The sequence below is a fragment of the Microtus oregoni genome, unplaced genomic scaffold (genome assembly GCF_018167655.1).
Source record: "Microtus oregoni isolate MIOR12 unplaced genomic scaffold, Mior012 000007F_ref0000211, whole genome shotgun sequence".
Lineage (NCBI taxonomy): Eukaryota > Metazoa > Chordata > Mammalia > Rodentia > Cricetidae > Microtus > Microtus oregoni.
In genome coordinates, this window is record NW_024543066.1 from 51,487,697 (window position 1) to 51,559,785 (window position 72,089).

Consider the following 72,089-nt stretch of genomic DNA (forward strand, 5'->3'; position numbering starts at 1 on the left):
TCTTGAATAGCATAAACGGGGCCAGAGGGAGCTTGGAGTCAGAGGCCATGGGATGGAACTTACCCAACCACTGACTGCATAAAGCCGCGGCACCGCTGCGGACTCCTGACACTCATTGTCTCCCTTTTCTGGGCCCTTGCTGCATTCAGTGGAGGCCAGCCCTGCTCACCTGGACTGCTGCAAAGCCAGGGGCAGTCCTCCACTTTCATTTTCCACATCAGCTCCTGCAGCTAGAGTTTGCCATACTTCCCCAAGGAGATGAATTGCTTCATGTTCTTCAAGAAGCGGTGCTTGTTGTGCCTCGTACCCCAGAGACCTGAAGGCACCAGCTTTCGGATGCAGGCCCGCAGAAAACCATATACCTGCCAAGGACTGCTGTGTAGGCGGAGCAAATTAATGAGGTGCAGTAGGCTGGTGTTCAAGGCACCTGCCACCTGGTGGGCTGCTGTTCGAAACCTACAATGTGACCTGAGGAGTCTGACATATGAGCACCTTGCATGGTTCACAAGCAGCTGCTGGAATAGGGGCCGCATCTGCCAGTAGCGCCTCGGCAGGTGGCGTGTCCTGCGTAGTGGTCCTGATGTTCGAGGCCTCGGGCCTAGAAAGATGATCTCCACCAGTCTCCTGGCCTCACTCAAGCTAGGCTGGAGGGTTTCAGCTTCTCTCGGCCACCTCCCCTGGAATAGAGGAAGCGTTTGGTCTCAGTAAAAGGTTGGGGCTGAAAGGCATTTTGGCATAGCGGTGACTGCAGGGATGTGGAACTGCGTTTGTGCTTACAGAACACTGATCCAGAAAGACTCAGGCCACGTGCCTTTCCTCTGGAAGACAAATTTCCCTTGGTAGCTCTACTAGTAGGCACTGTGGGGAACTGGGCAGGCCTTGGCACCAGTGTTTTACCTGATGGGGTTGGAACCGCCTGCTTGTCGGGTCCCTTCTCCCGTCTCAGGGCCAGATTGCACCTGGACTTCTTGGATGAAGGCACACTTCTATGTTGCTCAGACTCTGCTTCACGCCTCGAGATGGCAAGGCCAAGGGTTTCCATGGTTCCTGGTAACTGCTGTTCCTGACCTGGTGTGTGGATCCAAGATGGGTTAAATTTCTGCCTGCGGGTCGTGTGGGCCAGTATCTGGGGGGCACTGAGGGCCAGGTATCCGTGGGGCTATCGATTTGGTACAGGGGTGAGCCGCAAACCTGGTAGGCACAGGTCGGGGGCACCAGCCAGTAGAGCGTACAGCGGGTCAGAAGGTAGACCAGCAGGTCGTCGCCCACTCGGCTCAGCAGAAGCATCCATGCACGACTGATGCGCAGGCTGTCAGTCACCGAGTTGGGCAAGTAGCTTTGCACGCTGGTTGTGAAGGCCACAGGGGCCCCGCCTTGGGTCCCGCTAAGCAGCGAGGAGCCAAAAGCCAGAACGTTTCACAGAGTCTCTGCACGACCCTGGCCACCAGCTCCTTCAGAGATGATACTGTAAGACTTTAAGACAATCCTGAAGCCATTTTTGACAATTCTGAATCCTCTCAGCCTCTGTGCCATAGTGCTTCCCCTCCTCCCCTGGGAACCAAGGACCTAACAGCTACACTCGCACGTACTCAGTTCCTGAACAATTACCCATATACGTATGCTTTGGTTCGGTCCCCTGGGAAACGGGGTCAAAATGACCTCTTACCTCATCTGATCTGGCAACAGCTCTCCAGTCAATTATTGGTAATAGCCCTTTCGAATAAGCCAATCAGAACAGTCAAAGAACAACCCCACTTGCTTCTGTGGCCCCTTTAAAAGTAGACTGTACCAGCTATTCGAGGTCCCTCGGCTTCCCGAATGCTGGGAGACCCTGTCATGACAGAATTAATAAAAATCCTCATGCTTTTACATCGGCTGTGGTGTGTGAGATGGTCTCTGAGGGCGACTCCTTCTCGGTGTTTGGACGCTAGAGTCCAACAATACCAGGTAAGGAGAAGAGGTCTTGACACGTGAGCTGTCCGATGTACTCCCGGCTCTCCGCCCTCAACCCACGGGGATCCCACCCGGAGGCCCACCTGGTGGAAGGAAAGGTCAGCAGGTGGAGGCTGTGAGCCCCAGGGCACACACTGGGCCACCAACGTGCGGAAGGCCTTTGGGTCCTCGGGTTGCGCAAATCGCCTGCCCTTAGTTCCCAGGCGCCGCAGGAAGGTTGCCAGCGGCCACACCTCGCGGTACAGGCTGCGCAGCAGAGCACGCACAGCCCGGCAACGGGGCGCGCTTGGCATCGCGCTTAAGGTCCAGCCGGGCCTCCCACGTGCAGGAACTTCGATCTAGGGCTGTGCACAGAAAATGTCAGAATACAGGACACTGAGAGCCCGCGGGGGATAAAGGCGGGGTCGGGACGGAGGAAGGGGCGGGATCAAAGCGTAGCGGAAGGGGCAGGGTTGCACCAATAACACTTTTCTGTCCGTGGTCCCCCCAGTTGGGGATTAGGGACTACTGACCAGTCTTGTTCCTCCAGTGGAGTTCATTGTGCTGAAAATTTAACCCGAGTTCAGTGGTTGCGGGGAGTAACAGAGAGAGACGCGGTCACGAAGGTTGTCCTCCACAGAAACCTTCTCGGTCCCCTTTTCGCTCTGAGCTGGGGATCCCAGGTAGTCTAGACTGGGGCGAGGTCGCAAGCAAAGACGCCTGTCCTTGACAGCCTGCGAATTGGGAGCTGGCCGTGGGTGGTGGTAGTTGGAGTTCTTTCCAGTCAGGTTTCACAATTACCGCTGGAATTCGACTGTACAGGTTCTTAAAGCTTTATTGTGGTCCTACCATAACCTCAGCTCCCAGATAGGTTCCGTTAACAGCCACCACCAAAGGAGGAGTACCACACGAAGCTGTGTGTCCACTTTTCTTAATGTCACCGCGGCCTTCACCCCAGGGTCCAGAGCTACGGCTCTTCTTTCATTCACTCGACTTCAGGACAGCAGTCGTTCTAACCAGAGACTTGCAGCTTTAACAGTACTTGCCAGCATGAGGGGGGAGGGGTATGGCAGCGCCCTATGGGTAGGGGACATAGGTCGTGACACTACCCAGAGTCGTAGCTAGGTGCTGGGAAATAGGGAAGCTGTGGTCTTCACAGTAGCTCAATTTGGCAAACACTGAAATGCTAACAAATCTAACCTTTGGTGCCTTCAGCTTTCTGAGGCAATTGCTTCTATCCACCGATCTAGCATTTGAACAGGCCTCAAGCCCTCCCAACAGGCGCTTTTTCATATTTACTCCCTCGTAGGAGGTCTGCCACCTTGTAAATGCTCAGGATTACGGGTGTTATTTTAGAAGTCCACTTAGTGGGCATCAGCTCTTTGAGGGGGTGTTTTTGAGGTTTGCTGGGTACTGCTACTTAGGTGATTTGGGACTGAACTGAGAAGTTTGTGCCAACAAAGAAGTGGTTTCCCAAAGAAACCAGCATTGAAACAGTTGAAAAATTAGAATATAGCTGGACATGATAGTGTATCATTGTAATCCTGGCTCTTGAGAGGTGGAGGCAGGAGGATGAGGGGACATTCAAAATCAGGCCAGCTGCACTTGTGTGAAGTGAGACCCTGTTTCAAAAAACAAAGAGGAGGAACGTGGGTAGCATGTACTGACATGAAACCCTGGGTTCAAGCCCCAGAAAACCAAAGCAGAAAATACGTGTAGAAACTGTCCGTGAGCTATGATGGAACCAGTGGGCACACAGAGAGCATACTTGTAACAGGCTTGCTTTAGAAAGCTGTTCTTATAGACGCTAGGCCAGGCAGAGGCTCTTTGGGGAGGGCTGCACCCCAAGAAGTATGCCAGAGACAGCAGGTGGTAGAGGTTAGACCCTGCAGAAAAGAGGCAGAGGAGAGGATCCCAAGTGTCCCTACCCACATAGGGATAAGAGTCTCTGTAGGAAATCCCTGGGGCCTGTCCTACTCTCCCGCTGGATTGTCAGCATCCAGAATCCCGCCAAGGCTCTGGATGTGACGCTGTGCTGCTGTAGCTTGCCAGGTTCAGACATCACGGGAACACTGGTTTGCTTCTTAGGGGTCAAGATGGGAACATGAGAACAGTAATCTTCATTTACGTAGTTTGTCACCGACACTGCAATTTCATACCTATTATTGATTTGATCAACACCCAACAGTTTAGGAAGTATGTGAATGAATGCCACCATGCACTTTTGTAGGCCAGAGGTTGGTGATTCCCTGACATCACAGAGGCAGAACCTCTAGAGAGTATGTTCTGGTTCTGGACTTGGGAGCCCTGACACTGACCAACTTGGTCTCTTTTTGGGATATGTTACCTTGTTCTGTTTCCTTGGTGCCACCTTAACCCATGCGGACACCACTCCCATCTCTGTTTGCTTCATCCTGCACATTAAACTGCCTATGAAAACCAATAAAAAGTACTTAGGGCACAAAAATCTCTTTACATGTCTTTATTTAATCTCCATAGCTTGGCAAACAGAGTTCAGTTCCTTTTTTTACATCTTTGGATTTTCGAGACCTTGAAAGTTATTTGATGAAATTTAAGAAAATAGTAAGATAAACTCATCCAGTTGGACTTGGAAAGGTTGTATTTGCTTATGGAATTAAGTTTCTTAATTGTTCCTGTTGTAAGCACATGGCTGGCTAGGCTATGTGGTTCTTTCTCAGAGGATGGGGTGTCTGTGAAGCCCTTTAGAAGAAAGGTTTCTTCCAGGCTGGAAAAATCATCAGATCCGATGTGAGCTGTTTGCAATCATGAATAGCAAGGGGAAGGGAGAGAGAGTTGAATGATTAAGCCACTGGCTTCTGACTTGAGAAAAGCGGTTCAGGTTTTCCGTATTTAAAGAAGGTGCTTAACCCTTCCTTAAAGAGGCAACTCTGCCACTGCTCAAGAGCAGAGGAAAGCCTGCCACCATGAAGAGACAACTCGAACCCTTCTGCATGCTGCATCTAACAACTACCACCTCTTCATCATTGCAGCAGATTTTTAAATACTCAAATTCTTTTGTGTCACCTTAACAGCCGCTGGAAATATCTCTGACAGATACATGGGAGTATTTACCCTCCTGCTTAACACACCCACCACAGTCCTCTCATTACCCCCCAGCCTTTTACTCTGGGTTTCTGGTCCTCACACTATGGCTTCTGCGTCACCACAGTGTGTGTGTGTGTGTGTGTGTGTGTGAGAGAGAGAGAGAGAGAGAGAGAGAGAGAGAGAGAGAGAGAGGTTGATTCTGAAAGCAATGCTGGTCTCTGCCAAGTCCTCAAGTCTTCCATGGAATATAACAAAAATTTCACATTTTAGGTCTTAGGATTCAGAATTTAACAAAATAAGAACACAGAAGCAAAAATCAAAACAAAAAACTCTCCAAACACACAGCATTCAGGAGGCTCAAGCAGGATCGACATTATCCTGAACTACCAAGTAGAACTATCCCAGTAAAAAAATAAAACAAAAATTTAAAAGTCCCAAACCAGAAAGTACAAGAATGAGTGTAAAAAGAAACAAAAAATGCACCCACAATTCCCATAGTATTGTTAAATGTAAAAATTCCAGTTACTAAAATTGATCCATAATATGGCTGATACAAGTCTATGTTTGGAATATAATTAAGGAGCAGGTCAGAAGATGTGGAGAAGCAAATACAGTTTCCAGAGATAAAATGAACACACAAGAAAAAGGAACAAAAGTTACAATAAATGAACCAGGTATCAAGTAAAGTTATCTTAAAACAGGTAATGTGGAAGTCAATGAAAAGATAAGGTCATCCAGGAATGCACAGATGTGGAAAACAGGTTAAATTTTTTCCATAGTAGGCATTATTAATGTGTACTAACCAGAAGAAACAGAAAGAACTACACAACGGAAAAGGAAAATCCTGAACTGAGACAGAAGGCAGACTTCTCACCAAGCAAGTGCCCCCCACTGGAGGAACTTATGATGATGGGACCACCGAGGAAAGTCATGGCCAGCCGGTCACTGTCCTACCCATGTGTCCAGGAAAGCCTGGCTTTCAGGAGTGAAGGAAGATGCTGTTTACTGGGGACAGGCCTAAGAGTTAAGCTGTGCTAAACTCTGACATCAAGGCACTTTTGAAGTAAGAGCCATCTCTGAGCTTTTCTTCCTTGTGAGGTTTCTGTGGCAGATCCAACGTTTCAGAGGGACTGGTGGTCAAGTTTTCTGCTCTGCCTGAACTGTCAGGAGAACTGGCACAAGGCTACCCACAATGCACTACTGTTGCTTCCAACTGTGCAGAACCTGGTAACCCGGCCTCTCTGCTTCACCCACCTGAGCTGGGATGGTAGTGATTTCTTGTCTCTTCTGTAAGAACCAGCTTTGGGGATCCTGGGCTACTGTGTAGTTGTCTGTTGTTTCTTTGGATTCTATTTCGATTTTTTTATTATATCCTACTTACTTCAGGGTTCTTTTTCTTTTCCCAAGAGACATCTTAGACTTTTAGTTCCAGCCAGAAGTGTATAGGCAGAGTAAATTTTCCTATTACTGAATAGCGGTACATTAAGCTTAGTATACAGATATTATACATTTTGGTGTTTTGTTTTCAACTCAGGTGAAAATATTTCCTATGTCCCCCCATATTAAAAGGCAGGGTCTTTCAATATAGCCCAAGATGGTCTCAAATTCATGGTAAGCCTCTTGCTTTAGCCTCTCAAGTGGTGGGATAACAGGCATGTGACCCTTTGCTTTCTTTTTTGATTCATGAGTTATTTCAAAGTGTTGTTTTTAAATTGTCTTACCTCCAGGAATAGGGTCTTTACTGGTAAACACTCCATGTGTTCTTTAAAAATGCATTTTGCTAATGTTGTTTGGGAAGAGTCCATGAATTTTAACTAGATGATTATGGAAAGTGTGTTCTGCATGCCTCCCATATCCTTATAGACCTGCATGCTTGTCCTGTCATTGCTGTGAGATTTTGCCATTTGATGGATATAAATGTTACTTTCTCCCCTAGAGGTCAATCTCTGATTATTAGTTCAAAGCTCTGAGGCTAGCCACATAAACATGACTACCATGTCCCTATGACAAAATGTTATATTTGAGAAGACATACTTTACACCCTGGTCATATTTTCTCCTAGAACCTATGGGGCCTGTCTAGCTTCATTTCACTCAGTATTAATATATTATTGTTTGCTTGTGTCTTTATATTTAAAACAGGTTTCTTAAAAGCTTCACACAATTGGGGCTTTTTAAATTCAGCCTGGCAATCCTTGCCTTTTATTTGGAGATGTGAAAGTCATTTGTATTTAATGTAACTATTAGGATATCTTGGCTTAAGTTTACCATGCTGCAGTTTTCTATTTGACCCATCGGGTCCTCTTTCTTCATTTTACAACTTTGTCTTCTCTTGTGCTTATTGGGGTGGGGCAGTAACATCTTAAGTAGCCCAAGCAGGCCTTGAACTCACATGTAGATGAGGCTACTCTTGAACTCTTGGTCCTCCTATTTTCTAAGGCCCGAGATTATACGTATGTCTGACTTGGATTGAGTACTTACATGGTTCATTTTATCTCTAATAATGACTTAATGGAAATACTTGTTTGGTTTGAGGGTTTATAGTATGCATCTTTAAACTATCCAAGTGTGCTATGTCACTGTAGGGGCAGGCTTTGAGGTTTCCTACACTCAGGTGACTGCTTAGTGTTTGAGCCATTTTCTGTTGTATGCCAGCTGCTCCTCCAGCATATCTGCCTGCATGTTGCCATGTTCCCTGACATAATACTGGACTGAATCTCTGAAACTATAAGCTGCCACCTCAACTAAACGTTTTCAAGAGTTTCCATAGTTGTGGTGCCTCTTCACAGCAACAGAAACCCTAACTAAAATCAGGGTTAGTATCAGGGACTGGGGTATTGCTGTTATACGCCTGACTGTATTTTTGTTTGGAGTAATATGGACGTTGTGGGTCTGAGTTAGGAAAGCAGTGGAATGTTTTAAGCATTGCTTAATAGTCCATACTATTAGGGGCATGGAAGGCAGTGATGCTGAGTGCGATTTGTAGAACTGTGGAGATCAAGAAGTTTCAGAGAAGAAGAATATTAGTATGTGGCCTAGAAATTGATCTTATAATATTAAAGTGGCTGCTTTATGCCCTTTCCCAAAGAGACTGTCTGAGGTTAAAGTGAAGAGCTTTTTACTAATTCTACTGGCAGAGAAAAATCTCAAAACAGCCTAGTATAGAGTCTGCTTTGTGGTTACTAGTATTAACTCTAATGAAGATTTATAACAAAAAGGAAAAATATTTGAGGAGAAAAAGCAGTGCTGTGCTGGTATTTTAATCTTTTGGCTTTTTGGTTTCTCCTGAAAATTTTATTTTCTAAAGCTGTCCTGGCATCCAGAGCTGTATGGTTTTTAACAATAGGTGCTGTATCATTTAATCGTTTTGTGGAGGGTCCCCCCCCCATTCTGACAGAGAATGACTGAACTATATTTGACACTGAGGCCTGTGAAGCCCCACCAGGCATTTCCTAATGGCAAAAGGTTATCTTGCCTGTTCCTTGTCGATCTACATTCATTAGTCCAATGCTCACCTTTGCCACACCTCTGTACACTCCCACAGACCATTATGACAGGGAGCATGTGATATGCAGGCACACATGGTGCTGGAGGAGTTCTACATTTTGCAGGCAACAACACTTTGGTGCCCAATGTGGGGCTCGAATATCCACGACCCTGGAATTAAAAGTCCCATGCTCTACAGACTGAGCAAGCCAGACAATTCTAAGAATAAACCTCTGTGTGTGATTTATTTTGGGAGCTGGGTGGTGGGCCCCTCAAAAAAACAGTGGTCCAGTGATGACCAAAGCATCTTTTCACATTTTGCAAATGAAACTGTCTTAGTAGGGTTCAATTGCTGTGCAAAACACTATGACCACAGCAACTCTTATACAAGAAAACGTTTGAGACTGGCTTACAGATTGAGAAGTTCAGAACACTGTTTTCCTTTATAAGAGCTGCTGTGGTCATGGTGTCTCTTCACAGCAGTAGTCTTATGAGTTGACACTGCAATACCTCAGTTTGTACAGCATACTCTGCTTACACAAGAGACATTCTTCAGAACCTGTCTCTGCCACTGTGTTTCATGATTCGATGGGAAGCTAGCAACTGGGATGCCACTGCTACCTTCCTGGCTAGTGTGGATAACTGATTTCTACATGTTATGACATCCAAAACATATTGTTATAAAGATTGATCTGGCCACCAATTAAATGATTTAAGCACCATGAAAGCCCATTTTTAGCATGCTCCCATATGATTACTCCAGGCAGATCTAGATTCTTATCAGTGTGCCCCCCTAGCTTCTCCAGGCAGAAGTAAATTCCTATCAGTGTGCCCCCCTAGCTTGTCCAGGCAGATGTAGATTCCTATCAGTGTGCCCCCCTAGCTTCTCCAGGCAGATCTAAATTCCTATCAGTGTGCCCCCCCTAGCTTCTCCAGGCAGATCTAAATTCCTATCAGTGTGCCCCCCTAGCTTCTCCAGGCAGATCTAGATTCCTATCAGTGTGCCCCCTAGCTTCTCCAGGCAGATCTAAATTCCTATCAGTGTGCCCCCTAGCTTCTCCAGGCAGATCTAAATTCCTATCAGTGTGCCCCCTAGCTTCTCCAGGCAGATCTAAATTCCTATCAGTGTGCCCCCTAGCTTCTCCAGGCAGATGTAAATTCCTATCAGTGTGCCCCCTAGCTTCTCCGGGCAGATCTAGATTCCTATCAGTGTGCCCCCTAGCTTCTCCTGTTGCTGTTTTACATTCATGAACTTTGTGAAATCCCTTTAGGATTTAAACTGTATTTGCAGTGGGTCACAATTTCTGAATTAGCAGCACTTATTCATTTTAGTGGCTTAGGTTTTCTCAAATTGTTCCCACAAGTTACCTTTAGCTTTGTTTTTTGTTGTTTTTCTTTTTCTTTTTTGTACTTTATATGTCACACACCTTGTTTTAGACTACTTTAAGATTTTCTTCTATGGTAGAATCTCAGCAGCTTGGTGGGTACTGTGATGATGTTTCTCTGGATCTATACGGTCCTAGTTTTTGTCATGTTTGATGTTTTTCTAAACATTATTTGTTCAATATTCCCTCTATCTTTTTTCTCCTCCAAAGCCTCCACTTAGCTCTAACTGGTTTTGCTGGAAGTTCTGCTCCACAGACTGGTGCTTTGTTTTTAGATGCTTTATGCTTCAGATTGGCCTAGGAACTCCTGGGATCAAGCAATCCCCCTGCCTCAACCTCCTGAGTGCCATGCCCAACAATAATAGCACTACAAATGTACACTTCTGTGGAAAACAAATAAACAAGCATCTTGGAGGCTATCCAAATTATGGAAGGCACAAAAGGGCAGTCACAGGGAAACCCAGACTAGCTCTTACTTCACCACGACCCCATTCTACACAAATGTAAACATACAATCCTTTCAGAAACCTTGTGACATTGGGCTGAGCACTCATCTAGCAGACTGTTGCTCTTCAGTCCACGAATAAGGTATGAGAACACATTCCTTATCTCACCAGCCCACCTGGGAAACTAAGAGTCCATCTTCAAGGGTCACGTTCAGCTTATCTGGCTTACTCATACCTATGTGGTGGACTGAGACAATATCACAAGATTTTTATCAAGGGGAGTAGAAGGGCAAGAGGAAAAGGTGAAGGTAGACCACATGGGCCATGTGTCATGAAAGTTACAGCTTGAGAAACAGAAAAGGCAATATGAATGGAATTGGCCCCCAGGAGCACACAGGGAGGTGTGGCTTTGTTGGAGGAAACGTGTCACTGTGGAGGCAGACTTTGAGGTCTCGTATATGTACAAGCCATGGTCAGTATCTCAGCTCAGTTCCTGTTGCCTGTCAATCAGTACGTGGGACCCTCAGCTCCAACCCATTAAATGTTTACCTTTATAAACTGCCGGGTCACAGTGTCTCTTCAAAGCAACAGAAACCCTAACTAAGACAGTAAGGAACATTTCCCTATAGCCACTCTGCCCGTACCTGTCACTCCTCAGAGCTGACCAATGGAGACCCACCTCACACTTGTTCTGAGCCATGGGGTGTAGCCTGACTTGGGCCTTTCGATGGTTGTCTCTCCCAGGTGACATAACAGCTGCTGGAGCCGGAACTGTCTCATGTTCTTCAGGGAAGGAGAAAGCATTAACACTGGTGTGTGGAGACCTCTGTTTCCTCAATGCTCACCACACTGGACATGCTGTCACAGCCACCCCGACATGCCTGGGCTACCCATCCTCATATACCCCAAGCAACCTCTGACCCCTGCTTTTGACTTGTGCTCTGCTTGGTGGGGCTCTCCGAGTCAGCTTCAAGCCTACCCCTGCCCCAGGACCCAGGTGTAATGAACTCTAAATGCCATGCACCCTGCATAATTGTGTTGAACATACCTTTAAAGATCCCACTATATACCTGAGATTGCATATCTGCATTAACATTTTAATTGGTAATAGTAAAGGTACTACTTGAAGCCAATGTTTGCCTTTGAATCATGATTTCAGTTTACTACTCCAGAATCATATAACATCCACAAAGGCACAGATAAGGATGAATGTGTCCCACTTAGAGTGGCCTTCCAGGTGACCCACTCTCAGAGAAGAGCCTGGCAAACTAGGAGGAAGGATACTGTAGAGGAGCAAAACAAACAGCTAAGCCCCATGCCACCAGAACACACACCGTTCCCACATTCCACCTGCCTTTGGAAACAGTTCTTTACAGCCTACTTCTCTCCATGGCATTCCCCCCAATTTATGACCAACCTGAACACTGGCAGCTGTGCCCAGCCACTAAATGACATCATGAGCCCCTAGGACATCTGTGGCTCCAAAGCTGAGAAACACCCTGGGTGTTTGCTCCTTTCAGTGCAGAAACAAATCTATCTTTTGTATTGTTCTCTGAGAGAGATTTAATTTACAACATCTACAGTATTTTCTGTTATTATAGGTTAAGAAAAATGTCACAGCCAAAGAAATTTAATTTAAAATAGAAACATACATACATAAAGCTTTAAACAATCAAATTTTAAACAAAAGGAAAAAAGAGCCATTTGATCCCAGAGTCCATACAGAACGACTTTTCATGTGTGTGAAATCCGCATAAGGGGCACTTGGACAAGTTGACGTGGAAATCCATCATTCTCTCTACCCTTGCGTGCTCAGGTATCCAATGGCTGCCATGGGACACTCATGCACTGAGAGCTACCCTTGGGTGACTGCCCACTGGCACCATCACCAAGACCCAAGTTCTCGTGGGCTGTGTGGTTAAGTGCTATGGTTCCTTCCAAACACAAGAGAGGGTGCTCACAGATACTGAGAAATGTTCAGAGGGATTTGGCAACGTAGAAGATGTGATGTCTAGAAGTTCCCCTAAAGCCCCCAGGAATACTCATGGCACAACTGTGCCGTGTAGTGCCACCTGGGGGCCTGGGCTGAGACGTTCAGTTTGGGTGGGGCTTCCGTTTAGGCTGCTCCTCATAAGACTCCCCAAATTCATTGACCCTGCTCTTATCCACAGGGTAAAGCCTACAGTGGTAGGGATGGATAACGATTAGTGAGACAGGCCCTTTCTGTCCTTGAGAGGAAGACATGGCTCCTCTGCAAACACCCTCCAGGAATCTGAGACACCTCCATGTCAGGGACCTTTACAGGTCTGGGAGCTGCCTCCCCCCTCTCTAGTGCTGCATTCTGCAGGGTTGGGAAACGAGAGCTTGGCTAACCAGAGAAGGAAGAAAGAAGACCTGCAGTAGAGTGGGACCTGGAGAGGCCCCACTGCGGGGAACTGAAAAGTTATCCAGGCAGTTACCAGAACAAGTTCTAGACAATTCCTGGCTTTTGAGCACTCTGCCCATATGGCTATGCTCTTCAATCCCGCAACTGCCTACTCTAGCAACCCAGCCCTGCCTCTGTGAAGACACCAAGGCAGGGAGGGACGCAGTGTCCACTGTGTGAAGTTCTCCTTGATGCCCCACAAACAGTAAGACAACTAGATCTTATCTTTAAACAAACCCACCTCCCATTAAAAGCCCTGGGGCTGGCTCTCTGCATAAAGACTCGGGACCATTTCAAGGGTGCCTTGCTGGCTTGAGACGTTGGGACTCTGACAGAATAGGCCTGTAGCAGGTGCCAGTAGCTGAGTTCCTAACAAGCCCATATCTATCTTCAGATGTGTCAGAGAACCAATTATGGATGTGAAACCTAAGACCCAGACCTCATTCAACATGTGGGTGTGGTGCTATGTTCCTATGACAGAAGTTCTTCCCAGACACACAGCTCATTGACATAAAAGCCTAGCCCAGGAACAGCTGCAGGCAGTTGAAGTAGTTTTGGGAAGACAGGCTCATCCTGTATTGGATGTAGTGGCATTTAATTTATGTTGTAATATATAAAGCTTGCCTGAAGTTCAAAGAGTAAAACAGCCCCACTGGTCATTCTTACAGACCAGGCAGTGGTAACACACACCTTTAATCCCAGTAGCCATTCTAGCTGCTATAGAAACAAGTCTTAGAAAGGAATATAACATTATAATATAATATAATATAATATAATATAATATAAGAACCCCAATTTCTCTGAGATTTTATTACTTGTTCCAGTTGGACAGAAACAGCTTGGAAAGCTTAGAGGAAGCACTGACATCATAAGGGGATGAAGGGGAGGGAGGGATTCAGGCTCCGGTGGCAGCTACTGGGGAATGGGAGGTGAGGTGGCAACACTCTGAGAAGCCCTTTCCTCATCATGGACTTAGAGAAGGCAGGCAGCCTAAGCGTCTACTGATTTAAGGCTTATTCCAGGAAACCCCAAACCTGGCTCTACCCATGCAGCCCACAGGCAGTGATGCATACACACAACAGAAAGGCCAGATGCAAGCCTGAGTAGGCAAGGAAGGCCAGGCAAGCATTGTGTTTTAATAAACGTGTCTTCTAGAGGCTTTCCCTTGGCCGGGCTGGTAGCTTGGATATGCTGTTTTGGTCTGAGGCCCTACTGGCTATTAGATGCTGGTGGTGGGTACAGTCCGGGCCCAGGTGAAAGAGTCACTGACCTCTATCTACCTGCAGGGCATGTGGCCTGAAAGAAGACCACCCCTGCCCCACACTGGAGAGCTGTGCTTGAGGACTATTTGTGCAGGGGACAATCTTACACTGTCATCACAAGACACAGCTGGAACCTATTTTGGGCAACAGAGAAAAGCCACCACCCACTAGGTCTGCCTGAACAACCGACAGGTAGGTGCAGGGTTCGACAGCCAAGGAGGAGTTGCATATGCACACTTACCACCTCTGGAAAAGGTAGACCAGGAACACCACGTCATCTCTGAAACAGGTCAGTCGGTGGGACGTGGGCATGGAAGACATCATCAATGAAATTGTTAAAAGCCTGCAAAGCCAGATGAAGCAGTGAAACCATCACAAAGCTTGAGGCCAACATTTTATGACTCCTCAGCAGCTGGCGGGACCCATAACTGAGATATCCACAGCAACTGTGCGTGAAGATCTACACGGCCCAGAGCCACACCAGCAGGGCAGCGGGGTCCCAGGCCCAGGAACATCAGCCCCACATAAGAGTCTGCAGCTCTCTGTTGAGAACCAAGAGCACAGCTGGGAAACATGAGCAGAGCAGCCTGGGCTGGCTCCTCAGAGAACTGAAACTGCTTCCTATAAGCTCAGTCTACTCAACCCTGTACGAAGGGTCCCAGGCTCTGTTGGGAAAACACAGAGCTCTGGTCTCACACTGAACCAAAATATATTTGTGCTTTGACAGTGTTGCCAAAAAGGAACGTGACTCCCCCTTACCATGACTATGAGAACCTTCATCCTGTAGTTGGTGGCTTTACAATTTGAAAAGATATCTTAGTTTTTTCAAAGTGGAAAGAGCCAAAAGTACCGTGTGTCTGTGAGCTCATGTGCATGCACCCCACAAAGGGTCTTTCAGGCATTCTTGGCATGGACCTGGTGCTTACCTTGTAGGTAAAGGCCTTCCAGGGTAGGTGTGCCACCGACTTCATCTGAAATAAGGAAGATACCACAGTCAGTCACAGGCAACCTAGAGAACATAGGAGTATTACCTTAGCAGAGACACCTGGCCTTACCTTGTAATTGACAAAGAGCTGGGGCAACATGAAGAGAAAGCCAAAGGCGTAGACACCTGTGGAAACAGAAAACATGCATGAAAAGGAACCAAACATCCATTCTGCTTCCAAAAGACCTCAGTTGGCTTTGTCACAGTGCAGCTTCCTGGCTAATAAACTTACCAAGAGTCAAGGACACATCATAAAAGCTGACTGCTGTTAACTTTTGTCTACAAGAATTAAGCAAGAGCTGGACACTATTACAGGGACATTTGGAAACATGCCAAGATTAAGCCTGGGACTCAGACCTTAAAGCATAGCTATCTAGAGCTACCTGCTTATAGGCAGGCTGCTTGACCTCAGTGTTGTTCACTGGTACACCCCAAAGCACAAGAATCCAATGCTCTGACACTTAGCCATGGGACATACACACAGTTTACAGACGCCATGGGCTGTGAACCGCACACAGGGCAGCAGGGCATCGACCAACCTCCCAGCGTGTCCACAAAACTTGGCTTGCCATATTCAGGCTCTGGTGATCTGAGAAATTCTATGGAATGAGATGTCGGAGGGGATCTGAATGCTAGTGTTGCTTATTTGTAGGGAGGAAACAGACTAGCCACTGGAGGATCAAAGCTCAGGAACAGGCTTGTTCAGTGCTTAGGCCCCACAGTGCTGGGCCCTGTATGAGTGCTAAAGGTAAGGAACCAACTAGCTTTTCACCCTAGAAACCTGTCCACCACCAAGGAGGAGACACATGGACTCACCATTCACAAAGCTGCTGAAGAGCCAGGAGTACCAGCTGAAACAGAGGTAAAGGAGTAGTGACCCGAGGCCAAAGACATGCTGCTGAGTGTTAAAATGAAAAATTACCTTCCAGAAAAATGATTTTGACACCCAAGCACTCAGGGTATCTGGGATGTAAACAGGCTCATGTGGAGAGACACCACAAAATGGACAGATTTCATTCCCAGGACTTCAAAGCAGCATCATGTTGTTAGCTTCTCTTTCAAACTCTGTCCAACCTCTGAATTCCAAGTTGGTGCCACTGCAGGGAAAAGCCTGCACTTCCCGGGTTGAAGCATGTGTACTGTGTGGTCACGCATGCCAGTGGTTCCTGTCCTCTTCACAATCCAGAGGTGATGTGGGAGTAATTTCTTATTAATAAAGAAACTGCCTAGACCCATTTGATAGGCCAACCCTTAGGTAGGCGGAGTAAACAGAACGGAATGCTGGGAGAAAGAAGCTGAGTCAGGGAGTCGCCATGATTCTCCCACTCCAGACAGACGCAGGTTAAGATCATTCCTGGTAAGCCAGCTCGTGAGCTACACAGATTAATAGAAATGGGTTAGATCAATATGTAAAAGCTAGCCAATAAGAAACTGAAACTAATGGGTCAGGCAGTGTTTAAAAGAATACAGTTTCCATGTAATTATTTCGGGTAAAGCTAGCCGGGTGGTGGGACACAGCCCGCCGCTCCGTATTTCAACAGAGTGGCGCCCAACATGCTAATGAACTCCACATAAAACCTGAGAGGGCTTAAAAAGGAGAGAGAGAGAATTTAAGACAGCTTTTTGCTGTTTGTGGGTTGCGTGCCGCAAAGAAATTGTCCTGACTCAGCAGCAGGAAAAAACTGGCTGTTTTAAAATGTCGGCTTTCTGGGCTGTGCCGCCATTGCGATCTCTGTCTGGCTCCTGCGGGAGACAGAGCTTTTGAATGGAGCATTTGGAGTAAAGCTCTACGGCTTGCTTGATGGCAATGTGGACTGCTGTGTGCCTGGAACTGTGTGTGGCTCAGGGGCACCAAATGGCTCTGAGGCAGGAGCGGCTTGGCTCAGCTCTGCCATGCTGAACTGTGCTGGTCTCAGGCAGGAACTACCGTAATTACCATAAAAACAGTACATTTAAAGTTTCAACTGGGCAGGACACAGGCGGTACCATATTACCTGTACATGGCACAACTTAAGTTTTTAATAACTGCTTAACATTTTAAGAAATGCTCCTGGATAGTAAAAAAATGTTACAGATTCACAATAAAACAGATTCAGACATAAAAGACCACACTGTTGGATGAATGTACATAGGCTTGAGAGAGAGAAGAAAAAGATTATAGAGAATAAAGTTAATGGTTTAAAAAAAAAGGTAAAGTCTTTAAAGAGACAGAGTACAGATAGTTAAGAGATTAAAAGAAATAAAGAAAAATAAGCCATGTAAAAATGGAAAATTCACAGCGAGTCTGGATTATGTACATTGTGTTTTCTTTAAAATTTTTGACTGTGAAGGAGCTAAGTACAGAGAGACATTTCATTCTATGGGCTGTCAAGTGGAACCAAAACGGATATCATGAGGGTATGACTTCAGAATTTGGGTCTAAGGATATGATGCTTTGGAAAGGGTCTTCTTTTGTTTTCACAGAGGACCAGACCCTGTGGATTGCATCTATCCCGATATGGTATGATAGACCACGACCTCCTGAAAATTTCCTGTGAACACCCTCAAAAAATTACTTCACTCAACTGGCAACTGAGATAAACCTGACACACAGGTTACACCCTAAATGATCTGATTAACAGCGCCCCCATTCTGCAGGAAGCAGTTTGGAGAGAAAAAACTGTGCCCATGTTCCCAAAATTTTGTTTGTAAATGTTCTTTTACATTTAAAGGGGGAAATGATATAGGTATGAGTAATTTGCATTGGTGTGGATTTTACAGTCAATTTTGTTATTTGTATATGTATTTCTGATCTTGATTAAGGTATTGTGATTGTGTAGTTCATTTTTAAAATGTAATGTATAATTAGGAAATATAGGTTGTTGATGGATAGTCATAAATAATAGTCAAGTTTGTAGTCATGTCACTTAGATTTTCTAGATATATAGAGATATATTTCAGATAGGCATTCTTCATATCTCTCAAAGGCTGCAGAATATGGCATTTAAAATATTTTAATAACTTAGGACTTTTCATGACAATGAGACACGTCTGCTCCTGGCAGCACCAATCTACTTCGAGAGGAAGATGGGCATCGAAGAGGATCCTTATGGAGTTTGATAGCCATTTGGGCAAGAAACTGCTCTTGCCTGGACTGTTGCATAAACTGGACACAGAGAACCCGCAGAGAGAGGACTGCTGAACTTGCCTAAAGGTGAGATGGTCTTTCGGGGTTCATGACTCATGAAAGAGTCTGCGAGACATTCTGCAGGACACAGCAGATAGTGACTGAACTGTCTTTGGAATTTCCTGCTTCGTGGAAATGTCTGCTGGATACTTTGGGCCTGAAGGCTGAAGATGGATGCCCCAAAGGTACAAAAGAACTTTGGGTGACTGTCCAGGCAGCAAGATGTCTCTGTCATTTCTAGAGTTTTCTTATTTCTTGTTTACTTAGGTAGTATTATATCCTTCTGGAGTCTTTGATGGAGTTGAAGAATAAATAGATAGTTATAGTTTTCCTTAGTTATGATAAAAGATAAAATAGATATAAATATTGTAACTGTAATTCTTGCTTGATAACTGTTTTGCTATATGTAATTTTACTATGTTAAAGTTAAAGCCTTTCTTTTTTGTTTAAACAGAAAAAGGGGAAATGATGTGGGAGTAATTTCTTATTAATAAAGAAACTGCCTAGACCCATTTGATAGGCCAACCCTTAGGTAGGCGGAGTAAACAGAACGGAATGCTGGGAGAAAGAAGCTGAGTCAGGGAGTCGCCATGATTCTCCCACTCCAGACAGACGCAGGTTAAGATCATTCCTGGTAAGCCAGCTCGTGGGCTACACAGATTAATAGAAATGGGTTAGATCAATATGTAAAAGCTAGCCAATAAGAAACTGAAACTAATGGGTCAGGCAGTGTTTAAAAGAATACAGTTTCCATGTAATTATTTCGGGTAAAGCTAGCCGGGTGGCGGGACACAGCCCACCGCTCCGTATTTCGACACAGAGGAGATGAAGACCTACATCTGAGAAGGGTCCCTAGTTCCTGGCAGCTCATGTGGGAGCCAGTCTACCAGGTGCATGTGTTGTGCTCAGAAATCAAGCCAGGGTTTTCAGTTGGGAAGATGAGGGTGTGGACTCTGCAGTACCCACCTCTTATACTTGATATTGAGGAGTGAGTAGACAGCACCCCCGACACAGAGAGGGTAGAGCAGGTAAGACAAGTATGTTATGGCTTGCGAGGGACAGAGGCAGCTTCTAGTAAACACCCCAACCACCAACCCCCTCAGCAGATGCATCATCTAACTTGTGACAACAAGAGCAAGGAAAAAAAAGACAGAACCCCAATAATATTTCAGGTAATAGCACAACTGTGTACAATGACCATAATTCTGCCAAGACTCCAAAGTGAGAACCCCCGCGCATACCACGGGCAGCAATGACTGCGCTGCATCACCCGCAATGCATCAGACTGGAAAATTCAGTCAGAAGAAACCAAGGAAGTGCCCAAGTCACAGATCCAGGCTGCAACTACAGCACAGGTCCTCTATTTACTCTGATTTGTTGTTTGCTATCATCTCACTAAAATCTGAAATGCAAATAGCTGAGTTTTGAACTAAAATACCAAAACCATCCTGTACATAGACGTCCTGTTAAATCCAACATGTCCCACTCCTAAGCAACAATGGGAGGCGAGGGCCTGGATGCCAGAGGCGTCCTGTGGCCTCTGTATGAATGAACAGAGAAGCCAGGTGTCTAGTAGAAATGATCTGAACAGCAGGAACTGTCCAGGTGACAGACTAGGAACCAGTGATCCTTCCCGGGGAAGAGGGTACACCCACATGTTTACCCTTGGGACTCCTAATCAGGCCAGTTCCATCACATTCTCAGGACAAGATCCTCCGAGATTATAGCAAGGACCCAATCCTTTAGGGTATCACAGGTTCCCCAACTGCTTATCTGGGCATCGTACTTCTCAGTCTTCACCTCAGATTCGCTGTGGGTGCCAAACTGTTGTGAGATTAATATCATGTCAGCTGACTCAGTAGACTATCAGTACAGTAAAGCTAGAACTGTAGCAATCAAGGATGTAGGGCCCACGGTACTGCCCTCAGCACTAACGCTGGCCGTACCTAGCCTCAGGCTTAGGCACTGGCCAGTCCTGCCCCAGTTCCACCATCATAAAGGCTCTAACCCTTTGCGTCTACTGAGTTGGTCCAGCCTCTTGACGAATCAGGTGAAAATTAGCAATAGATTAGAAAGCTGACATGAGCTCATCAGTGAGGTGTACCCTCTTCCCCGGGAAGGAACAATCTCTCAGATCACTGGTTATTTCACCTGGGTGAGGGGCCCCCATCTGTGGGGCACTTCTGCATGCATGTGCCTGTGTTCCGGGAAGCTCTGAACTAGGCAGGAAAGACAGGATAAAGGGCCTCCAGAAGGTTCAGCACTAACTTGACGGCAACTAAGAAATGACAGTCTGGTGAGTTTGTTCAGGAAAATCTATGTCTGGAGCAGTCATCACACATCTCACCTGAAACACAGGCCTCAGGCCTCTCCAGGCCACTGTCATCTTCAATGCCTTCTTCACCTTCCAAAGCTGAAGGCAGAAAAGGAAATATACATTTAATATTGAGATGCTGGATTAGAAGCTAAACTGTAAAGGACAAGACCTGGTACCCATCACCCCTGTCCCACTAGACACTGTTTCTGTTCCCTCTACTTCTCACGGTCACTTGTGGACTAGGAAGGCTCTGCACTACACTCTTGGCTGTCTACACCTGGTGGACTGTGCAGTCACTGGTAAAACGCAAGGAAACCAGACTAATACCCCAAACCAAGACAGTCTTCCTCCTGGGCCCCAAGCCTCTTCCTGAACTCACTAGGGATCTGTGTCTTCTTCAGCATCCTTACAGCAACTTTGTACCAGCAGTATTTACTAAGGGCATGTCTAGCACATTGTCTCTAAGTTGGATTTAATGTTGTCGGACATTTATGGAGTTGTGGTGTTGATGAAGCCCATCTCTCAACAAGCATTTGGTAGCCATAAGGGCCAGTAACTAACAAAACCTATTCTGCGAACTGGACCGCTGGGTCTGTACCCTGCTTGCCACCTTCCTTCCAAACTGGGCTCCTATGTCCCCTTTCCACAAGTGTGTAGCAGCAGCACTAGGTCACCAAGTGTCACTGCCATTACCTATGGACCACATAGCTGTTCCATTCCAAATTCCATTCAAACCAGGAGTTTCTCCAAAGTCATACTATCTGTTTGTTTCACTCACAGCGGCTTATAAAACCTGTCAACACAGGGTCTACCCAACAGGATCTACTGTACCAAGATGTGCCCTCAGAGACCTCCTTACCCAGCAGATATCTCCCTGATGTTTCCAGAGGTGTGCAGGTCCTCTGAGGGACTCCTGTTTCAGGACTCAGAACTGCAGAACAAATCCTGACGTTCACAGACCTCACAGAAACCCCATCCTGACCCAGCATGGTGTTGAGGACTCACCTCAACGGCAGCCCCAATACCAGCAGGGATGAGCACCAGAAGGCTTGTCTGTTCATCCAGCAGAAAGAGGAAGATGACCACGGTGCTGAAGCAATACCAGAGCAGTGGAGACATGAAGACATAAGGTGGTGAGGGCACACTGCACCTTTCACTTCATCTGTGTCTTTTTCTGAAAACCCTGCAAACAAAACACATTAAAATTCAAGAAGAGCCATTTCAGTCTTAATTCTCAATTCTAAATATTCTTCTGAATGTAGAAAACTTGCATCTTTTCTGGAGCAAAAGTCAACAGAAGCTGTGGCATTTAAAATATTATGTTCTGAATAAACCCAACTTTCAGCTAACGCCTAAGGCTACAATCTAGAGATACAAGGAGCAGAACCACTGTAGGCTGTTTGACTCCATAAATGACCCCAGCAGGGAGTACAGCAGTATGGGTCCACAGCGTGGACTCACCAAACACCCCCTCCCACCTCGGCCAGGGCCCAGGGCCACCCACCGAACTGCTGCAAGGAGTACACGGTGTCCTGCATGTGGATCCAGAAGCGCAGCCGCCCCAGTGAGATCTTGTCGTAGGACACAGTGAGTGGAGCAGTTTATCACCTGCCACCAAGAGACCCACAGGTGAGGGAGGGCCATCAAACACGGCCAGGATGATTAATGCAACTTTGGAAAGTGGCCTGCAGCCACGAACTATATCCCAATAGACCTAGATACTCTAGAAGATCCCTGCACAACTTTCTGCAACTCCATGCCAGTCCCAGTGGGTGCTGCAGGGGGCAGGGTCTGATATAAGGCTCATTCCTCATCCTAGACCCTTTTATGCCACAGGAGTTCTGCCAGATATTGTCTCAGAGCTGAGTAGGAGAGGTGCTGTATTGACTCAATCCTCTGACAACTCTGAGCACCCATCTTCCTCTGAGCACCAGCTTGACTCCATGTATTACTTCTGACCATACTTTCTGTGAGCTCAACACTTTAAGTAGTGCCCTATTCTGTGTGTGTCCAGCATGTTTACAAGCTGCACAAGCCCTGACAATGAGGAAATAGGCTCACAATTAGCATTGGCTAGAAACTGGTCAGCTTACTAGCTGAGCCAAGGAACAGATTTGTTTGGCTGAGGTGCCATGGACCTTTCTTAGAATAGCGGAGATTGTCCACAAAGACGTGAAGGGCTGTGCTCTTAGGTGAGACATTAGAGACAACACCTGAGCCCACACACTTATAGCAGGTGAAATATGGTCACGATTTCTAAGACACGTACACTACTGTCACACTTCATGAACTGGAAACCATCATCCAACCTTCTGCCCCAACCTCCTGCCATGAACATTGCTGGTGTTAAAGGCATGTCACATACAAGGGAGCTGACAACCTGAAATGTGTCAGGGTTAAGTAGTCACCAGGTCTAGGACTTGGTGGCTAAGTGCTGGGCCTCTACACATCATGAACGTACCTCTGAACACCCCTTAAATGGTCAGATGTGTCCCAGGGATGCCACTGTAAGGTCCTATCAGAGTCTGCTAGCTGGACTAACCTAGCAGGCTAGACTGCCTCCTAAAGATGACATTCCTCTGAAAACAGCTCACATGGAACAAAGAAAGATACACAATAGGTGTCACAGCGAAGCTAGTTGCCTATATGTTCACTACAAGCTACTGTACCTTACAGCAAGCCCACAGGGGGTCCAACAGGATCACCAGAAAAGAATACACAATCTGCAGATGCTGGCCTATAGCCTCTAACTACACTAGCTTTTAGACAAACACTGGATATCCAGTCACAAAAATACAGTCACTTAACACAATATCCCAATTGCTTACAAGAAATCAGCACTATTAGGTCTTGCAGTATGTTTGCAAACAGCCCCAGGTTTACAAAGTACAGCCTGTACACTTCACAGAACCCAGTATCCCACATTTCAACAGGGAAAACCAAGTCAGAGAAAGAGGTCAGAAGTCAGTCAGACTTCCTTCCCACAGTCATCTAGGTGCAGATGACACATGAGCAAAGGTCAGCACGGTGGGAGCCTGCCATCCCAAGCCACAGCCAGCAGCAGAGTCCAACCAGGGATCGTCTAAAGACATCTAGGCTGCCTATTAGGGAACACTCACAAACGGCAATGGGAGAGGCAGAGGTGCTCACCTATGACCCTAGTCAAAGCTCCTTTCTTGTCCCAAATTACTTCCACTGTGAAAGAACACTGACATAAGTCCTGGCAGCAACTGTTACAATGGACAGGAAATGGTATCTGATGCAGTGACATTAAATATTAAACACCATTAGTCTCCGTATAATGCAGAGCTAAAGTTCAGCCACGTTTCTTCTCTCTGGAAAAATAGCACCTTTATTGCTATAAGAGGGCACCAGAGTGGCCATTTCATCTCCACAGGACCTTGGCACTGCCCATGGCTATCCTAGGAGTTGTGGCTCCCTCCCAGGCCAGGTTCAGCTATGAATCGCTAGTTCTACAGCAGGGCCTGCTTGTTAGGGAATACAGAAACGGCAGTGGGAGAGACACTGTTAGAAACTAGAAGCATAAACGGTCTCACATGCCAGGAGCAGGCATGCAGGCCTTTCTGGTAGAGTTCTGTGGGACTACTACCTAAGATCCCAATGAATGATCCAAGAGACTGCCATCAGAAGAGAGTCCCAAAGAAGCCACCACTAAAGGCAGGGCCCAGTCAGGTACTGAGACATCTTTCTGGCCCAAACATGGCAATACTCCCTGCTCTCAGGGGAAGCTCTGTGCTGTGGCCAGGAAGAGTGTGGCTCACCATCAGGTCTTTAACCCGGTTGCTCAGCTGGTCAATGAACAGGATGGGGAGGTACTGCACTGTCTTTCCAAGCTGAATCCTGAGGGTTGGAAGCAAAAAAGCCTGAAGTCAGTGTCAATTTATCCCCCTAGGGCACAAAATATGTGGAGAAATTTGGTTCCCCTGGGAACATCCTACCCTGTATCACTGTTGGCTGTATCCTGGCCACTGGATCTCACAAGATGGCTTTCCAGACAGAAGCTGGGGAGACCCACACACCTGCCCTCTAAGTGGGTGGTGGGGCACTAGCTGGGGCACAACCTCTGGAAAGCTATCCACACACAGCAGGCTGCCTGAGAGGAAGGCTGGAGACAGGGGCAGAGCTGGCTCTTTCTGTACCAAATGAATACAATCTGGAGCGTGTACACAAAAAAACATTTTATAAAAAGATTCAGGGTTGGAGAATTAGGTCAGCGGTAGAGTTCTTGCTCATCATATAATGTCTTGATTCAATTCCCCAACACCACAGACACGAAAATATTCATACTTTACAAAAGAAAATACAAAACCATTGACAATATCAGAGAAACTATCTGTTATGAATAGAAGTGATTCTCAGCCATTTCCAAAAGCCACATGACACCATGATAGCACACTGATGGATCTCAACACTGGGCTTCCTAAACACAATCAGTCACATTTAACTAAGGATGGCAAGCAATATTTAAGTCACAACTTAGAGATGAAATCCTAAATTTAGTGAGTATAGCTACAAAACCCTCATTTCACAGCCCAGGGACCATGAGAACAGTGCAGAGCAATAGGGTGCACAGCAGTCAGTTGCTTTTGTTTTAGCCCAGGGGACATTCTTCCTGGACTAAAAGTGAGATGCACTAGCTGGAAACTTACTTCCTCTCAATCCTGTTGGTCATCTTAACCATCACCTCTGGGTGGTGAGCAAGGGGCTGGATGGGGTCTGCGGCAGCTCACCCACTCCTGATGCCTGCTCTGCCATCAGGTCTAGGACTGGCTTCCTTCCCAGGACTCCACTTGAGACTTACATCTTCATGTACCGATGCACATCTGCAGGCAGGGAGGACCCATCAAAGACAAAGTCATCCACCATCACATTCAGGGTCAGCCTGGGTCGCCAGTGAGAAACGGGTTCAGCCAGGACATTATATGGCTTCTTCTCTGCTTCTATCTGCTGCTGTAAAGAATAGAGTGGAGGCTACATTACCTGGAACTAGTTTTGCGGCCAGGGTCTCCAACGGAGAACCCACTGGTTCCCTAGACTGGCAAAAGTAGGAAAGGAGGCCTAGCTGAGGGGTTCTAGGAACCCTGGGCTGTCAGTCCCAGACCACATTCTCCCTCCTCCCAACTGGTTCTGTGAGATCTTGAGGGATCAGGAACTGGGGAACTAACACAGCAGGTCTGCATCCTTGTGAGCTAGGGAAAGACTACTGAGACACAACACTAAATGAGATAAAAGGTAACAAAGAGTGGTCTGAAAGGAGATGCACAGGATCTGTTACTGATTCTAGATAAAACAAACTCAGGAGAAAACTCTGGGGAAATCAGCTTTATCTCAAACCCAAATACCTCCTTCAGGAAGCAGCACCACCCTATTTCCACTCAAACGGCTGTCACACGGCATTTTCTGCCCCAGGGAACAATAACAGCAGCCTGTATTTAATGGTTCCAGAGATAGTCCATGCTACTTCATATAGACACCATTATGAAGCCTCCCCTCATCACTGCCCACAAGAAGATACAGCAGGGAACAACAAACAAAAAGAGTATTTGTTTGTTTGACACAAGGTTTCCCAGTGCAGCTCTGGTTGTCCTGGAACTCATTCTGTAGAGCAGGCTATCCTTGAACTCAGAGACCCACCTACCTCTGCCTCCTAAGGGCTGGGATTAAAGATGTGTGGCACCACTGCCTGGCTAGGAATCTGCTCCTAACCGCTAGACAATGGCTACTTTGTGCAAAGGTGCCATCATTCTTGTTTTGTAATCTGTCTCACCTTCTACTCAATACAGACACAGACAGTGAATGTTTCTTATTTTATGCCACGAGCCCATGAATGACTCCCCTGCCCCTAGCAGTCTTAGTCTATAGTCCAGACTGCTTTGGAACTCATGGCAACCCTTCTACCTCAGCCTTGAGGGATGAATCACTGTCCCACACTAACCTGCTACAGTTTATCTGCAAACCCATGGGCCATTATTAAGTATGACAGTAACAATCACATTCCTTTAAGCTTCCACTATAAGGCATGCATACAAACTTTGAACAAGAAATACAAGCTTGCTACAGTGATCTGTTAAGACCCAATACCTGTGTGGCAGACTCCCCTGTGAGCAGGTTAATTTCTTCTGGTTTGGGGATCATGTAGGTAGTCAGAGGACTGATCAGGTGTACCTGTTTCCCATCGTGCCAGGGCACGATGTTTCTTGTTTTCTTTGGTACAGAAACATTAACTGTCCTAAAACAGAACAGTCATTTTAAACATGTACATGTTATGTTCCATGTTTATTAAGTAGCACAGACAGTCCTCAAACTCAGGTTCCTCCTGCTCCAGCTTTCCAAACAGCTGGGATTAAAGCTGTGTACCACCATGGTGGCACACACTGGCCATACACATGGTAGCTAATCATCTCTTTAGATTTACACAATCTAATTTTAGCTTAGAAATACTAAAAAGGAAACTTGCCTATGAATTTTCATATCCCAAGCACTATGAAAAATACAGGACTCCCTGCTCCATTTCAAGAGCCTCAGAGTGAATTTGCTTTGAATATTTAATACACAATCAATATTTGATACTAGTTAAAAATCAATAATCCTGAATGAGAAACAAATTTGTAGTAACTATATATTAAATGAACTTAGAGTCAAAAAACATGAATATAAAAATCCTAGTTCCAACAATTATTAGTATTGATCTAGAACTAGTAATTTAACACCTCGGGGCATTATTTCTTCATTTGTATAACGAGTAGATTTGAAAATTTATTTTAAAGATTTAATTTTAATGTTTGAAACAATTACTGCCTGAATGGCGAAATTTCTTTAATGTTGAGAGTGAAACTCTTATGCTTCTGGTAGGAATATTAATTAGCACAGTCAAAAGGGAAACCGTATGGACATATCTCAAAAAACTAAGAACAGAACTGTTATGTGATCCAGTTCTCCCACTCCTTGGTATATATCTAAGGAAATAAGATCAATGAACGAAGGACACTCGCATGCCTGTTATACTGCTGGACTATGTACAAGGGTTAAGAGAATAACCAGCCCAGCAGCATGTCAACCATCGAATGGACAAAGAAAATATGGCACATCATATAATGTGGTATTAATATTAACCAAAGGAAAAAATAAAATTTAAATTCTGTCACCTGAAGCAAAGTGAATGAGATATAATATGAAAGACATAGACAAGTGCCACATGTTCTCTCTCATATATGGAAAAAACAAACAAAAAAGCAATTGATTCAAGTAGAAGAGGAACTTCTGAGAATTCAGAAGGATGTGGGGGTGTCGCCAGCAAGGGCAGAAGAATGGGTAAACATAATCAAACAACATATATGGTCATAAGTACTACATGAATCCTAAATGGAGAAAGCTACTGAAAGAGAAGGGACTTGTCCAAAGGCCTGGCTTTACCTCCTGAAAATCATTTCTTCTTTGATATTTTCAGTTTCAAAGAAGAATGTAGTAAGTGACATGAAATATTTAACTTTTGTAAAGCCAACAGCTGGGAAGCTGAGGCAGGTGGATTGCTGTGAACTTCAAAGACAGTCCCACAGAAAGTCTGAGGCAAGCCGAGGTTGAAAAGTGAGGCCCTACCTAAAAAACAAGCACAAGAGCTATAACTATGGAACTTAGCTGTAGTGGAACAGGTGTAGTCATGTGCTATATGATGATGTTTTGGTAAATGACAGATCACTATTTGACAGTGATCCTACAAGATTCTATCACTTGGTGAGTTGTATCTATCTTAGTTTGAGGAAGTACATACACTTGGTGATGTCCATCCTGAGGATGTATTTCTTGGACTGTATCACTCTGAAACACGTAACTGTGAGGTCATCATTCTGGTTAGCTATGATAAAAAACACTGTTCATACTAGACTTATTCACATACTAAAGAGAAGTTCATCTTGACAAATTTCAGGGTGAGGGTGTGGGGATTAAAGACATGAGACAACAACACCTGCTAAATCCAGATTCTTTTAATAATACACGAGATAACTTTGTTACTGATGCTATCATCCTAAGTGAGAAAGTCATACTGTCTTTACAATAAAAGTGTTTTATAAATATTTCTGTTGTGCATTTTTATCTCTTTATAATATTTTTCACATAGATAATATTTAAAAGACATGAGGTTTTAAAAAAGGCAGGAGGTAAGACATGCTGACTAACCAGAATTCAGGAGTTTTTGACAATTTCTGAAATTTTTATTATTACAGACTTCATCAATATATTAAATGCATTTTCTGCTCTATTTAACTATATTATTACTATAAAGTAAGAAATGAAGTAATATTAAAATATTTCAGAGATATACCATTTTACAGTGAGAAAAACAAAAATCCTCACTGAGGAATAATATTAGAATCAACCAAGTGTTTTCAACTAGGAAGTATAAGAATTAATAGAAAGATATAAGATGTATGGAGCAGTTTCATTTCGAACCTTTCTAAAAACTTTTGATAAAAATCTTAAATCCATGGGCATACAATATGAAGGGCAGAAACATTAACTGCTGTGCACTCACTCTCTCAAACTGCTGTTACAAGTATAAATTGGTAAATAGTAACAACAGTGAAAAACAAACTACCAACATGTACCATGAGTTCCTATTATTTTTCTAGCTCTCTATATTTTCTACTTAGTTGCAACTTTTTAAAGTTATTTAGTATTTAGTATACAGTGTTCTGTCTACATGTATGCCTGCAGGCCAGAAGAGGGCACCAGATCTCATTATGGATGGTTGTGAGCCATCATATGGTTGCTGGGAACTGAACTCAGGACCACTGGAAGAACAGTCAGTGCTCTCAACCACTGAGCCATCTCTCCAGCCCTAGTTGCAACTTTTTAATACAAATTTTCCTACTTTTAAAATCATTTGGGTCTAGTCTATGCCCTATGACTAGGAATTCTACAAAAAATAGAATTCCATTTATAAAACTTCAAAGTGTTATCTGAAGCTGGGCAGTGATGGTCCATGCCCCTAATCCCAGCTCTTGGGAGGCAGAGGCAGGTGGATGCCTGTGATTTGAGGCCAGTCTCAAAAAAGAGTTTCTTATTAAAAAAAAAAAAAGAGGCTGGGAAATGACTCAGTGAATACAAGTGCTTGCCATACAGCATGAGGACCTTGGCTGTATCTGTATGTTCTAGAGAAATAGTGAATCAAGAACTCAGTAGTCCATGACTTTAAATGGTCCTAAATATAAATATATGTATCAATGTCTGTTGGAAAATAAAATATTTCCTAAACTAAAATATCATACACAAATAGTCACATGAGCTTTACTACCTTCAGACAATTATAAATAATATAAATCTAGCTTCAATTAAGACCAAACCTGTCCCCATGTAGACAGTGAGTAGATTGCTTTGACAGGTTTTTCTGAGCTTGGAGGATTTAAATATCTGCCGAGTTCCTAGACCAGAATGTACGAACTGAATGTTGCTGCCCTCTTCCTAGCCTAGGCTGAGTTAGTGAGAGCGTGAGAGGCAGAGTACCCAGTGATACTTACACACCATCAGAGAGGACAGCCTTGGCTGGAGTCCTACTTCTGTCTCTCACTGGGTCTGTGATCCTGGACAAGGTATAAATCTTTGTGCCTCGCTTTTCTCACCTCTAAGATGGGGTGAGTATATATGTACATGTGCTAATATAGTCTAGTTTTATAATGATAATTAAATCAGTTTATCTGGCAAAAAAGATAAAACTTGGCAATATAATGAAATACAAACACAAATTGACAATAAATTTTTTTGCAATGGCATGCTCAAATCTGAATCAAAACAAACCATTGTTACTGTTTTTGTTTGTTTTTTGATTTATTGAGACAGGGTCTCATTATGTAGCCCTGGCTGTCCTAGAACTCACTACATAGACAAGTCTGGCCTCAAACTCCCAGAGATCTACTTGCCTCTGTCTCCTAAGTACTGAGATCAAAGGCATGCCCAACTAAAACAATAACATTCTAAAAAGTCATAAACAATGCCAACAAGATGGCTCAGGAGGATGAGGCACTGCTGCCAAGCCTGACAACCTGAGTTTAATCCCTAAGTCCTACATGCTAAAACAGAACCAACTCCCACAAGTTGTCCTCTGACCTCCACATTTATGCTGTGACACACATCCCCGCACACAAATAAGTAAATAGGCAAACAAACAAATGTTCATAAATATAAAAAGTTGATAATGAAGTACCTTGCAGTTCTGTAGAAGTCATATGAGATGTTCAAAGCAATCACTGTTAAGGAAAATGGCCTGAAGAACAGGCCTGTCTACGCAGTCTAATGTGGCTGAGATAGTATCTATAAATTAAAAACAGAAATGAGTCATGTAAAATCAGTCTCCTAATTCTTTGTTGTCTTTAGAGTGACTTTAATCCTGCCATGACTCTGGTTCAAGGCCTAGCCCTCCGCTTTTTATTTGAGCTCCTGCTTGGGCTTTTTGCCTGACCTACACTTTTCCCTTTCCTTTCTTCTATCCAGTGTGAAGACTGAGATGAGCAATGCCATCCTTGCTTCAAAGTGCATCTCCCAGAGCCAGCTATGGTAGTGCAGCTATGGTCTTTAGTACCTGCCCTTGGGAGACAGAGGCAAGTAGGTCTCTGTGAGCTCCAGGCCATCTTGGTTTATCTATATGGTGAATTCCAGGCCAGCCAGGCTTATATGTAAACAAGAATAAAATGTTTATCCCAAATCCAGTGACTTCCTCAGCTTGATGTTCAGTGTCAATGTAATCTAATCATACAAACTTTTTCTTACTCTACTGGAGATAGGCACTCTTTTGTCCATTATCAGTGAATCCTCTCCATCCTAACATTTCTCGTGGTAGTCTTTCCACTTTATGGTGGCTAGGCCTATTTTACCTTAGTCCTCATGGCATTGTGGAATGTCACTTGAAAACAGGCATTCTGTGCAATCCTACTCACGTCACATGAAGCTCCAGATCAGCTGGAAGCCTTTGGGTGTTTCCATTAACTGAATGACTACAGGACACAAACAGCATTTTTATGTTGCTTGATTTGAATATTAAAATCTCACACAAGATTCTTACCTGGTTTTCCTCACAGAATCTTACAGATACAGAGTGCCACTTCACAAACTCACAAACTTGGAGAGGAAGATACTGTTGTGGTCAGGACGCTTCAAGAAGGAAAAAGAAATCCCGGAAATGATCTCATGAGTGCTGGCAGGCTTGTAGGCAGCCTGAGTTTCTCACTCGTCTCTGAAGGGGAAAGCAGGGTGTGTTTGAGCTCTGTTGAAATCTTCTGACCAGATTTAGAAAGATTCTTTATTCTCTACATGTTTTCATGCTTGGCAATTACCCAGAACAATGACCGTTGGGAAACTCTTTAGTGTGTTACCTAGGGACTGGTGGACCTGTCCACTGCTGAAGTCAGCTGACATTTAGTTGCATCCCCTAGAAATGTGGTAAAAAATAATATGTGTTGTTTTCATTTGTTTTTAAGCTTGGCACAATGATAATAATTACATGCTACAAAACCCTCTCAAGAATCAGCCTTGTATGTGATAGTATTTTGATGCAGCAGCTTTAGTTTGGATCTTCAACATCCTCCAAAGCCCATCCATGGCTGCATTCAATTTAAGAGGTGAGGTCTTAGGCCTCAGCCAGGAGGTGATGGTGAATGCTATTAGTCCCAGCACTCAAGAGGCCGAAGAAGGAAGAGCTCTGTGTTTGAGGCCAGCCTGATCTACAGAGTGAGTTCCAGGAAAGCCAGAGCTACACAGAGAAACCCTGTCTTGAAACTGCCCCTAAAGAAGTGAGACCTCATGGGATATCTTCAGAGATCCCCCTGATGCTCCTCATCTTCAGCTCTTTTCCTTCCTTCAAAGTAAGTGATCCCATCCTCTCACACTTCAGCAGGCTGTTCCAATTCCATAAACTTCTCCCTCTTCATATACTGGTCACCTAAGGTTTCTCTTGCAACCAGGAAGGAATTTCTTCCTCACCTGCCTCCTTAAGCCTCAGTTGGAACAATCTTTTTCAGAAATTCTAAGTTATATATACAGGTTTCTCTAAACCAGGGTTTTGCTGCATTAGTTAGTACTGTTGACACTTTGGACTGGAATACTTTGGATTTTATGAACTGCCATGTACATGGAAGGATGTTTACAATATCCCTGGCCTCTACCCTCTAGATGCTAAGAGCACTCTCTCCAAGAGTGTGCCTAAGTGATGTCACATGTCCCATGGGAGCAAACCTGTCTCAGGTGGAAGCAGTGTTCAGTCTCCTGCTAAGGACCCTTACTGGCCAGCATGTGGTCAGAAGTGAAACTCTTTCCTTTGTGGGCATCCTCCTCAGAGTAAGGAAGTAAACGTCATTCATTTTCTGTCAGCAAGAAACTTCCTGTGCCTTCTGGCTCTGGTCTAAAGTCACACATAAAAAGGACCTAGGTTCAAACAGCACATATTTTCCAGGGAGATGAGATGCATCTTCTTCCTGCTCATAGAGTCCTGCTGCCCCTGCTAGCTGAGTAAGAGAGCATATGTTGCCCCATGTGACAGCGCCCTCTTCTGAGAAATGGAATGACCAGATATAGTGTGTGTGTGTGTGTGTGTGTGTGTGTGTGTGTGTGTCCCTTGTCATTGGTTCCTAGATCCTCTCAGACCCAAAATACTACCTGGTGAGTCACTCTGGGAAGTTCTTCCCTGGGCTTGTCTTCTTGATGCTTCTGAGCAAGCCCACTTCTCTTGTCTTTCATTATTATCATTATCTAAGTAGTTCACACATACATCTGTGTTTTGATCTAATTCAGCCACCTATGTCCTTCCCTCCAATTTCTTTTTTTTTATTTAAAAATTCTGTTTATTTATCTTACTATTATTGTGGGGGATGAAGCTCAGGGCCTCACATATACTAGGCAAGTGCTTTGTCACTGTACTAGATCCCAGCTCTCAGGATCACTAATTACAGAAAACAAATCATGTCAAGAGGATTGGTCCATGGACTCCAGTGTGAGCAGTTGTGAAACTCAACATAAACAGTGCACAAGCCAGCCTTCTCTTTCAAAGTGTGGCCTGGATGCAAAACTCTGAAACCTAGAACTAAGAATGTCCATTCAAACCTGCACTGAAAACTTGAGAAAGCTGTTTGCCCTATTTGCAGACTAGCAGACTGGCTGTCAATCAACCCAGAAGCTCCTTAGAAAATGCAGTTCAGGGCCCCAATCCAGACCACCCTAATCAGAATCTGTCTTTCTCAAAGTTGCTAGGAGCTTTACCCCCAGATCCACAAGCCCTGAAATACCTCATCCTCAGTTAGCTGGTGAGCCAGGAATCCCCTAGAATGAGTCTAATTAGCAAATACTCCCGCAGGTGCCTGCTCACTCCTGTTTCCTTGATTTTGGAAAGGAGCCTTTCCCGCCAATTTCTACACTTCTCTCCCAACTTAATATTTGTTTGTTTGTTTTTAAATCAAATTTGCTCCTTTTGAAATAAGTGGAAACTGTCATATCCATATTAAGCATATTCTCCTTTATAAATGGTCTCCTGAGTGTAAGCTATACCACTATGGGAGGATCACAGACTTCAGCTGGAGACACTGATGCACATGAAATCTTGTTGTGCTAGTTACCCTTTGGTTGCTGTGATAAAACAGAACGACCGAGGCAGCTTACAGAATAGAGTGTGCAAAGGGTTAGGATCCTGCTAGTGGGGACAGCAGGCTGCAGACATAAGACAGGAGCAGTGAGCGGAGAGCTCATGTCTCAAACTGTAGGTAGGGAAAAGCATGTGGCTTTTGAGACCTCAGAGCCTGCCCACACTTTCATACTCCTCCAACCAGTCACACCTCCTAACCCTACCCAAACAGTGCCACTGGGAGCCAGGCTGATCCAAGGCTTTCTTAGAGGCCCTGATGAAAGGACAGGAAGGATGTTAGTTCTGTGTCCTTGCTCAGGTGTGTGCATGACAAGGCCTAGTCTGGGCCTGGGCCCAGGGCCTCAAAGGACTTAAGGTTTTGGTTCCTGGGACCCTGGCTTTTCCCCTGAAGAAATTGGAATTATTAGTCTCCAGGCCTCTGTATGCTTGACCTATGACACCCTTGGGCTATACTGTGTTTCTACTGTGTAATATTGCTTGACTAGCTCCATCCCATTGTATGATAGCTTTCTACAGACTCTGCCCCACCCCTGCTGCAAACTGTCTATAATACATATTACTTCTTAACAAATTTGCTTTGGCATAAGCCATCAGCTTATACAAACCTCCTGGTCCCTACTTTCCTAGTTTCATTATTTTTCTCATCCCCATCCTTCCCCTTAGGAACCTATCATTGAAGATGAGCCTGCTGGTCCAGGTCAGCCAAATATTCAAAGGCCCTAGACTATAGGAAGACATTTCCATTCCAGGTACCACACAAGTTAAAGAGGTTTGGGTTTTGTTGTTTTTATTTGTTTGTTTTTGTTTTTGTTTTTGTTTGTTTTTGAGGCTAGTGGGATCTCCATTGATTTTAGTTCATCAGTAAAACAATTCACTATTTTTACAAGTTGTTCCTGGTTCCTGCTGTCCTGCAGGCCCAGCTTTAGTGCCTGGGGAACTCCAGGTACAATCTGCCTTCTGAGTCCCAGCTCTTCCATCACACTGTATATGTGTTTAGGGTCCTTCTCTGCCTGGGCATCTTCCATGGCAGCCATTGCTCTTGCTGATATTCAACAATACACATGCTAAATATTGGGAGAAGAGTGTAGAAAGCACTTCAATCCAATTATTTAGGGATAGTCACTTCCTGTGCACACCTACTGGGGAGACCCCACTTGGACTCTATGTGTCCTGTCTTACTCTTCTTGGTACCATGGTACAACCAAAACCCACTGTCTTCCTACAGAATCATGGACATAAATAGCCTTCTCTCTCATTTCATTTTAATTACATTTATTCAGTTAGTGTCTTGGCGTGGTGCTCATGACGCAGCATCTGTGTAGAAGTAAGACACCTTACAGAAGTTTCTTCTACCATATAGGCCCTGGGAATTGAATTCAGTTCATCAGGCTTGGCTGCAAGCACCTTTACCTACAAAGCCATCTTGTATACCCAGCCTTTTTTTCAGACTCTTGCACATTATGCCTCTTCTCTTTTACCCAGGAAATTATCAGGGCATGTAGGTCATCAGTCAGAGGGCAGATTAGAAAAGCTATATTCTAAATGCTTGCCAAAAAGCCCAAGCTCCAGCCCATTGTCACTCAGTTTTAGCAAAGCCTTCATGGCAAGATTAACATTAAGGGACCATTGTTTAAGGGATTATTTTGCTGGCTCAGGCAATCTCAAATCTGGTCCTGGTTCAAAATAGAGCCAAAAGCTAAAGTAGAGGCTAGGGAAAAATACAAATTTGCTTACATTCTTTGAAATAAAGCCTAAGACTTGTTTTGTGTTTATTTGCTTTCACAGGGTCTCTCTCAGTAGCCCTGGCTTTCCTGGAACTTGATATAGGGAATGGGTTGACCTTGAGCTCACAAAGATCATCCTGCCTCTGCTTAAGTAAAAGGGCTGTGCCACTATTCCCAGCAAGTGTAGGTTTTGTTATATGAAACGCACTTTTAGATGCATTAATAAAAATGAAAAGACTTTGAATTAATGACATAGCTTCTAACACCCCCCCATCAAAAATCAGAATATTCAGGGCTACAGAGATGACTTGGTGGTTAAGGACACTGGTGGCTCTTCCAGAGAATGGAGGTTCAATTCCCAGAACCCACGTGTGGCTTATAACATTCTGTATCATAGAGATCCAAATCCAACACCCTTATCTGGCCTCTGACTCAAACACTGCATGTACATGTTTCACAGACATACTTTCACACAAACCACCCATGTGCATAAAGTTTAAGTATGGGGGAGAAAACTGGATTTCACAAAAATATTAACTTCTATGTTAGTTTTTTTTCTGAACTATATTTTTGTTATAACTTGAGATCTTAGCAGGACTTTTTGAAAGGAGAAGAATGAGTTCCAGGCTAGCCTGGACTATAAAATAAGAAAGACCCAGACTCCAAAAATGAAAGAACTGTGAACTTGGCCCACACTCCCTGAGGTGCTATGAGGTCATAGGTCCTAGATGCTTTGTGTTTACAGATGTCACTGTACTTTTAAGTTGTGATGCTGCAGGTACAGAAAGAAAAGAGCTAATCAAGTTTGCTCATTCTATTGCTGGGTTTGAGATGTTTGATGCTAAAAAGAACAAGCTCTGGGTGAAGGTCAGCTATTTAATGATTGCCCTGACAATGGCAGAATTCATCTATATGGTTATTGAGGGCAAGAAAGTAAGAGCCAGCTCCTCTCTATCTCTGTGTGCTTTCCCAAAGACGTCTCCTCAGTTTAGTCTGAGAAGGGAAAGATCTAAGAAGAAGCCACTTTGTATCAATTTACTGACTGAATGCTCTTCTGAGTGGTGACCTCGTTTCTACCTCATGACAGCTTTGTTAGGTAGATGCTACCCAGAGATGAGGAAACCATAGCTTAGGAAGCTTCAGCAGTGGGCTGATGAGGGGACTCAGCAGGCAGGGCACTTGCATCCCACAAGATGGCAAGAGAAAATCAACTCCTAGAAATTGTCTTGGCACTTCCACATGTACCCCAAAGAACATGTGTGCCTTCACACAGAGAGTAAAACAATAACTTTTTGTTTGTTTGGTTGGTTGGTTGGTTGGTTTTATTTTTTGAGGCAGGGTTTCTCTGTGTATCAGTCTTGGCTGTCCTGGAACTCACTCGGTAGACCAGGCTGACCTCAAACTCACAGAGATCTGCCTATCTCTGCCTCCCAAATTCTGGGATTAAAGGTTACATTTGACCACTTCCTGGCAAAACAATAATTTTTAAAGCAAGTTTTGACAGCTTGCTCAAAGCTGTGCATCTCTCTAGTGACAGAAGTAATTTGAAGCTAGACATAACAGAAGTAAGGGTGAGATTGCTCTCCAGTCCTGAATGTTTGTTTACGCAGCAACACCGTTTAAAGTCAGTGGCTGTGAGAGCCTGAGAGAGAGGCTCTTCCATCACCATGCTTTATAAAAAAAACTGTAGCTTACAGATGCACCATGCATTTTCCAAAACTCACATAGTAAGTGGAGAGATAAAAACTTAGATTTAAAAGAAATTAAAAGAAAAACAAAACTTCAGATCTGATTTTTCATGTTACCAAATGACCTATTAAACTACCTTGTTATTAAGATATGGTTACTTTGGGGGTGGGGAGATGGTTCAGTGGTTAGGAACATTTGGTGCTCCTGCAGAAGACCCAGGCTCAATTCCCAGTACCCACGTAGCAGCTCACACCAACAGTAACTCCAGTTCCAAGAGATCTGCTACCCTCTCTGGCCTTCACAGGTACCAGGCACACATGTGGTTGCCTGTACATACATGCAAATATTTATACTTATTTATTAAATAAAAATAAGTAAGATCTAAAGTGTGTGTGTATATGTGTGTGCTTTCAAATTCAAGAACACACCTTGACTATCATGTCTAATTCTGTGTCACAGTTTTCACTTAGAGATATACTTTAGCTGTTGTTACAAAGTAAAAAGACTCTACAGCCAGGTGGTAGTGCCTTTTAATCCCAGCACTCAGGAGACCCAGGCAGGTGGACCTCTGAGTTTCAGGCCAGTCTGGTTCCAGGACAGCCAAGCCACATGGAGAAACTCTATCTTGAAAAACCAAAAAGAAAAAAAAAAGATAAAAAGAAAAACTATTTATCCATGAACACACTTGTCAACTGATCTCCTTATCCTGAGCAACTCCAGAGTAAAGAGGACATAAATTCTTGACTCTCTGTGCCTTGCAGTCACATGAGAATTCTAGCCATCTCAATCCAGCCTCACAGGAGCACAAAGGGGCAAATATGCAGGCCTGAGTGAAGTTTCTTTGAAATGAGCCTGGCCTACTTCCCTTTTCCTGTCTCCCCATTTGACCTCTCATTCATAATTCTCAGACTGAAACCTTCAAAAGCCTGTGCATAGACATGTGGATTTCTAGAATTTTGATAAATACTTGATGTTAAAAATCTCCAGAAGCAAATAATCCCCCTAGGGTGTCCTCCAGCACCTTCCAAGGGCATGTGCTAGAATGAAAACCTACAGAGTTAAAGGTCATTAGGAGAGCTGAGTTAGTGACCATTATGCTTTGAACTTACCATTGACATTCTTTTCCAATCCTTTCCTCCTCCCATCAGATGCTTCACATGTGCAATAACATGGGTGTCAGAAAATCCCAGTTTCTGTGGCTGCAAGATTCACAAACTTGACATAGAAATGGGCCAGATTATATAAGCTTCATAGAAATTTAACAGTTCACACTTAGGGAAGCAAGGAAAGTAATGTTTCATTTTAGAAGTCATCACTGATAATATTTTGGTAAAGCCTGGGATTCCCAAAGCTAAATGTTTTTGTTACAAGACAAGAAAGGTGCCAGAAAGCACACTCACAAGTTAGGGAAGGAGACTTGAAAACAGGGAGATGGAGATGAAATTGTGGCCTCCATTATAAATCAGAGTGAAGGATGGCCAGGCTGTGGTGGCACACACCTTTAATCCCAGCTCTTGGGAGGCAGGGACAGGTTGATCTTTGTGAGTTCAAGGCCAGCCTGGTCTACAGAGTGAGTGCCAGGACAGGCTCCAAAGCTACAGAAAAACCCTGTCTCAAAAAGTCGAAAAAGAAAACAAAAAAGAAAAAGAAAAAAAAAAGAGTGAAGGGTGTGGATTAAAAGAGACATGATTTGAAGAGAGAAGTCATTAAGGCAGAAAGGGGGAGCCATATACTTCTCTCCTTAGAGGGGTTGGACACCCAAGTCAGAATAGAAGGTGTGTACAGGACTCTACTGTGCCCAGAGCCCAGACAGCTGACCACTTCTGGCCTGTGCTGCAGAGTCAGCACAAGGGGGAGAATATCTTCTCCAACCTGGCGTCATCATCATTTTTTTTTTCCTTTTAGGCAGCGAAAAGGCATGAGTCTTTAACAAGCTTGAACCTAGAAAGGAAAGCCAGTCTGAGAGAGGAGGCAGCTATGAAAGCCAAAACAAAGTAGAATTATTTGCGCTGAATTTGGAAAACCTGGGAGTGAGGTTGCAGTAACAAGCGTGCACTGGAAAGAATGTGATACGACACACGCTTTGCACAGATTTATTCCACTTCCCTACTTCTGCTGTGGAGGAACAAATACATTTTCTTGAAGAATGACATGACTGTGTTTTTGGTTTTATCGAAGTAAAGCATTGCTTCCCCACGTTTCAGAGAGTGAAAAAGAGGAAACTAATTTCAAATTTGATATTAACTCTGTGAAGCATCTGGTACCCACCTAACGTCTACTCACAGAGCAAGGTTGAGGCCCAAAGAGTGCAGGTCTTCTCTGTTCTTTATACCATGTCTGAAGGGACAAGAAGAGTAGCTGGGTACACTGCCCAGATACATGTTGGGGAGCCAGCCTTCCAAATGCCAAGGTGCCTTTGGGGAGACTGGAAAGCGGCTGGGCCACAAACTGTATTGTCTAGCATGCCAGTAGGCAGAGGCATTTAGAAGAGCCTCTGAAAATGCCCTGACAAAGTCATGAGAGAGTCTGCCCAAGAGTTTTGGGGTGTTTATCAATCATGGAATTGCTGGGGGCCATCCTAATTCATGGCTTGGCTCCCAACTATCCCTTTTCCTACTCCCAGGGAATTAAACTTTATACTTTTGAAAATGCCATCCCCATTCTCATTTGTTTGTGTTGGAAAATAAGCACTTATACCCCTACCATGGTGTCTGGGACTCAGGTGGTTTCTGCTTTATAAGACTCCAGTGACTCTCACATTCCTTCCTAGTGCTACCAGAGGACACATCATTATAGCCACCCAATGCACTACTTCTCAGAGTTAATACTTGTGATTTTAAAAATATCACGTGCCAGCTGAGCAGTGGTGGCACACACTTGTAATCTTAGCACTTGGGAGGAAGAGGCAGGTGGATCTCTGTGATTCAAGGCCAGCCTAATCTACAATGTTGCCAACAGCTCCATGATCTAATGTTCTTGATGTTGTCTGTACACTGTACTTTTGCCTTTGTTTTATTTTAGATATAAATGCCTCTCTTTTGTCACTTGCAATTTTATTATCAAAAGAAGTTTTTTGCGCATTTTTAGGAAATTGATTTTTGCTGGGTGGCAGTGGCACACATTTAATCCCAGCACTTGGAAGGCAGAAACAGGCGGATCTCTGAGTTCAAGGTCAGAGTGAGTTCCAGGGCAGCCAGGGCTTTGTTACACAGAGAAACCCTATCTCAGGAAAAAAAAATGATTTTTTTCTTGAGTAATTTGGGACTCTTTTCTAAGCCCATGTTTTGGATATTGGTAAATCCTAATATAGAACTTCCTTTATATAGCAATGCTGTTTTCACTGAAGAGCAGTGAAAAGTCTATCTTAAAGTCTGTGATAAAGATACACCACTAATTTATGCAAATAATTTTTTATTGTGTGTAATTCTCTATTCATTAACATACCATGACTATTTCTTTATGGGCTTAATTTAAACTCTTTAATATTTTTCACATTAATTTTATCTTGGGGGGGAGGTGCCCATGCCACAGAATAAATTTTGAAGTCCAAGAACAACCTGTAGGAATGTGTTCTGTCCTACGCAGGTCCCAGGGATGTATTTTAGGTCATCAGGCTTAGCAGCAAGTACCTTAACCAACTGAGCTATCTCACGTATCCAAATTCAAATTTTTTGATCAGAATTTCAGATATGTCCCTTACTGATCTTGCACCTTGCAATGTAATCAAATGCAACAGCATCTTGATCATTATACCCTCTATAAGTATGTATGAGAATATATTTAAGATATATATATTCAAATGTATATTTGAAATATACAAAATATATTTCTCAGAAATTGCCAGGAAGATAAAATTTTGCCCATGTTGCTTTCAGTGATAGTACTGTAGTATTATTTCTTAATCCCATGGTTTTCTTCTGCATGTTTTTCTATATTTTCTATAGAAGCCCCATGTGGACACAGTGAGTATATGAGGTGTTGGTGGCATAGCGATTAGCATTTTGGATAGTTTGTGGGGCTACCACAAAATATTTCCAAAATATTAGAATTTGGAGAATTATCACTAAAGTTTATTGACAGCAAGTAAGAAATGAAGTTATGGCATCATTCATTGCCCAGTAACTAGCAAATCTTCTAGGAAATGCCAAGGCTACAAAGACAACATAAAGCCTGATCTTAGTACTTCCTGTCCACTAAATAAACAGCCCATGAAGCCATCACAACTGCAAGGTGATAACTAAACTACCTCAGCTATCCACTGAGGGCAGGCAAGCAACCATAGTATTGATAAGGTGATTTCTGAATTGAATGATGTTGGGCAAGAGTTAGGAGGCCCAGTGCTAAAGAGTGGCCACAGCCTGACATATAATTTGCTTGAAAAGTCACAAAATGACACAATCTAACAAAATATTTAAGAAGATTTTTCAGTTAAATGTTTAAGGTTCTAAGAAGGCAGAGGCAAGTGGATCTCTCTGAGCTTGAGACCAGTCTGGTTTAGCAGCCATCCAGGCCTACAGGGGTACAGAGCAAGACCCTTTCTCAAAAACGATTTAACATTCTGGCCCTGTTGAGAAAGCCTGGCCTGAGTTCGCTATGTGGAGTGCACAGCAGGAGAGGCCTAACTTCTGAGGGTTGTTCTCTGACCAGAACACAGGCAGAAGTGTTAAGACATGTAGACTGAACCTCACACTGACTCCCTGTCCCAGCTTGATTAATGTAGTAATAAGATGATAACCCATCATGTAGAATAATACCAAAAACATGCAGATGACATGTAGATCTTCAGTTCTCTCGTTTCCACCCTCAACACATGCCATTGTCCTTAGTGGCCTCCCAAACAGAAACTGTTAAGTCCCCTCCCCTCAGCCATCCTCTGTCAACCTTCTGAATACTCCAAATACCCTTCCCTCTAAGAAAGCTGCTGAAAGAAAAAGAATGATGCTGTCCAGGGACAAAGACATGAGATTGACAGCAGGCCTCAAAATTAAAACTCAGAAGCCACAGGTCCTAGACTGGCTTTTACAGTGGTCTCATTTTGCAAATTAAAATGTCTCAAACTCATAAAATCAAAGACAATTCAACAAGAGCTACAAAACCACAAACTTCAGAGCAGTCACCCTTTCAATTGTTTCTGACTTAGTTTCACTCCGGTTGGTTGCCAGCGACTTCAGTAGTCACTCAACCACACTTTGATGGTTTTGTCATTTTCTATCGCTGCTAATGTTTTCTGTAGGGTGACAAGCTGCTGAGGTCACAACATCTGTGCTACATTATGACTTATGCGCAGTCTCTTTAGTCTGAAGGTTTCATATGTAAACCATGTTGACTTCTGAGCCAGACACAACCCACTTTCCACCAGTAACAGAGAAATTGGCAAATATGCAGTATTTCTCATTCCTATGGCCAGTGTATGTCTTCAGGCATCTGCCTCTGCTGTAATCCCAGTTTAAGAGTATTGTCCAAAGTTGCAGTGAGAATATATTTGCCATTTGGAGAAAATTTTACAAAAGACATGGGAGGGTTACCATCATCAATAAGTGTTTTTAAACATTGGTCTGAAGCAGCATCCCAGATTTTACAAAGATCATCATTGTTCCGTGACACTATCAAGGACCCATTGCAATTAAAATGTATGGCAAAGATGAGATCCGAATGAGCAAAATCTTAGGCACTTTCCTGTTTTCACCTCTCATGGAAGGATCCTGAAACAACGAGGTTGGATGGTGGGTTGAAATTACAGAAGACAACATCACTGTGTCCTTTTAGTGTTTTCAGCCATTTTCCAGATCTCACATCCCATAACTTTAGAGTCTTGTCGTCTGAGGCAGAAACAAGATGACTAGAATCTGAAGACCAGGCAACATCTGATATTTCCAGATTATGACCTTAGGGTGTTTTCTTACATTTCCCATCATATGCCCCCCAAATTATAATTAGTGTATCAGCAGCAGAACTTGCTAGCCATTCTCCATTAGGACTAAATTGAACTGATGATTGTCCCTCGAGAGTAAGTCTGACAGCATAGTTGGATTTCTGTGGTTCTCCCGCCCACTGGGTGGCAGAGGAGAGGGCCGACTGCTGTGCTTTCTCTGCTGGGGGATGTTCAGTCACCATAGCTGGGCTCTACAGTTTGCGCAGCTGTCCCGCCCCGAGCCTTGCAGAAGAAAATTGCTGTTCCAAGACGCACCATTTAAATTGTATCATGAGCTTGTCTTTAGGGTCGCATAGAATCAGCAGCGAGGTTTGGACCACTCTTTTCTCGCTTTATTCGGTAGCATCAGACAAATGGATCACAGTCGTTCTGAGATAGGAAGGTACTCTTGCTGGGTGCTGTTAAAGGACTAGGCCATCGATTGCGGCTTAAGGGAGCTGCACAGAAAATCCTCTTCCACACCCTCCCCAGCTCCCAAACATCTGGAAATGGTGAGAAACTGAGGACGCCAACACTAAAAAGAATTTGAGAAGGCTCAAGAAGATTCGGGGACAAACCACAGCGCAGGCCCACAACCACCAACGGGAAAAAAAAGAGAGAAATAAAAACAGACAAAAAACAAGGTTATGATGGAAGAAATAAGCAAACCTTTGGTCCTTAGCCCGGATACTTTATGTTTCCATAAGAAATAGATAAGTAAAGCTTTTGGAGCTCTGTCTTGTTAACCAGGCAAATTTGCTTGCCACTACGGAAGCATTTTGTTTCAGAGCATAGTTTTTAACTGGTGCTTTGTAGTAAGGGTGCTTTGTAAGGAAAGGAACCCTCCTTGCTTTATGTCCTAAGTGCTGGGGCTGCAGGCATGGAGCATCATTCCCATTCTTGAGGTAGCAGGAACAGAGGTGTTGAGGCAGGGTTTCATTGTATCCCAGACTTGCCTAGATAGAATGTAAGGTAACCTACTGCCTCGGCTTCCAGAGTACTGAGATTATAGGGTTGTTACCACTCCTGGCTGCCTTTTAGTCTGATCTTTTCTTTTTCCATAGTGTTAATGTGGGTGCTTAGAATTTCCACCTCCCACCTCTTTGGTTTTTCAAGACATGGTTTCTGTGCATAGCCCTGGCTGTTCCGTAACTCTTTCTTTAGACCAGGCTAGCCTTGAACTTGGGGATATACCTGCCTTTGCCTCCCAAATGCTGGGATTAAAAATCTTGTACCACCACAAAACTTCTTACCTGTTCAATTCCCTCTCTATTGTGTATATCATGTGGGGCTATGGGTGGCACCGAGGCCACCTTTTGAGTTATCCTCATCATTGCAGGTATGGTGAAAGGCAGTTCTCTTTATCCACTGAACCGTCTGCTTTCTATTTTGAGACAGTTTCTCATTCCACAGCCCAGACAAGCCTTGAACTGGTGTCAATTTCAACCCAATTCTGTCAGTCTAGGATGAACAGGGATAAGCCACCACACCCAACAAAATTACTTCCTTTCTCCCACTACCATGGATCACAGTGATTCATTTGTTAGGCATAAGGTTTTGTCTGCACATCTGCACTGTGTTAAGCAATACCCTCAGGGTCAGAAGAGGGCATCCAGTCATCTTAGAATGCTGCACATAGGTGCTGGATCAAATCCAGGTACTCTAAAGAGCAGCCAATACAAAGGTTCTCAATCTTCCTAACGCCCTAATGTTGTGGTGACCTCCAATCATAAAGTTATTTCATTGCCACTTCATAACTGTAATTTTTCTGTTATAAATCACTGTAAATATCTTATGTGCAATCATTGTGCAAGGGTTGTTTGATATCCCCCAAAAGGGTCATGACCCACAGAGAACCACTTAGCCACAACTGAAGCCCCAAATGTTATGATTTCTGATAGGGCTGGTGGTTAGAAACCATATTATCAAAACTTTCTATATTTATTAACCCATCAAAAATGACATTGTAGCCTGGAGGTGGTGGCACATGCTTTTAAGACCAGTGAGAGGCAGAACAGGCAGATCTCTGTGAGTCTGAGGCCCTCCTGGTCTACAAAGTGAGTTCCAGGATAGTCAGGACTGCTATACAAGAGAACCCCTGTCTGAAAAACAAATAAAAAACATCGCATAACAAATTTTAGGTTTTGTTTCAAGTAAATATGTATTTCTATAATATCTAGGATGCCAAAAGAAAAAGATGGGTACAACCTAAGAGCTAAGATGGGATGATGGTGCTGGATGTTGAGAGCAATTCACACGTCACAAGTATGAGGGACAAAAGGTGCACAGATTTAATATGTGAGTAGAACTAAGAGATGGCTTTTCCTTTGAAAAGAGTATTGGAGTATTCACTCTTGATGTGTAGGAGACCTTGTTTATACATAGCATCAAGGACTTATTTTTTTTTAAAAAAAAGGGCTAGAAATAGACTGTAATCATTGCTCATGTTCTAACAAGCTGTCCTAACAAATAACTAAGATTTGCTTAGCTCTTTGGGAGAAGTGAACCCAAGGCATCAGCAATCAAAGTGGGACCCTGGGTTCCTAGGCTGTGTAATGGTTATCATTTTATAACAAGCTACCCTTCTCAGAAAACAGAGTGGACCTATTTCAAATTTCAGAAATCAAATCAGTTTCTCTAAATTGCCATAAGTCTCCCATTTATAGTGCAAGGGCTCATGTCTCTACTCCTCAGTACTTTCTAAACAGAAATGTTCAAACTTTTTCTTTTTTAAAAAAACATATATCAGACTTCTATGACCATGGAAAGATTCCTCCATTCTATCTTAACTGTTGAAACTGGCTTCTTTAAAGCAACTGTCTGGACTACAAGTCTTCTGGGTTTTTATTTCCTCCTTACCTGGAGCTCAAATGGTTGATAAGACTGAGACCCTTATTGTCCCTCCTCTGTGTTCCACTTGCTTCCTTGGGCTAAGGGCATACGGATAAAAATATGTAAAGCACAATTCTAATTCTCTGCAGAAACACTGCATACAGAGGAATCTGTATACTCAGTAATTGTGAGCAGCCATGTGGGTACTGGAAATTGAAACTAGGTCCTCTGTGAGCAGCCAGTGCTCTTAACCACAGAGTCAATTCTCCAGGCAAACAAAACTTTAAAATATGCCCAAACAGACTAATGTTATCTGCTGTATCAAACACACTGGTATATGTTAGTTTGTAAAATATGTCACACAGCTTTTCATTCTCATTGATGTCACAGACTTCTGCTTTGATGATGTTTCTTTTTGTAAACTTCAGGTTCTTTAATGTATCCTCAAATAAGATACTTTCTGTTGAGACAATTTTTAATACTTATCCAGTACTGATTTCAGCCAACTATATGAAAGAAGTAGTAGTTTAACTTCACACCCATGGTGCTGACTATAAAAGCAATTATTTTGCATCCCAAAACTTTTCCTTGTCAGTACTTTCAATATTTTCACTAGGAAAAAAAATATTTCAGAGTTTAGTCATTATGTCACTAAATTCACAATCAACCATTTGAATTTCATTTAAACCTTTGTTAAACTTAACTGACTATATATAATTTCAGTACTACAGGTGAAAGATGCTTGGTACGAGGGGGGTCAATTCATCTATCTGAAGATGCAATTAATACCAATTGCAATATATGAGATGGAGCCATTTAAAAATATTGCTGATGAGGAAACAATGGGAAAAATGCTCCAATACAAAAGACTTGCCCAGTGACAGCCACTAAAACCTAGCAGAGGACTTCCTGGGCACAGAAATGCTGCATGGCCATAAAGAACAGAACAGGAAAATTCTCCTCTGCACAGCCACCATCTAAGAATTATGACAGTGGAGGAAAGTAATCCATTAAATCTTGATCTTGACATACTTTATTATCCATCTTAAACCTGACATACAACAGACACAAACAAACATGACTTGCTTTTATTTGCCTAAAGGAAAATAGACATTTCTGATTACTTAGTTGAAAGCATTCTATACTACTAATAGTCCTTAATTATTACCTCAAGCCTTCAGATAATCTCATGTCCAACAGTAATTTGATACTTTAAATGTTTTAAGGGGTTTTTTTTTGCTTTGTTTTGTTTCTTGTTTTCCAACACAAGGTGTTTCTGTGTAGCCTTGGCAGTCCTGGAGCTTGCTCTGGAGACCAGACTGGACTTGAACTCAGAGACCCACCTACTTCTGCCTCCCAAATCCTGGGATTAAAGATGTGTGCCACCACTGACCAGGCAGGGGTTGTTTTTATCTGTGTTGAGTGCTTGCTGACAAGTATGTATGTCCACTATGTGTGCCCCTGGTACCTAAAGAGGCCAGAAAAGGGTTCTGGATCCCCTGGAACTGGAGTTACAAGCAACCATGAGCCACTTGATATAGGTGCTGGATGCAGACTCCTGCCCTCCTTAAGAGCAATACTTTTTGTAACTGTTAAATGATCTCTCTCTCTCTCTCTCTCTCTCTCTCTCTCTCTCTTTTTTTTTTTTCGAGACAGGGTTTCTCAGTAGCTATGGAGCCAATCCTAGAATTCACTCTGTAGACCAGGCTGGCCTCAAACTCACAGAGATTCACCTGTCTTTGCCTCCCTAAGTGACGAGATTAAACGTGTGCACCACCACTGCCCAGTTATAACAGAAGACCTCTTAGCAGAAAAACCATCTCTCCAGTTCAGCTCTAGCAATTTGATATTTTAAAAATGTTAAATATCAGCTGTGCAGTGGTATTTCAATCCAGAAGCAGATGAATCTCTGAGTTGAAGGCCAGCCTGGTCTACAAAGTGAGTTCCAGGACAGTTAGCACTGTTACACAAAGAAACCCTGTCTTGAATAAAAACAACCCCAAAACCAAAATAAATAAATAATTAAAAAGTTAAATCTCTACTTTATTAAACATTATCCTACTGTCTTAGTACTCATTCTTATAACTTTCCTAATAATAAAGAATATTATAGAGTATCATTTACTGTTGATGGAGGGAGGTGGCCCTTTTGTTCCCTCCCGGCTGCCCAGCTTGCTTACACCATAAATAATCACACAGAAACTGTATTAATTAAAACACTGCTTGGCCCTTAGCTCTAGCTTCCTATTGGCTAACTCTCACACCATGATTCAGCCCATTTCTAATAATCTGTATGTCACCACGAGGTCATGGCTTACTGGGAAAGATTCATCATGTCTGACCTCCATAGTGGCTCTCTGTCTGCCTTTCTTTCCAGCATTCAGTTCTGTCTACTCTGCCTACCTAAGTGCTGCCCTATCAAAAGGCCAAGGCAGTCTCTTTATTCAACCAATGAAAGCAACACAAATACAGAAGGACCTCCTACACCAATTTACTTTATAGCCAACATAATACACTTAGTCACATGTAATCCCAAATTACTTTTAAATAATGTTGGATGATGGGAAAAGGTAAGTCAAAATATTTCCTAACTATGCAGATAGATAATCTGTTTACTTCAAACAGAGGAAAACAGACCTACTAATTGGAGATGTCAAATGAAACTGCAAATGAGCAAATTTTGGAATGTAGGAGGCAGCACACAAGTATGTATCCTGAAAGGAAACAATACCCTCTCAAAAGGCAACCCCTTTTTCTTACTGTACATTACTGAACAGAATTTCCAATGTAAGTCAAAAGTTCTAGTCCCTAAATATAGATAAAATGGCTTCCTTATTAGCATGACAATTTTCACAAAATTAATCAGAGATAAAATAAATCCCAAAGAAACATAAGGAAAACCTGTTGTAAAATGCAGCCCCACAACTGGGGTCAGACAGCTGAAATGTTTATTTCACACTACAGAAATCAATCAAAGTTGCCAGTAGGCAGTCATGTACAACAGAGAGTTTGGTTGACAAGTTACACTTACATATGTTTTCTTAGGCATAATCAGCAACTGGAATAATTCAGATTTATTAGGGGACAATAAGGCTGGAAAACACCCAGAGTCCACTAGGTTTGTGTGGTACATGGAAGAACAACTTTAGCACAACAGTTTCCAGCAGGAATGACTGATGAGGTCATTAGAAAAGTGGCTTTGACTGGTGACAAGGATGAAGTGTTTCACAGGGAACTGTGTCTCCAAAATCCTTTCTTTATATTCAGTATTTGTACTTTCTGGGTTATTTCCCCATCCAATCATATTTACCTGTTGGTCCTTCAGGTGCTTCCAATACCTTTACATCTCAAATTCTCTGAATACAATTGTTTTAAAACCAAAGTTCTTAGTATAGTATACATACTTGAGAAGTCTGAAGGAAGACAGGGCAAGTAAAGAGAACAAAGCCACTTTGCCCTATCACTGTCAAAATTGCAGAGCTTGTTGTGCTGTAGATACTACCATGCTGCTCTAGTGACACCTTTCTGATAAAAATATCAAATCAACAGACTTTGCCAGATGAAGGACTAAAAATAGAATTCATAAGTACCCCTTAAAATTCCACTTGTATTAAAAAACAAAAGAAGTCTGCATCTTAAGGACTCATTTCCAGAACATCTGAATTTGTAGGGTTAACTTTAGCCAACTCTAATCTTTACATTTAATCATTTTACTGTAAAAACAAAGTTCAGGGTATTTAAGGTTCAAACTTCCTAGGTGAAGCTGAAGAAAAATCTTCTGTTTTAAATAAAACATATTGCACTGGCTACTGGACCTGACATCACTGGGTAACCCTAAAATTCCTACAAAAGTTCCAGCTGTGTGTTCTCGGTAAGGTGGGGTAACAACTCTGTGTGCTTTGTATCTCTTTTTGTTCAAACTTGTTTATAAGATGCAAAGGTTTTAACTATCCAATAGAAGATACATAACTCAAAACATTCTACAGAAATAACGTTACCAGTAATTTACAGTAAAAAAAAAAAGCCACAAAAAAGCCAGAAGTGATATTTTAATGTGATATAAAGGCAAAACTGGAATGTAGGGATAAGTCCTGCCCCTTAGGGGGCGTGTTCACCTCGGGCTAATGTTTGCCTATAAATTTGGCTAGTGTGCTCCCAGCTGCTTCTTCTGCTTTCCTGGTCTCTGTGGGAACGGTGGTTCTGTAAGTCTATTTCGCCATTAAAGCTGTATATATATTTTTACAATCTGTCTGCATTCATTTACGCCGTTACATTTTGGCGCTCAATGTGATGGACTAAATCCACTTAAAAAACCTGAGAAGGCTTAAAAATAAGGGAGAGAGAGTTTAACACAGATATTTGCTGTTTGTTGGTGATGTGCTGAAGAGAGATTTCCTGATTCTGCAACAGCAGCATAAAAAACGCTGCGTCATTTTAAAGCGCTGCTTCCTGAGGCTGTGCTGCCAGCATGAACTCAGGCTTTAAAGCATTTCAATGGATTTTATGGGACTGGATGTTTGTGTTCCCACTTGGGATCGGAAGGCTCTGAGACATGCCGATGGCTCAGCGCTCCCCGCCTGCACCTGGGCAGACAGCCGAATCAGGCTTAGGCAGGTGGAAGAGCATGGCGGATTCCTGACAGAGATGTGTTTTCAGACTGCGCAGTGCTCTGCGTGTCAGATTTGGATGTAACTTGGATAAAAAGAATTTCTGTGCTGCACGCTCAGTCACAGAATTAAAGTGCTAAGTGCCGCTCCTACCTGGCGGCCCCAGAGCTAGCACAAAATGGTACGTCCTCCATTTTGAAATTTTCCTGACTCAGCAGCAGGAAAAAACCTGTGTTGTTTAAAAATGCCGGCTTTCTGGGCCATCCTGCCAGGGCAAACTCTGACTGTTTGAGGCAGGAGGGCCTGCTACAGAGAGAGGACTTGAGTGTTATCTGTTGTAGCTCCCTGGCTGGCAGGGATCTTGAAACGCCATAGAGTTGTGGCTATAAACATGGCTACAGCCAGTACCTCAGCCATGAGGCTGGAAAGCTAAGAAATAGACTGGATCTAGCTGGCAAAGCCACAGCTTTAGTCCTACTGATATTGCTTGGTACATTAAAGACTCATGTGGTTAGAAAAACAGAGATACAGTAAAGAGAGCATCAAAGACAAAGAAAAATTTTTAAATGATTTACAGGGTTAAAATATATGCAGACTAAAAGTTAAAATTCTTTTTTTTTCAAATATTAAAAACAAGTTTAAATTACGTTTGTGTATTTATTATTTATTTACGTACATGTGTTTATGCAGGGGTGGGGGCGGCATTGGAGTGCCACAGGACATTTTCAGGAGTCACTTCTCTCCTTCCACAATGTGGATCCTGGGGATCAAACTCAGGTCATCAGACCTGGCAGCAAGCCTCCGTTTCTGCTGAGCCATTTCACACACTCCTTTTGTTTGACAGAGCCTCACTGTGTGGCCCTGGAACTCCCTGTGATTGTAGGTATAGGCTTCTTTTTTTTTTTTAATTTATTTATTTATTAAGGATTTCTGCCTCGTCCCCACAACCGCTTCCCATTTCCCTCCCCCTCCCCCGATCAAGTCCCCCTCCCTCATCTGCTCGAAGAGCAATCAGGGTTCCCTGACCTGTGGGAAGCCCAAGGACTGCCCACCTCTATCCAGGTCTCGTAAGGTGAGCATTCAAACTGCCTAGGCTCCCACAAAGCCAGTACGTGCAGTAGGATCAAAAACCCAAAAAACAAAAATAAAGAAGAAAGAGAGTAGTTGGGTGTGGTAGTACACACCTTTAATCCCAACACTTGGGAGGCAGAGGGAGATTGACCTCTGTGACTTCAAGGTGTGGTAGCACACTCCTTTAATCCCAGTGTCTAGAAGGCAGAGACAAACAGTTCTCTGTGAGTTCCAGGTGTAGTAGTGTACACCTTTAATCCCAATGCCTGGGAGGCAGAGACAGGTGGATCTCTGAGAGTTCAAGGACAGCCTGGTCTACAGAGTTATTCTAGGTCAAAGATTTACAGAGAATATAAAATAGAAGTAAAAAGAAATGAAATAGAGATTAAAATAAAGCCACACGAAAATGGAAAATTCACAGAGAGTCTGGATTATGTACATTGTGTTTTCTTTAAAATTTTTGACTGTGAAGGAGCTAAGTACAGAGAGACATTTCATTACATGGGCTGCCAAGTTAAACCACAATGGATATAAGGGTATTATGATTTCAAAATTTGGGTCTAAGGATATGATACTTTGGAGAGGGTCTTCTTTTGTTTTCACAGAGGACCAGACCCTGTGGATTGCATCTATCCTGATATGGTATGATAGACCACGACCTCCCGAAAAGTTCCTGTGAACATCCTCAAAAATTACTTCACTCAACTGCCAACTGAGATAAACCTGGCACACAGGTTACACCCTAAATGATCTGATTAACAGCGCCCCCATTCAACAGGAAGCAGTTTGGAGAGAAAAAAACTGCACCCACGTTCCCAAATATGGTTTATAAACGTTCTTTTACATTTAAAGGGGAATATGATATAGATATGAATAATTTTTATTAGTATAAATTTTGCCTTTTTATTAGTATAAATTTTGCCTTATTGAGAGAGATTTAAGGTCAATTTTGTTATATGTATATGCATATTTCTGCTATTGATTAAGATATTGTGATTGTGTAGTTCATTAAAAATATAATGTATAATTAAGAAATATAGATTAATGGATAATCATCAGTAATGGTCAAGCTTGTAGTCATGTTAGTTAGATTTTCTAGATATATAGAGATACATTTCAGTTAGATAGACATTTTTCATATCTTTCAAAGACTACGGAATATGCTATTTAATGTTTTAATAACTTAGGACTTTTCATGACAATGAGACACGTCTGCTCCTGGCAGCACCAATCTACTTTGAGAGGAAGACAGGCATCGAAGAGGATCCTTATGGAGTTTGATAGCCATTTGGGCAAGAAACTGTTCTTGCCTGGACTATTGCATAAACTGGACACAGAGAACCCCCAGAGAGAGGACCACTGAACTTGCTTAAAGGTGAGATGATCTTTCGGGGTTCCTGATTCATGAAGGAGTCTTCAAGACATTCTGCAGGTCACAACAGATAGTGACTGAACTGACTTTGAAATGTCCTGCTTCATGGAAATGTCTCTGGATACTATGGGCCTCTAGGCTGAAGATGGATGCCCCAACGGTACAGAGGAACTTTGGGTGACTGTCCAGGCAGCGAGATGTCTCTGTCATTTCTAGAATTTGAAAGTTGCTTTTTTCTTGTTTGCTTAGGTAATATTCTATCTTTCTGGAGTCTTTGATGGAGTTAAGAATAGTTAGTTATAGTTATAGTTTTCCTTAGTTACGATAAAGATTATTGTAATTTTTACTTGATAACTGTTTTGTTATATGTAATTTTGCTATGTTAAAGTTAAAGCCTTCCTTTTTTTGTTTAAACAGAAAAAGGGGAAGTGATGTGGGAGTGTCATATATCAATCTGTTGATTTCATTGGTTAAGCAATAAAGAAACTGCTTGGCTGGCCCTCATAGCTTAGAACATAGGTGGGTGGAGTAAACAGAACAGAATGCTGGGAGGAAGAGGAAGTGAGCTCAGAGACTCGACAGCTCTCCTCTCAGGGGCAGACGCCTGAGAGACGCTATGTCCCGCTCCCAGGCAGACACACGCGATGAAGCTCTGACCCAGGATGGACGTAGGCTAGAATCTTCCCGGTAAGCACACCTAGCTGTGCTACATAGAATATTAGAAATGGGCTAGTCCAGGTGCGAGAGTTAGCCTAGAAGAGGCTAGATAGAAATGGGCCAAGCAGTGTTTAAATGAATACAGTTTGTGTGTTGTTACTTCAAGCATAAGCTAGCAGGTGGCCAAGGTGCTGGGGATGCAGTCCCGCCGCTCAAATTACTACACTGGAAGTTCACCTTTAAATTAACCACCTAACTTATTCCTAAAATTACAAAGAATCAGTCTTGTACAGGGTAAGTTCAGTAACATGTTCTCTCAGCACAAAGCAGAACTAGAAAACAACAGGACAGATGGGAGCTTTCTTTGTTGTTTTTTCCCTTCTAGGCCAAGCACAAACATGGATCAGTGAACATAGTACTGAAAGCACCATTTGCAGGCACATTACAATCATCATTAAATAAGCAGCAGGAGGGCACTGTTTTTACTTGGGGATGTAGGGTACTTATAGAAGGAGATGAAATAAAACCAGGGAGCACTGAGATTATTAGAAAAAGATCACTGTCCTTTGAGTCTAGAGGTCATACTGAGGAGACTGCTATGCTTTTAAAGATAAGGTTGTTTCACTGCAGAATCATGTATGCAACATGAATACATTAGAATCAAGCTACAATTGACTAAGGAAAGAAGTCCCTAAGTAACATTTAAATCTGGGTTATCTGTCAGTTACATAGAAGAAAAGCACCTAGGGTGTACTCCAATTACCAGGACCTTGATCAGGATCACAAAGCCTGAGTATTTTTTTTAATGCAGAAACACAAACTCTAGTCAAACTGGTTTAGAAAAAGTGATGGGTTCTGTGTTCTTCTGGCTCTTTAATTGAATTTAGAACATGGTTTTATTAAGGACTTTTATCTTCATACTAGTGTTAAAACTCAACTACTTCCAAATCCTAAGAGACATAAAACTAGAGAAGCCATACACATTAATCTGTGCTCCTCTCCTTTCTGCTTTAAGGGAATCTGCCAAGTCAGTATAACATTTAAAAGTCAAAGTGTTAATTCTTCAGTATTCCTGACAACTAGAAACACATTCACTGAAGGCTAAAGGTGAGGGAGGGATGGTTTAACTTTACTATCTGAAGAAAGACTCCATTAGAGGAAAGAAAACCATCCTATCCCAGTAAGGATTAATGCAAATTTGGCTAGAAAAAGCCACTAGGTACTCCAAGGGTTAGTTCACTGTGGAAGAACTCAAGAAGAGTACTCTGATATATACATAAGTCTAAGTATTTCCCTTGTCCAAGCAGTAGTGTAATATTCAAGGTAAAGGTTTTAGTTTTATCTTTTGATGTCATTTTCCCCAATTTACAGAATGAGGGATGAGGCCTCTTTTTCCCCCACAAAAAAAGGGAGCCACAAAATATGTGTATATATTCCCATGACTCTAATATAATTGCAGATCTTCAAAGCTTAGGGATTTTTCCATAAGAGAGTGGGCATTCTGGTTGTCCTTGTAATAAAAGGATATTCCACAGAGAGCCAGAGTTTTTCTAGATGTGTGTAAGAGAGCAGGTGCACAAGACAATCAATGAGCACAAACAGTATTATGGAAAACATTTGAGAAATTAGCTCCATTAGGACTGTGGGCTCCACAAGAGGACTTGACTGTGTAGCCTGGTCTGACATAGGAACAAGAAAGCAGAGGATTGCTTCAAAGCTGGAAAGCTTCCATAGGAGCCTCACACTGCAGGAAGATGTCAACTGCTGCTGGCTAAGGTCAACCTGGGGAGTAATGCTGCTGTCCTCATCTTTGGTTCCAAAGTAATGCTCAATAAGATGAGAAACCTTTTGATCGATCTCCTGGTTTTCTATTCTTTTTTCCATTATTCTTTATTATTATTATTATTAATTTATTAAAGATTTCTGCCTCCTCCCCACCACCACCTCCCATTTCCCTCCCTCCATCATCAGCCCGAAGAGCAATCAGGGTTCCCTGCCCTGTGGGAAGTCCAAGGACTACCCACCTCCATCCAGGTCTAGTAAGGTGAGCATTCAAACTGCCTTGGCTCCCACAAAGCCAGTACGTGCAGTAGGATCAAAAACCCAGTGCCATTGTTCTTGAGTTCTCAGTAGTCCTCATTGTCCATTATGTTCAGCGAGTCCGGTTTTATCCCAGGCTTTTTCAGACCCGGGTCAGCTGGCCTTGGTGAGTTCCCGATAGAACATCCCCATTGTCTCAGTGTGTGGGTGCACCCCTCGAGGTCCTGAGTTCCTTGCTCGTGCTCTCTCTCCTTCTGCTCCTGATTTGGACCTTGAGATTTCTGTCCGGTGCTTCAATGTGGGTCTCTGTCTCAGTCTCCTTTCATCACCCGATGAGGGGTAATATTCAGGAGGATGCCTATATGTTTTTCTTTGGGTTCACCTTATTTAGCTTCTTTAGGATCACAAATTATAGGCTCAATGTCCTTTATTTATGGCTAGAAACCAATTATGAGCGAGTAAATCCCATGTTCATATTTTTGGGTCTGGCTTACCTCACTCAGGATAGGGTTTTCTATTTCCATCCATTTGTATGCAAAATTCATGATGTCATTTTTTTTTACCACTGACTAATACTCTAATATGAATATATTCCACACTTTCTTCATCCATTCTTCCATTAAAGGACATCTAGGTTGTTTCCAGGTTCTGGCTATTACAAACAATGCTGCAATGAACATAGTTGAGCATATACTTTTGTAGTATGATAGGGCATCTCTGGGGTATATTCCCAAAAGTGGTATTGCTGGGTCCAGGGATAGGTTGATCCTGAATTTCCTGAGAAGCTGTCACACTGCTTTCCAAAGTGGTTGCACAAGTTTGCATTCCCACCAGCAATGGATGAGGGTACCCCTTTCTCCACAACCTCTCCAGCAAAGGCTATCATTGGTGTTTTTTATTTTAGCCATTCTGACAGGTGTAAGATGATATTTCAAAGTTGTTTTGATTTGCATTTCCCTGATGGCTAAGGAGGTTGAGCAGGACCATAAGTGTCTTTTGGCCATTTGAAATTCTTCTGTTGAGAATTCTCTGCTCAGTTCAGTGCCCCATTTTTTAATTGGGTTAATTAGAATTTTTAAAGTCTAGTTTCTTGAGTTCTTTATATATTTTGGAGATCAGATCTTTATCTGTTGCGGGGTTGGTGAAGATCTTCTCCCAGTCAGTGGGTTGCCATTGTGTCTTAGTGTCCTTTGTTTTACAGAAGCTTCTCAGTTTCAGGAGGTCCCATTTATTCAATGTTGCCCTTAATGTCTGTGCTGTTGGGGTTACACATAGGAAGCGATATCCTGTGCCCATATGTTGTAGGGTACTTCCCACTTTCTCTTCTATCAGGTTTAGTGTGTTCAGATTGATATTGAGGTCTTTGATCCATTTGGACTTGAGTTTTGTGCATGGTGATAGATATGGGTCTATTTTCATTCTTCTACAGGTTGACATCCAGTTGTGTCAGCACTATTTGTTGAAGACGCTCTCTTTCTTCCATTGTATACTTTTAGCTCCTTTATTGAAAATGAGTTGTTCATAGGTTTGTGGGTTAAAATCTGGGTCTTCTATTTGATTCCACTGGTCGACTTCTCTGTTTTTATGGCAACCAAGACCATCCTGTTTTCATTACTGTAGCTCTGTAATAGAGTTTGAAGTCAGGGATAGTAATGCCTCCAGAAGTTCCTTTATTGTATATAATTGTTTTGGCTATCTTGGGTTTTTTGCTTTTCCATATAAAGTTGATTATTGTCCTCTCAAGATCTGTGAAGAATTTTGTTGGGACCTTGATGGGGATTGCATTGAATCTATAAATTTCCCTTTGTAGAATTGCCATTTTTACTATGTTGATCCTCCCAATCCAAGAGCAAGGGAGATCCTTCCATTTTTTGGTATCCTCTTCAATTTCTTTCTTTAAATACTTAAAGTTCTTGTCAAATAGATCTTTCACTTCCTTGGTTAGAGTTAACCCAAGATATTTTATGCTGTTTGTGGCTATTGTGAAAGGTGATGTTTCTCTTATTTCCCTTTCTGCTTCCTTATCCTTAGTGTATAGGAGGGCAACTGACTTTTTGGAGTTGATCTTGTATCCTGCCACATTACTAAAGGTGTTTATCAGCTGTAGGAGTTCTTTGGTGGAGTTTTTGGGGTCGCTTATGTACACTATCATATCATCTGCAAATAACAAAAATTTAACTTCTTCTTTTCCAATTCGAATCCCCTTGATCCCCTTATGTTGTCTTATTGCTATTGCTAGAAGTTCAAGCACTATACTGAATAGGTATGGAGAGAGTGGAGAGCCTTGTCGTGGATGGCTTTGAGTTTCTGTTTAATTTGATGTTAGCTGTTGGCTTGCTGTAAATAGCTTTTATTATATTTAGGTAGGACCCTTGTATCCCTAATCTCTCCAAGACCTTTATCATAAAGGGATGGTTAATTTAGTCAAATGATTTTTCAGCATCTAATGAAACGATCATACGTTTTTTTTCATTCAGTTTATTTATATGATGGATTACATTGATAGATTTTCGTATGTTGAACCAGCCCTGCATCTCTGGGATGAAGCCTACTTGATCATAATGGATAATTTTTCTAATGTGTTCTTGGATTCGGTTTGCCAGTATTTTGTTGAGGACTTTTGCGTCGATGTTCATGAGTGAGATTGACCTGTAATTCTCTTTCCTGGTTGAGTCTTTGTGTGGTTTTGGTATCAGAGTAACTGTAGCTTCATAAAAGGAATTTGGCAATGACTCTTCTGTTTCTATATTGTGAAATACATTAGGGAGTATAGGTATTAGCTCTTCTTGGAAGTTGTGGTAGAATTCCACATTGAAACAATCTGGTCCTGGGATTTTTTTGGTAGGCAGGTTTTTAATAACCGCTTCTAATTCTTCGCGACTAACAGGTCTATTTAGATTGTTCACCTGGTCCTGGTTTAACTTTAGTATATGGTATTTATCTAAGAAAGTGTTCATTTCTTTTACATTTTCCAGTTTTGTGGCATACAGGCTTTTGTAGTAAGATCTAATGATTCTCTGAATTTCCTCTGTGTCTGTGGTTATGTCCCCCTTTTAATTTCTGATCTTATTTATTTGCAAATTCTCTCCCTGTCGTTTGATTAGTTTGGATAGGGGTTTATCAATCTTGTTGATTTTCTCCAGGAACCAGCTTTTTGTTTCATTGATTCTATGAATTGTTTTCTGTGTTTCAATTTTGTTGATTTCAGCCCTCAGTTTGATTATTTCCAGTCTTCTACTCCTCCTAGGTGAGTCTGCTTCTTTTTTTTCTAGAGCTTTCAGGTGGACTGTTAAGTCTCCAATGTGTGCTTTCTCTGTTTTAGTGCTATGAACTTTCCTCTTAGGACTGCTTTCATAGTGTCCCATAAGTTCGAATAATTTGTTTCTTTATTTTCATTGAATTCCAGGAAGACCTAATTTCTTTCTTATTTCTTCCTTAATCCAGGTATGGTTCAGTAGTTGACTGTTCAGTTTTCATGAATTTGTAGGCTTTCTGGGGGGTTGCATTGTTGTTGAATTATAACTTTAATCCATGGTGATCTGATAAGACACAGGTGGTTACTAATATTTTTTTTGTAACTGTGGATGTTTGCTTTGTTACCGACTATGTGGTCAATTTTTGAGAAGGTTCCATGAGCTGCAGAGAAGAAGGTATATTCTTTCCTCTTTGGGTGGAATGTTCTATAGATGTCTGTTAAGTCCATTTGCTTCATTACTTCCATTAATTCTCTCATTTCTCTGTTAGGTTTCTGTCTGATTGACCTGTCCATTGGTGAGAGAGGAGTGTTGAAGTCTCCTACTATTACTGTGTGCGGTTTGATGGCTACCTTGAGTTTTAGCAATGTTTCTTTTATGTACGTGGGTGCTTTTCTATTGGGGGCACAGATATTCAGGATTGAGACTTTATCCTGATGAACTGTTCCTGTTATGAGTATAAAATGCCCCTCTCCATCTCTTCAGATTGATTTATGTTTGAAGTCAACTTTTTAGAGATTACTATGGCCACACCCGCTTGTTTCTTAGGTCCATTTGCTTGATAAGCCTTTTCCCAGCCCTTTACTCTGAGTGGGTGCCTGTCTTTGTGGTTGAGGTGTGTTTCTTGTAAACAACAGAATGTTGGATCCTGTTTTCTTATCCAATCTCTTAGCCTGTGCCTTTTTATAGGTGAGTTGAGTCCATTGACATTAAGTGATATTAATGACCAGTGGTTGTTAACTCCGGTCATTTTTTAGTCGTAGAGTTTGTGTGTTTCCCTTCTTTGATTTGTATTGGTGAAGGGTCTCTAGATGTCTGAGTTATTGTGGTCATTGTTGGACTCCTTGGTTAGCGATTTTCCTTCTACTACTTTCTGTAAGGCTGGATTTGTGGCTGCATATTGTTTAAATTTGTTTTTATCCTGGAAAATTTTATTTTCTCCATTTATAGTGAATGAAAGCTTGGCTGGGTATCGTAGTCTGGGCTTGCATCCTTGGTCTCTTTGTTTTTGCAGAACATCTATCCAGGACCTTCTGGCTTTCATGGTTTCCATAGAGAAGTCAGGCGTAAGCCTGATAGGTTTACCTTTATAAGTAACTTGGCCCTTTTCCTTTGCAACTCTTACTATTCTTTCTTTATTCTGTATGCTTTGTGTTTTGATTATTATATGGCGAGGGAATTTTTTTTTTTTGATCCAGCCTATTCGGTGTTCTGTATGCTTCTTGAACCTTCATATCTTTCTTTAGGTTGGGAAAGTTTTCCTCTATAATTTTATTAAATATATTATCTGGACCATTGAGCTGCACTTCTTCTCCTTCTTCTACTCCTATTATTCTTAGGTTTGGTCTTTTTACTGTGTCCCAGATTTTCTGAATGTTTGTGATGAGAATTTGTTGGACTTGCTGTTTTCTTTGATCAGTGTGTTTATTTTCTCTATGGTATCTTCAGATTCTGAGATTCTTTCTTCTATCTCTTGTATTCTGTTGATTATGCTTGTTTCTGTAGTCTCTGTTTGTTTACTTAAATTTTCCATGTCCAGCCGGCCCTCTGTTTGTGTTTTCTTTTTGCCTCCATTTCAGTTTTCAAGTCTTGAACTGTTTCCATTATCTGTTTGATTGTTTTTCCTTGGTTTTCTAGGGTATCATTCACTGATTTATTCAATTCTTCAAACTTTCTGTTATATTTCTCATCCATTTCTACAAGGGCGTTCTTTACGTGCTGTTTAAGGGCGTCAATCACTTTCATAAAGTCAATTTTTTATACTTCTTCTTGATTAAGGTGTTCATGTCCTCCTGTTGTGAGGTCACTGGTTTTTGGTGGTTTCATGTTGTTTTTCAGATTGTTGGGTGAATTCTTGCATTGGCGCCTGCCCATCTCTTCCTCCAAATACTCACCTATGAATCTTCTTTTGCAGGATCAGCTCTCCTTGCCTACTGATGTACCTTCCCAGTGATGGCTCTCCCCAGTGATGGCTCTCCTGGTGCTGAGATCAGATCTCTGTGCCCAATCATGGCTCTCTCCAATGATGGCTCTCCTGGCGCCGAGATCAGGTCTCTGTGCTGGTTGGGTAGCTCGTAAACAAAGCGCCTACCTTGCTTGGTGCAGGCAGGCTATTGAAACAAAGGAACTCCCGCCTACCTGGTTGCCCTGAGGATTTGGACCCAGCGCCCAGACAGGCTGAGCTGGGTGATGTTATGTGCCCAAAGAGGGCAGGGGGCAGAAGTGGGGAGGGTTCTGGATGCAAGCTGAGTGGGATAGAAAGAAAGAGGCAATATGCAGGGAGTAGAGGCCCTGCAGAGAGCCCAAGAAGGATAGGGGGTTGAGGAACTTCTGAGTTCCCTGTCCCGGGCTGCTGCCGTGGGGTCAAAAACTCACCCCATTCTGATTTAATTTTTGTAAGTGATATTTATCCAGAAAATTGTCCATATCTTTTAAGTTTTCCAATTTTGTGGAGTACAGGTTTTCAAAATATGACCTGATGATTCTCTGGATTTCCTCAGTGTCTGTTGATATGTCCTCCTTTTCATTTCTGATTTTGTTAATTTGGATATTCTCTCTCTGCCTTTTGGTTAGTTTTGATAAAGGTTTGTCTATTTTGTTGATTTCCTCAAAGAACCAATTCTTTATCTCACTAATTATTGGTTTTGTTTTCTTTGTTTCTATTTTGTTGATTTCAGTACTCAATTTGATTATTTCTTGACATCTTTTTTTTAATTAATTTATTTATTTATTAAAGATTTCTGCCTCCTCCCTGCCACCTCCTCCCATTTCCCTCCCCCTCCCCTGATCAAGTCCCCCTCCCTCATGAGCTCGAAGAGCAATCAGGGTTCCCTGACGTGTGGGAAGTCCAAGGACTACCCACCTCCATCCAGGTCTAGTAAAGTGAGCATCCAAACTGCCTAGGCTCCCCCAAAGCCAGTACGTGCAGTATGATCAAAAACCCATTGCCATTGTTCTTGAGTTCTCAGTAGTCCTCATTGTCCGCTATGTTCAGTAAGTCCGGTTTTATCCCATGCTTTTTCAGACCCAGGCCAGCTGTCCTTAGTGGGTTCCCGATAGAACATCCCCATTGTCTCAGTGTGTGGGTGCACCCCTTGAGGTCCTGAGTTCCTTGCTCATGCTCTCTGTCCTTCTGCTCCTGATTTGGACCTTGAGATTTCAGTCCGGTGCTCCAATGTGGGTCTCTGTCTCTGTCTCCTTTCATCACCTGATGAAGGTTAATATTCAGGAGGATGCGTATATGTTTGTCTTTAAATTCACCTTCTTATTTCGCTACTCTAGGATCACAAATTATAGGCTCAATGTCCTTTATTTATGGCTAGAAACCAAATATGAGTGCCACAAATAGCATAAAATATCTTGGGGTAACTCTGACCAAGGAAGTGAAAGATCTATTTGACAAGAACTTTAAGTCTTTGAAGAAATAAATTGAAGAGGACACCAGAAAATGGAAGGACCTCCCTTGCTCTTGGATTGGGAGGATCAACATAGTAAAAATGGCAATTCTACCAAAAGCAATCTATAGATTCAATGCAGTCCCCATTAAAATCCCATCAAAATTCTTCACAGATCTGGAGAAGACAATAATCAACTTTATATGGAAAAACAAAAAACCCAGGATAGCCAAAACAATCTTATACAATAAAGCATTGTCTGGAGACATTACCATCCCTGACTTCAAACTCTATTACAGAGCTACAGTATTGAAAACAGCTTGGTATTGGCATGAAAACAGAGAAGTCGATTATTTCTTGACTTCTAGTCCTCCTGGGTGAGTTTGTTTCTTTTTGTTTTAGAGATTTCAGGTGTTCTGTTATCTCACTAGTGTGGTGTATTTCCAGCTTCTTTATGTAGTTATTTAGTGCTATGAACTTTCCTCTTAACACTACTGTCATTGCGTCCCTTAAATTTGGGTATGTTGTGTGGTCATTTTCATTGAATTTTACAAAGTCTTTAATTTCTCCCTTTATTTCTTCCTTGACCCATTTATGCTTCAGGTGAGCATTGTTTAATTTCCATATGTTTGTGGGCTTTCTGGAATTACTGTCGCTGTTGAATTCTAATTTTAAGCCATGGTGATCTGATAAGATACATGGAGTTATTTCAATTTTTGTATCTGTTGAGGTTTGTTTTGTTACTTAATATGTGGTCAATTTTTAAGACCATTCCATGAGGTGCTGAGGAGAAGGTATAATCTTTTATTGATGTGGGATTCCCCTCTGTATGCTATGAATACCATTGATTAATAAAGAAACTGTCTTGGGCCTGTGCAGTGAATAGAGGTAGGTGGGGAAAACTAAACTAAATGATGGGGGAAAGAAGTAAGAATTAGGGAGAAGCTATGTAGCCACACCAGAGACAGACTCTGGGAATTTTACTCGGTAAGTCACAGCCATGTGGTGATACACGGATTACTAGAAATAGTTTAAACTAAGGTATAAATGTTAGCCAATAAGAAGCTATAGATAATGGGCTACAAAGTGATTTTATCAATACAGTTTCTGTGTGATTATCTCAGGGTGGCTGGGTGGCTGGGAACACACTAGCGGCCTCCTTACAACATTTTATGTTTGGATGGAATGTTTTATAGATGTTTGTTAAGCCCATCTAAGTCATAACATCTGTTAGTTCCCTTATTTCTCTGTTAATTTTTCATCTGACTGACCTGTCCAGTGGTAGGAGCAGAGTGTTGAAGTCTCCCATTATCAGTGTATGGGGTTTAATATATGATTTAAGCTTTATAGGTGTTTCTTTTACATATAAGGGTGCCCTTGTATTTAGGGCATAGATGTTTAGTATTGAGATTTCTTCTTGATGCTTTTTTTCTGTGTCTAATATGAAATGTCCTTCTTTGTCTCTTTTGATTGATTTTAGTTTGAAGTCTATTTTGTTAGATATTAGGATAGCTACACCAGCTTGTTTCTTAGGTGCATTTGATTGGATTTTTTTTCCCAATCCTTTACTCTGAGGTGATGTCTGTCTTTAAGGTTGGGGTGTGTTTCTTGCATTCAGCAGAAGGATAGATTCTGTTTTCATATCCAGTCTGTTAGCCTGTGTCTTTTTATATGTGAGTTAAGTCCATTTATATTAATTGATAGTAATGATTAGTGATTGCTATCTCCTGTTAATTTAGTTTTCATTGTTGGTGATGTTATTTTGTGTTTTCCCCTTTTGGGGGATTTGCTGCTATGAGATAATCAATTGTCTGTGTTTTTGTTGATATAGCCAACTTCCTTGTGTTGGAGTTTTCCTTCTAGTATTTTGTGTAGGGCAGGGCTTGTGGCTAGGTATTAGTGAAATCTAGTTTTGTCATGGAATATCTTGTTCTGTCCTTCTATGGTGATTGAAAGTTTTGCTGTGTATAGTAGTCTGGGTTGGCATCCATGGTCTCTTAGTGTCTGCATAACGCTTGACCTTCTAGCTTTCATTGTCTCCAATGAGAAATCAGGTGTAATTCTGATAAGTCTGCCTTTATATATTACTTGGACTTTTTCCTTTGTAGCTCTTAATATTCTTTCCTTATTTTGTATGTTTAGTGTTTAGATTATTAAGTGGTGAGGGAACTTTTTTGATCCATTCTATTTGGTGTTCTGTAAGCTTCTTGTATATTCATAAGCATATCTTTCTTTAGGTTGAGAAAGTTTTCTTCTATGATTTTGCTAAATATATTTTCTGTGCTTTTGAATTTAACTTCTACTCTTTTTTCTATCCCTATTATTCTTAGTTTTGGTCTTTTTTATTGTGTCTTATATTTCATGGATATTTTGTGTTAAGCTTTTGTTAGATTTAATGTTTTCTTTCCTCTGCTGTATTTTTAGCAGTTGAGATTTTCTCTTCCATCTCTTGTATTCTGTTGTTTATGCTTGCATTTGTGGTTCATGATAGTTTTTTCATTATTTCTGTTTCTATAATTCCCCCAGCTTGTGTTTTCTTTATTGTCTCTATTTGAGTTTTCAAGTCTTAAATAGTTTCTTTCATATATTTATTTCATTTTTCTTGGTTTTCTTTAAGGAATTTGTTGATGTCTTCCAGTATTTTGTTTGTTTTTTCCTCCATTTCTTTGAGGCAATTTTTAATTTCCTCTTTAGGGGCCTCAAATATTCTCCTAAAATTATTTTTTGTGTCATTTTCTTCTCTTTGTCTATATTTGGTTGTTCAAGTCTTGCTGTTGTAGGGTCACTAGTTTTTACTGGTGTCATGTTGCTCTTTGTGGTGTTGTGTGTTCTTACCTTGTTTACTCATCTTTTCCTCCAATTGGTGTAGTTGGGAATGTCTGTGACCCTGGTGATCTATCTTCCAGGTGCCAGTGGATCCAAGGCTCAGATGGTTGCTCTTCATGATGCAGTCAGTGTCACGATTCCAGTCACCCTGCTGGTCATTCCATGTTCTTGGAGATCGTTTGGTTCTCCTGGGATTTGCTCTGCTCCTGTGGATTTTTCTGTCTCAGGCCTTCTCCATCCTAGGTTGCTGGCTCAGTTCTGTTTTGCAAATGTCCCTGGTCTGGATCTGCTCCTGTGGAGCTTCTTGGAGTTGGTCCCTCAAAGGTCTCTCACTTCAGTCTACTCCCTCAAGGTCCCGGATTTGGGTGTGCCTGGAACCACAGAGGTCCTGGCTCAGGCCTACTCCCTCAAAGGTCCCAGACTCATACCCAGATCCACAGAGGTCCTAGCTCAGGCTGACTTCCTCGGAGGTCCCAGACTCATGCCTGGACCAGCAGAGGTCTCTGGTTCCTGCCTACTCCCTCAGAGGTCCCAGACTCATGCCCAGACCTACATAGGCTCTGGCTCAGGCCACTCTCATGGAGGTGCCAGACTCACACCCAGACCCACAGAGGTCTCTGGCTCAAGCCCACTTCCCTTAGTGGCTGCTCCTCTGTACCTGCTCCTATGTAATTTGCTGTCTCAGTCCTATTTCCACAAATGTCCCTGGTCTGGAACCACTCCTGCTGCTGTGGAGTTTGCTGCCTCAGGCTTGCTCCAGCCTAGGTCACTGGCTCAATCTTGTTTCTGTAAATGTCCCTCGAGATTCTTCCTTTTCTACACAACTGTGGCTCTAGCTTGTACAAGTAGTACTGGATACCCAGGTTTCTCTGCCCTTCTCCTGTCTTTGCCAAGGCCTAAGCCTGCCAGGGGCCTCTGGTGCTTCAATGGTTCTTAGACCAAAAAGGACCAGGCTCCTGTCTCTTCTTGCCTCTTTCTGCTCAGCAATCATCATTTTAATTTTTTTATGTTTAAGCCATTGTTCATTGAAGTTAGCTTTATATAAGATGCATAGAGTTTTTCTTTCTTTCTTGTTCTTAAGTTGGAAAGCAATCCCCTACTTCACAAATATGTAGTCAAGTTCCCCATGTTTGGAATTTGCAGAACTCAACACACTCAGCCTGCAATGGATGAGCCTCACACTAGGAAAAACCCCTTAGTCATAGGATCCATCCTACCAGATAAGATTGTTTTACTATTTACATGGTTTTTGCCCATGAATGTTTGATTACTCTAATCCATTTGTTTAAGATTATGTCTAATGATTGAGTCATTTTTACTTATTTATAGAAATTAACTGAGGGTTGGATCAATCACTTAAGATCAATCCTTAAAATCCATGTAGTAGAAGGAGAGAAATAACTCCTGTAGGTTGTTCTCTGACCTTCACACAAGTGACATGGTACACTAACACAACACACAGAAAATAAATATGTGAAAACTGTTAACTGGACATCTTTGTACTGTCCCATTTCTGGGTTCTCTGTTCTTCTCACAAATTTGTGTTTCACCCATCTTCCTGCTAGTGCTGCCTTTTTACTACAACTACAGCATCGATTTTTTCTTTAGTTTTTGCATCCCCAGCAGTAGATTTCTCCACCGATGCAGTACACCAAATTGAGCTGAATTAAAAATCACAACACCCCAGTGACTCTTGGGAAAGGGAACAGGAGAGAAATCATGTGGCCATTCTAAAGGGGGTGGTTTAAATACCCTGTAGGGGTGTGGGGCAATGGCGTGCCCCAACGTGGGTTCCTGCTCTGGTAAGCTTTTGGGTAGGGTCTCGGGTTTCCACTCTGAGAACTGGGCTTTTTGTGGGTTCTCTGAGAGGGTGGGGCTTGAAGGGGGAGGAGTGGAGTGAGCTGTAGGCACAGGGCAATGATGCATCATCCAAAACAGGAAAGGAACTTGACTTTCGGCAGTTTCTCTGAGAGGGCAGGATTTGGGAAGACAGGCATGGGACTTTCTCAGCTGGGGCGAGCCGTTGCAGGTAAACACATTTAACCACAAGAACAGTAATTCGTTACATTTTATTCCTGTTAGAACCTGTTTTTAGGGCTACAGAGATGGTTCCACTGTTAAGAGCACTGGATGTTCTTCCACAGGACTAAGGTTTGAGTCCCAGCACCCACATGGCAGCTCCCAACTCTCTGTAGCTACAGTCTCAGGAGGTAAAAAGCGATCTTCAGACATAGAATGCCATCTTCTGGTCTCTACATGCATTTGGTGTATGGTCATACTTTCTCATTGCATTCAAACTTTACAACAAACTTTATCTACAAGAATAACTTGAAGGACTTAGTATTGTGATGTTTAATAAGGCAACAAATTGTTATTGGATGACATAATGTACTACACACATCACAGAAATGGAAGAAGAAATTTAGAAAGTTTCCATCAACAAAGAAATGATAAATACTTGAGACAAAAGGCATGTACGTATGCATTAAAATGCCAAAATGATATGTTCAATTTTCATGATTTTATGTTGTACTTAAAATTAATTTAAAAGTTCTTGCCAGGTCCTTGGAGCCCAGCAAGAGGCCCTGCTCCTCTGCTGAGGAGATCTGGAGTGGTGAGTGAGTGGTTGCCTGCCAGCCAGTCCCAGGGAATGGAGCCCAGGACCCCTCCAATTCCCTAAACATTTCTGGCCATCCAGTGGGGCGTGTTCCCTGCTACTGACTTTCTTTACCCTATCCCATCTTGCTACCAAGCACTGCTTTTCATCTGTGGCATCCTTGGATCCCCAACTCAGTCTGCTTAGGGGATGAGGGTCTGGGGAGCCAATGGTGAATGGTCCTGCCGCTGGAGCTTGTACCACACTACCCTGCCCCCCCCCCCAAGCCCACCCTTTTGTCTGTGAGGTCCTTGAGCACAGAAAGAGGTCCTGCTCCCATGCTGAGGAGGTCCAGAGTGGTGAGTGAGTGGCTGCCCAGCTGGACAGTCCAGGGGGAACTGAGTCAAGGCCCCCTCCAATTCCCTAAGCTTTTCTGGCCATCCAACGGGGCATATTCCCTGCTGCTGGCTTTCTTTACCCCATTCCACCTTGCCCCCAAGCATTCCTTACATTCCCCGGCACAGCCTGCTCCAGTGCTAAGGGGACCTAAGAAGGGCAGACCAAGAAAAACTCCCAAGTACACAGCCAGTCACAGCAAAGATTGGACCAAGATGCCAAGACTCTCCTGCCTCTTTTGAAGGAAGAGACGGGCAGGCACCAATGCAAGAATTTATCCAACAACCTGAAAAGCAACATGTTAACACCAGAATCCAGCAAACACTCAACAGGAAGACTTGAACACCCTAACTCAGAAGAAGTAAAAAAAAATCAACTTTAAATGTAACATTATGAAAATGATGGAGACCCTTAAACAGGAAGTGAAAAACTCCCTTAAAGAAATGGAAGAGAAGACAAACAAAAAGTTTGAAGAAATTAATAAAACCCTCAAAGATACCCAAGAAAAAGCAATCAAACAGGTAAAGGAAACAGTTCAAGACTGAAAGACCGAAATGGAAATAATAAATAAAACACAAACTGAGGGATGGCTGGATATGGAAAATCTGGGTAAAAGAACAGGAACTATAGAGGCAAGTATAGCCAACAGAATACAAGAGAAAGAAGAAAGAATCTCAGGCACTGAAGATTCTATAAAGGAAATAGACGCATTGATCAAAGAAAACAGCAAATCCAACAAATTCTTAAAACAAAACATCCAGGAAATCTGGGACACCATGAAAAGACCAAATCTAAGAATAATAGGGGTAGAAGAAGGAGAAGAATTCCAGCTCAAAGGCCTAGAAAATATACTCAACAAAATTATAGAAGAAAACTATCCCAACCTAAAAAAGGATATTCCTATGAAGGTACAAGAAGCTTACAGAACACCAAGTAGTCTGGATTAAAAAAAAAAAGATCCTCTTGCCATATAATAATCAAAACACAAAACATACAGAATAAAGAAAGAGTATTAAGAGCTACAAAGGAAAAAAAAGGTCAAGTAAAATATAAAGGTAAACCTATCAGAATTACACCTGACATCTCTATGGAAATCATGAAAGCCAGGATGTGCTGTAGACACTAACAGACCGTGGATGCAAGCCCAGACAACTATACCTAACAAAGCTTTCTTTCACCATCGATGGAAAAAACAAGATATTCCATGACAAAAACAGATTTAAACAACACGTATCCACAAACCCAGCCTTACAGAAAGAACTAGAAGGAAAGCCTCAACCCAAGGAAGCCAACAACACCCACAATAGCACAGACATCTGACAACCCTCCACCAGCACAAATCAAAGAAAGGAAACACACAAACACTACCACCAAAAAAATAACTGGAGTCAACAACCACTGGTCATTAATATCATTTAATATCAATGGACTCAATTCACCTATAAAAAGGCACAGGTTAAGAGAATGGATATAAAAACAGGATCCAACATTCTGCTGTTTACAAGAAACACACCTCAACCTCAAAGAGATACTACCTCAGAGTAAAGGGTTGGGAAAAGGTTTTCCAATCAAATGGACCTAAGAAACAAGCAGGTGTGGCTATCCTAATATCTAACAAAATTGATTTCAAACTAAAATCAATCAGAAGAGATGGAGATGGACACTTTATACTCATAAAGGGAACAATTCATCAGGAGGAAGTCTCTATCCTGAATATCTATGCCCCTAATATAAAAGCACCCACATATGTAAAAGAAATATTACTAGAACTCAAAGCAGACATCAAACCACACACACTAATAGTAGGAGATTTCAACACTCCTCTCTCACCAATGGACAGGTCAACCAGACAGAAACCTAACAGAGAAATAAGAGAATTAAAGGAGGTAATGAATCAAATGGACTTAACAGACATCTATAAAACATTTGACCGAAACAGAAAAGAATATACCTTCTTCTCAGCATCTCATGGAACCCCCTCGAAAATTGATCACATACTCAATAACAAAGCAAACATTCACAGATACAAAAAGAAATTGGAGTAATCACCTGTGTCTTATCAGATCACCATAGAGTAAAGTTAGAATTTAAAAACAATTCCACCCCCACAAATCCTACAAACTCATGGAAACTGAAGTCAGGACCATGAGGGGTTGGTTGGTCCACCCACTGAGACAGTGTACCTGATCTAATGGGAGCTCACCAAAGCCAACTGGACTGGGACTGAATGAGCATAGGATCAAACTGGATTCTCTGAATGTGGCTGACAATTGGGTCAGACTGAGAAGCCAATGATAATGGCACTGGGATTTGTCTCTACTGCATGTACTGACTTCATGGGATCCTAGTCTATTTGGATGCATACCTTCCTAAGCCTGGATGGAGGGGAGGCTTTGGACATCCCACAGGGCAGGGTACTCTGTCCTCTCTTAGGACTGGAGGGGGAGGAGGAGTGGGGGAGCAGGAAGGAAATGGGAGGAGGGGAGGAAATGGAAATTTTGAATGGTATTATTTATAAAGCAGTATAAAATAAATTTAAAATTTTTCTTGCTAGATTTTGATAGCAATTTATTAGGAATTAAAACTTTTATAAGGTTGAGTCTCTAGTCCACAAGGACATTATTTTTCCCAAGAATTTAGATATTTTGATTGTAAAATATTTCCCATAGGCTTATGTGTTTGAACAATTGGTCCCCATCAGGTAGAGCTCTTCTGGAAAACAATGGAAACTGTAGGTTGTAGAGCATTGATGGAATAAGTGGGTCAGTAGGGGTAGACCTTAATTTCTGTTCTTGACTTCAGACTGGATACAATAACTACCTCACCCCCCTTCCTGTGTAACTTCCCTGGTGGGCTGTATCTTTTTGAATTGTAAACCAGAGTAGTCCTTTGTTCTCTTAATTTGCTTTGTGTCAGCTGTTTGATCACAGCAATGAGAAAGAGAACTAATTCAGAAAATATGTATAGAGAGTGGGTGATTATTGTGCTACCCCAGACCATGTTGTTTGTAGGCCTTTGGAACTGGTTTACTAGAGGAATGTGGAAGAATTTGTATTTTTAGCCTATAAAAGTAATAGAATGCTTGTTAGCCATAGTAAATGCATTTTGTAAAGTTCCTTCATTAAACAATGACAGTTCTCAAACTAAAGTAACTTTGTTCCCAGAGCTAAATTAGCTTGTTTTAATAGATGCCCTCCATACCTCTCTTTGTTCAGTAATGGCTGACCACAGGAGATGTTTACCCAGCCTTTTATTTTGTTTGGTTTGGTTTGGTTTTTCGAGACAGGGTTTCTCTGTGTAACAGCCCTGACTGTCCTGGAACTAGCTCTTATAGACCAGTCTGGCCTCAAACTCATAGAGATCTGCCTCCTGAGAACTGGGATTAAAGGT

At 42.5% G+C, this 72,089-nt stretch overlaps 3 pseudogenes; all 3 read right to left on the reverse strand.

Moving 5' to 3' along the window:
- Positions 1 to 12,408: 12,408 nt before the first annotated feature.
- LOC121450315 lies at positions 12,409 to 35,145 on the reverse strand (annotated as a pseudogene).
- A 7,546-nt stretch (positions 35,146 to 42,691) lies between these two features.
- On the reverse strand, positions 42,692 to 43,638 carry LOC121450596 (annotated as a pseudogene).
- Positions 43,639 to 66,783: 23,145 nt separating this feature from the next.
- On the reverse strand, positions 66,784 to 66,935 carry LOC121451176 (annotated as a pseudogene).
- Positions 66,936 to 72,089: the final 5,154 nt, after the last annotated feature.